The sequence below is a fragment of the Parasteatoda tepidariorum genome, chromosome 8 (assembly GCF_043381705.1).
Source record: "Parasteatoda tepidariorum isolate YZ-2023 chromosome 8, CAS_Ptep_4.0, whole genome shotgun sequence".
In the NCBI taxonomy this organism is placed as follows: Eukaryota; Metazoa; Arthropoda; class Arachnida; order Araneae; family Theridiidae; genus Parasteatoda; species Parasteatoda tepidariorum.
In genome coordinates, this window is record NC_092211.1 from 18788298 (window position 1) to 18860386 (window position 72089).

Below are 72089 nucleotides of genomic sequence, written 5' to 3' on the forward strand. Positions count from 1 at the left end.
AGACGTTTAGGTAGCTCCCAGTAGAAAAATATCAATTCAACAGCGGCCTTTTAAAGCATTCTCACTTCAATTAATTAATTAATTCCTAATTGAGTTTAAATTAAATATTATCATGTTTTTAGGGCATGAATCTGAATTGAACAACCTGATAATGCTCACTCTGGTTATTTTTTCCGTTTTTAAAAGCGCTATATGTTGAGCCACTGCATGTGACGTTTGCCATGTGACATTTTTAGCAGCAATCATTGGTCAATTTTCTTACGTTGCCATTCGGGAAGTTGTAATGAGGCTTTTTTTTGGTGCCGTGTAAGAGAAATATATATATAGATGACGCATAAATTCAAAATTCCTAAGGCATTCATTATTTCTCAATGTATAGCAGTATATCAATGAACTGAATTTACTGTTGGCTTTCAAGGGGGGGAAGGAAAAACCGTTTATTATTGTATGGACGTGGAAAACGCAGAAAAAAATTCCAAACTTTATTGGGGTAAACTTGACCGTTAACCTTTTGCCCCCCTGAAAATGTAAATTTTTTTTAACACGGTGGGGATGTAAAATGCCTTGAAAACAAAAGCTATGGAACTAAATAGGGGTAAGGCATTATTTTTTAATGGATTAACTGAAATTACATTTTACCCATTGAGAGATGTAAAAATACTTACATTGAATAAAAGGTGGAGAAAAAAAAATTCGAACCATTTAGGACTAAGTCACTATCCATTAATATAAAAATTAAATTTAACTTTAGCCCCTGAGAGATGTAAAAATACCAAAATGCTTGCCAAAAATGGGGTGGTGCAATCGTATTGTATGTTTGGATACCGTTAAAAATTTTATCCTCGCCAAAGATAGTGGCAACTTCTTTTCACCAAAGTGGTGTGACGAAATGCTATGCATGACTCTTGGATATTGTGTTTCACTACACCAATATTCTTTTACACTATTTGGTGTTAAATTGTAATTTATAATTACATTAAAATACAGTTAAAAAAATAGTTACATTAAAATTTATAACTACAGTAAGATAAGATACATATAAGAGTCAGTAAAGTTATTTTCGCACTACAATAAAAATCAACAACCCTTAATTCAGAATGCACGATATACACGAATTCTTAAAATAAAATTCGTATGTAAATCGAGCATCCGCGCGTTACGCAGAAAGAATCTTAGGACTAATTCGAACTAAACTAAACAAACACCGGATAGAAATTACGCATCATAAAATTAGTTAATACAGTTCTCAGATATTTAAAAATTAATATATGATTTTCCTTATTACACAATAAAGAACCATACATGCATAAATAGCGGCAATTTTTGTTTCTGTTTTAAAATGACGACCAACTCTCTCCAACTCATTCCAGATTGTAAACAAACTACTGACTTTATTCTGCTTGGCGTTTCTTGAAATTCAAAACACGCCAACATTGGTGTTTTCAGAAGAAAAAATAATTTTTATAAGGTGTAAAAGCGTGAGAGTTTGGTGTAAGATCATTCAGTTATAAGCGTTTAGATTTAAATTACATCCTTCAAATCGCATATGAATACTCGATTTGGTGTTAAACCGGAATAAAGTGCTCTTTCACATAATTTTTTTGGGTTGTTCAACATCAGATTCGGAGAGATATTACACCAGTTATTACAGTGTACGCTGTTCTGTTACTATTATTTTAATTTATCAATACTATATATTTAATTTAATATAGATTTCTTAATGGACATCCTTTTATTGCAAGTAATTTTATATTTATTTTCGATGTATCTTTGTTATTAATTTTTAAGTCATTTTAACAATAAGCATAACTAAATAATAAATCTATTACTTAATCAGCCTAACCAAAAAGTATTATTTATTTAGTGATTAGAAGTTATTAAGCTTATTAAGTATTACTTATAAGCATTAATTATTAAGTGAAGAGTTTATATTAAATAATAAATAAAATATAAACATTAATTAATTAATAAAATATAAACTTTAGTTAATAAAATATAAGCATTAATTAATAAATAAAATATAAACATTAATTTATAAATAAAATATAAACTTTAGCTAATTAATAAAATATAAGCATTAATTAATAAATAAAATATAAACATTAATTTATAAATAAATTTTAAACACTTGCAAATAATTCATTTACGGTTACTTTTCTTCATTTCTCCTATTTGGTGAGAACATTTTGCAAATCATAACTTCAATTTTGTTTAACAATAAATATATATGCTATTTAAAAANTACAAGTAATTGATTACTGTAATCAAGAAATGTAATCGATTACATTTTTGGCCAACTCTGCTTTATTCTACTTGGCGTTTCTTGAAATTCAAAACACGCCAACATTGGTGTTTTCAAAAGTATAAATAATACTTGTAAGGTGTAAAAGCATGAGAGTTTGGTGTAAGATTATTCAATTATAAGTGTTTAGATTTGAATTACATCCTTCAAATCATATATGAATACTCGATTTGGTGTTAAACCGGAATGAAGTGCTCCTTCACATCATTTTTTTGGGTTGTTCAACATCAGATTCAGAGAGATATTACACCAGTCTTTACAGTGTACGCTGTTCTGTTACTATTATTTTTAATTTATTAATACTATATATTTAACTTAATAGATTTCTTAACGGACATCCTTTTATTGTAAGTAATTTTATATTTATTTTCGATGTATCTTTGTTATTAATTTTTAAGTTATGTTAACAATAAGCATAACTAAATAAATGTATTACTTAATTAGCCCAACCAAAAAATATTGCTTTTATTGATAAACATAAATTATTAAAGGAAAAGTTTATATTAAATAATGAATAAAATATGAACATTAATTAATAAATAAAATATAATCATTTGTTAATTAATGGAATATATGCATTAATTAATTAATAAAATATAAACATTGATTAATTAATAAAATATAAACACTAGTTAATAAATAAAATATAAACATTANTATTAGTTAATTAATAAAATATAAGCATTAATTAATAAATAAAATATAAACATTAATTTATAAATAAATTTTAAACACTTGCAAATAATTCATTTACGGTTACTTTTCTTCATTTCTCCTATTTGGTGAGAACATTTTGCAAATCATAACTTCAATTTTGTTTAACAATAAATATATATGCTATTTAAAAAAAAGTTTTTTTTTGCGTACCCCATAGCGTAAGTGCCCTCTATGACTCTATTTGTCGAATTGTAAATCTTTTATTAAAAAAAAAAGTAGAAAATCAAAATCATCACTGAAACATAATTCAAGTTGAAAGCGTAATAATGAAAATAATAAGTTAATCTTCATTTTTACAAATCTGTAATTAACGCGCATAAATCAAGAACTTCCGCACGCGATTATCAATAAATAATGAGGTCCATCATAACAAATTCTCCCACACGCTAAAAGAAAACGAATGCAAAATAAATACTCACAGCAGAAAAAAAGGAGGAAAAAAAAAACCCAACAAGGCATTCATTGGCGGGATTAATTTCTCATTCATGTTTATTTGATGCCGCTATCCATTAATCCGAAATCTTCCTCCACGCAATTCTTAAAAAACGCGCGTCAGCTCATCGGAGGCGCGGACCACTGACGAAATGATTTCGGCCCAGCAGGTGTTTAAAGCCTGCCTACGGAGGAACTGTCACGTATACCATTGGAATACTATAAAGAGCGCCGGCGCGCCTTTGGCAATCGTTTGGCTGATACCTGACGATCCGGAAGTGACGAGTCGGAATGCGAGGATTGTATCTTCATCTTCTGCTGTTCTTTTTCTCACACAGCATGGCATCTAGAACGCCGGTATCTCCTCTTGGTTGGTTGTAAGTACTTCAATTTTACTATTGTAGTATTATGCAATTATTATTTATGTATCTATATATATATTTTTTTTATCTAGTGTTGAATTTCGTTTGCACTATTATTTCTATTTTATCATATTTAATCATAATTTTTCTTAATCAGTTTCATTTTTACTTTCGCTATTTATTTATTATCGCTTGCTTTTTTGATATTATCGTATATTTTCGATAAGTCATATTTTTACTATTAGGTATGCATTTAAATGTTATCAATGAATAAATAATTTAAAAACTAGTTGTACTTTAAAAAATTGCAAAATATTACTTCTCAAATTAATGTGCTTGCTTGGGAATTTAAATAGGAATTTGTATAAATTAAATTTTCATTAAAAAAACTTTACAATTTAATTAAATTTTAGTAATTCAAAAAGTGAAAGTTATTCTTTCACACTTGAACTTAATGTTTGTTTTTATTTATATTTTTATAAATTCCACCTTATTTGTTGTTATATTTAATTTAATTAACTTTGATTAATTCAAAAAGTGGAAGTTAGTCAAATTTCAGGGGGCAAATTAATATACATAAATATAACTTTTAGAAATTGAATTCTGGGAAAATTGAATTTATATGCGATGAAGATGTATTCCTATAAATCAAATTTTAATTAATTAAGCACAATTATACATACTTTTAGTTAAATAAAATTCGAGCAATTCAAATAATTGAAACTAGTTGAATTGAAATTATTATTCTGAATCATAATGCGGTTGTTATGAAAGTATGCCAATTCCATTTTGGAAATTGTGATTAAAATTAAAAATTTTTTTAAAAAAATTTATGTAAGATTCATAACTTAATCAGTTAATAAATTTTGGATTAAAATTAATCGTTGCACCGCAAGTTAAGTAATTTATATCAGTAGTTGTTTAATTGATTTTAGGTTTAAGTTTAAACACACTTTATTAAAAAAAAGAATAGTTAGGTCATTAGAAAATAAGGAGATTCAATTTTAATTTAATATTAGCTTGCTAATGTGTTAAAAAATTGTGTTAAATAATAACTGCCATTAATTTTAAGTTCAAATATTTGTTTAAAACTTTTTTTGCTACGATATTTACTAAATCAATAAATTGCCTGTTAAAATATTTCGAACTCCAACTTTTTACCCGTTTAGGAGTTATAATTAATATTATCTAAAAACTATTTTATCAAGTCAAATTTATTTAAATGCAAACACTATTTGCATTGGAAGTCTAATTGTATTATTTGCACATATCAGAAAAATATAATACAATTAATATAATACAATTAGAGACTTGTATTAATTGTATTACTAGTGTATTATATTATAAACTAGTTTTAAATTATTTTTCAGTGAATTTTTTTTAAAATTATTTTTACGTGAAAACTAGTTTTAATACCTTCCTTGACCTTATTGACTTAATAAGTGATTGGTTAGATTTCAAAACGTTTTTTTTTTTTTTTGAATGTTAAAAAGCGTTAACGCAGCGCAGCTGATTAGCAATTTGTCACTTTTTACTTATTGTTAATTTTTTTTAATTAAATTTTCATGAGGACTCAGAAAGCACTGATTCAAAATATTATAATTAATTGAAAAATTATTCAAATTAAAAAATATCATACTTAATTTTTTTTGTTTTTTACTGACTTAAATTAACTTATAAATTTAACTAGTCATATTTATATATCTCACAGTATTTCTAAACTTTAAAAAAATAAAGAACAAATTAATTCTGAAAAATTTATTTCTGACGCAATTTATAAACGCAATTTGTTTCTGGAAAAAAAATCAAAAATATTAGAATAAAATTTTATGTGATCCAAAATATTATAATATTTAATTATGAACACTAAAAATAAATTATAAATAGAGAAAAAAAAGTTACTTAACATTTTGTAGCATCGCCTTTATCTTTGATCATGGCAAATAAGCGCTCTTGGCGGTATTTTTTGTCCACATAAGCTCAAGAAGACTTAATTCTCTCCACTTATCTCAGTTTTGTTTGCAAGAGCAACTTCTTTCAGTTCTTTCCTTACTATTCTCCATAAATTTTGAATGGGATTAAATTCTGTTGAATTAGCTTGCCACATCTAGTATTGTAATTTCACGCCACTCCAGTCAGATTTTAGTTAATTTTGATGCAAGAAGTGAATCTAAATTGTGTTGGAAGATAAAGTCATCCTTAAACAAGTCTTCTAGCCATGGAATCATATAGTGCTTGAGAATATCTTCATAAATATCTGAATTAACTTTTTCTTTTAGAATGCATACCTTTCCAGGTCCGTGTGTGTTCCTGCAATTCCCACTAACAGCAAATTTTACTAAACATTTCAGGCTCTCTTTATTAAATGCTTTTTGTTTTATTCTCTAAACTTGAACTCCTCGATTGCCAAACGAGACATAGAAAATACTTTCGTCTCTAAATATATAGTTTTCAAATCGCCCAAGTTCCATAGCAATCTTGATTTGTACCATATCATTCTTACAAGCTTTTGTTTTAGAGTCATAAGTGGCTTTATTGTTTGAACATAAGATTAAAACTTACATTTATGAAAATGATTCAAAAATATTAATTCCTTCTTTCCATTTCCCATGCAAATATCATACACTCCTGAATCGATTATTTTTTTATTATAGTCTTCAGCTTTTTTGTCGCCTCTGACCGAATTCACCATTGCCACAATTATTTCTAAACTTTTCATTCTTCCAATACTGTTGTAAGATTCTGCATACGCTTGGAGTTTAGTTAAGTTAAAATGTATTGTTGATTTTTACCTTGTAAATCTAAGTTACTAACTTGTTTTATTTATTCTGTAATATCGCGTAAACATCCTATTTAAAAACAATTTTCAAGCATTAAACAAAGAAAAGAAGTCTTTTGCAAATTGTCGTCTGCACTAAATTTAAAATTCTCCTAATATACTCGTAAAATTATTAAAAACAAAGATTATTGTAACTTATTTTAATAATTTAGACCAATTAAATAAAAAAATTTAATAATTTGAAGTTTATTTATTTATTTTATTTATTTTTGCTTGAAAATAGATTCCTCACAAAAATATCGTTTGCAAATATGCATAATGTGATATTTAAAAATAAAGTATTTTATTTTTATTGGATGAGAAAAGTGAATATTCTAATGCTTTGAATCAAAGTCGTATATATATTATTAGTATCGGAGTTCTCTGTATTTTGGTGGAAAATGGAGTCAAGCTATTTATATTCAAATGAAATTTTAATCAAAATTATTTGAATTCATGAACAAATCATTGCTTAATGTCCAAACTTTCAGAAATCAGGTAAGAAAAAGAAGAGTTTTTTTCTTCTTCGAAAACTAAAGACTGATATTATCTTAATATTCAGCATTTAAAGTAAAGTTTCTTTTATTACCAAAACCACTTTAGAATGTTGAAAGCTAATGCAATCGTGGTACTTTACTTCAGAAATAATAACATTCCTTACGCAATATGAGGTAAAGTAAGTTTGTAGATGTTTTGACGTAACAAAAAAAAAAAAAAAAAAAAAAAAAAAAAAAAAAAAAAAAAAAAAANAAAAAAAAAAAAAAAAAAAATACTAGCTCCAATAAAGTTAAATTTAGATGAGAAGTAACATGAATTTACCTCTTTTGTCTATAAAGTATTATCTTTTTTATACTTAAACTATTATTAGTTATAGTTTTATACTTAAACTATTTACACTGAACTTGCGCAATAAAAATAGAACTTTAACCACTTCCTACAATAGTAAAATCTTAAATATATTCTCAATAAACAATGATAATAAAAAAGGAAATAAATCTTGTGTTCAAACTTCTTTGCTCGTTAGATTTGGTTAGTTTTAAGACGAGGACTGGTATTTGAATGTATGGGGCTTGCTCTACAATTCGCTGCCCCCTGAACGAAGAGTAAAGTGTCGAAAATATTTATTCTGCAGATTATCTAGCGAATGAGCAGATTCACTAAGATAATCCGTTAAAGTGCCAGAAATTGTTTTTTTTTTCTCAAATTACCTAAGTAGTCTGAAAACTTCAGATATAATTTGCTCATTAAAGTGAAAATAAGATATTTATTGAAAAAACAGAAATGTTTCGATATGTGAAGAATAATTATTTATTTTTTACTATCTAAAAAAGCAGGTTACTTCAATAAAATAATCAACACATTAGTTAATAGAATCAATCATTTTAAAACCTATAATTACAAGTATCATAAGGTTTGAAATATTATTATAATTAAGGAATTTTACATAATTCAAAATAATCAACAAATTAGTAGATAGAATTATAGAAACAAAATATAACTATACGAAAGTCGTTAATGTGCCAAAAATATTATTTCATTTCAAAAAATTACGTAAGCAGTCTGCAAACTACCTAGATAATCCGCACATAACCTACTCGTGAAAGTGAAAGTAAGGTCTTTGCTGAAACAACAGAAACATTTCAAAACGTTATTTATTTATTGAATGTTAGAAAAGTCGTGCAATTAAAATTTGATTTTGTTCAAATTTTGTATTTTGCCTTGTAAAATTAGATACTTTAAAATGATGTAAAAAATTGTACACCTTACAATTCGAATTTTTTTTTAATATTGTTAAAAATAAAACATAACAAATATTTATTGAAATTTATCTTTTGCGTTGCGTGGTATTATCTTTAGACAAACGAATTTTATAGTTGTTCGCAGAATTTTTTCAATTCACTTCAAAAGTTCTGGAATTACGGCAAAATACGCAAAATGTAAAATTTATATTAAGGGGACCAAAGTTTGGATCACTTTCCTAACCAAACTATGGGGACCATATTTTTGAGATTGGGACTACCCTCTATTGACTGTGACTACCTATTGGGGATTAGAAATCCGAATCCTTTGGAAAGAAGTATGTTTATCCAGAGAAATTGCATTTTTGTGTCCGATTTCTTACTTTAAAATATCGTCCACACTCATTAATTAGCATATTTGAGGTCACCCCCTCGAACCATTACGATTGAGCCCTAGAACGTGAAGATCCGATATCAGATCAAAAGTTATTCAGGGTGGTCCTTTTTTTTGCTCACTGTACATTTATGAAAATTTAAATCGGTATTTTACTCATGTAAATATATGTGAGAACTTTTTTATAGTAAAAAATGCATTATTTCCGTTGAAGTCTTTAACTCCTTTTTAAAAGTAAAGATCTTTACGCGATTAATTTTATTTTTATTTAAATTCTACGTAACCATAAATTATCAAAAAAATTTTTTTCATTACATTTTAATTAAATTAAATTTTAAAAATGGGACGAATTATGGTTTGCTTCAAAATAAAAACTTAACAGAATCTCTATAAAGGTTGAAAATGAATGTTAAGGAAACATTTCTTCATTAGAAAATTTAGCTATTTCTCTTTGATTTGAAAAGCACAATAAGAAATACTAATGCAATATTTTATAAATGCTTTTTCTTTTCATAATTTGTTCTAATATATTGTTGTTAGAAATATTGTATTTTCTTTTTAAAAAAAATAACATTTCTACTTCATTTGCATTTTACTTGAAATAATTTCTCAACGGCAACTGAAATATTAAATGAATCATGAATTATAGGTTGGATCTAAATAGAATTGGAGGTTTCAAAACTCGTTACTGGTTATAAAAAATATTAACTCGCGGAAGGCCTTTAACTCTTCATCAATACACCATTCTGGAACAGCTGACTTATTCTACCAGGCTCAAAACAAATTTAGTTCTAATCAAAATTAATCAGTTAACGAAGGTTATAGCCTGAAATTTGCTATAATATTCACATATTATACTCATTTCACATTTTATAAACGTCGTTGAACAACCGATCCGACCTATTGGGTTTACAACTATTAATATTCAACTCTGTAGCCTTGTAATTTCGAACCCAATCCAGAAGACAAGAAAACTCCTGGGTCAAGTATTGGGAGAAATTTGCCTTCGTGGAGGCCTATTTGATGAATCTAACCCGCATTTGCGTTACATGGAGTGGAAAACCTCCGACGGTTATCCTGGTGGCAAAGGGACTCTAACCCATGATCCGTCTACCATTGCGGATAGTTTTTGTCAGCACTGTGGTCGGTGAAAGCCAGATGCGGAATTCGTGTTGACCAGTCATCGCTGGGACTAGAACTCGGCCACCTCATTGGAAAGCGGACGCTCTATCCCCTGAACCATCATAGCTCATATTAGACTTATTACCTTATTTGTTTCTAATAAATTTATATTTTATGCATGTTTTTAATAAAAAAAGAGGTGGCGCGATTACCATATTTGGATAGAAATACCTTTATTGTCATTCCTGGCTATCTTATCTAATGCGTGTATTTTTTATATATAAGTAAAAAAATAACAACAATCAGGCAACGAAGACAAATATAGCCTTAGAAAAAAAACGAATACAATAACGCAGAAATTGTATAAGATGAGATAGGACAACGCCTTCTAATGTAAAAAAACCCTTTATATTGGTCGTTTACTCGTTGGGAGGTAAGGCTCCCGTTTCGGAAACAAACGTGTCCTTTTTTTACAAAAAGATAAAGACTGGTAACACGATTGTTTAATTCGTAAAATTTATTTTGAAGAAACTAGAAATTTGTATCCACTATGATATATCATGATAGATTATTCTTCGCAAAATTCTTTTAAATGTAATTTTTAAAAAAAAATTAGCTGTGTGTGTAAAAGTCAGGGGAGCAAATCTCAATAGCATGAAGAGCTTTAGATCGATGGGTACGAGCTTACTTGTCTATGAAGTAAAGGCGGCTTTTACGCAATGATGATCACATTACAACAATCAATATCAATACCATTGGTCTCGAAATTGTAGAGTCTTCACCTCAAACCCCCCTACTTTTGATCTACAGCGGGCCCATGCTAAAGGTTTTTTAAGTGGTAGCTAACACTAAATATATCTAATTATACTAAGCGTATCTTACCACTTTTTTTATTGAGCTATTTTTCCGACCAGTACAAAATAGTGCCTCGATAGGTAACTGAACCTTCTTTAGAAAATCTTTTGTTTTTATTCATTAATTTCTTAAATTTAGGTGGAAACATTTTTTCTGATGGTACATTTTTTCCCGCTAGGTAAAGTTTTTTCTTGCTAAAATTATCCTAGCAGCAAAATTACTTGGGCTCTCATTGGATCAATATTCACTAATCTTAATTCAATAAGGGTTCGTTATTTTCCGATATTGGCTCTATATAGATCCGATATTGGCCCGATTCACCCGATATTTCACAGCCACTTTACAACCTATATTAGCCTCATATAGAGTCGTCTGATTTACCCGATATTTTACAATTTTACAACCTATATTTTCCCTATATAGAATTGTCAGATTCACCCGATATTTTATATTTATTATTCAGCCAATATAAGCCTTATACTGGCCCTATATAAGCTATTCTGTTGTTGTTGTCTCTAATGTCACTTGCCAATGTCAACAAGCCTGCTTGGTGAAAGCAAGCGAATTTAAGGTAGAAGGTGCGTTTCTTGTTTTTCAGTGGCGCCATCTATGGCCAAGAATGCGACTTCAACCACACACACGTCACAGTCCGTTTATAGGGCGGAACCATTCATACATTTATTCACTCATTCATATACAGATCGTAGTTTCGAACCGAACCAGAGAGCGGTCGATATCCAATTCAGTGAGGTATGATTTTTTTGAGAACATGGAGGACTTTGTGACCCGACAAATTTAATGTGCACCAGTCACCATTTACTACACGGGGAGTGCTTAACCGGTGGAGATCGAACATAGGCTACTCTGGGACCTATATTGAAAAATCCAGACATCCCAATATTGGTCCCTTGGTGCATGTTCCGGGAAAAAAGCCTGATAGAAAAAGGCCTAAAATACTTCGTAAAAAAGCACCTCACTAAGAATTTTATATACATATATAACGTCCGGTTCGATGCGGAATGTTGTTTAATTTTTCCAGTGTTTTTATCCTCTTGTTTTAGCGCACTTTTCTCTGTCCACCTATAATCATTAAAAGAAGGAGCCATGTTGGCTCAAAGGATAGAGCACTTGCCTCCCATTGAAGTGACCCGGATTCGAATATTAAGGACGAATTCCGCACCCAGCCCGTACCTACCACAGCGCTGGTGTGAAGTATCTGCAGTGGTAGTCGGAACATGTATTACAGTCTCCTTGCCGTTAGGTTAAGTGTGGGAGGTTTTCGGGATTTTTTTTCTCTCCGTGCAACGCAAATGCGTCTTAGTTCCATCAAAAAGTTCTCCAAGAAGGCAAATTTCTCCTAATACTTGATCCAGGAGTTCCTTTGTCTTCTGGATAGTGTTCAAAATTACAAGGCTACGGAACACCAGTAGTCGCAAGCTCTAAATTGGGTCGGCTGTTCAACGAAGGTTATAAAATAAAATAAAACCTCTAAAAGGTATTACAGTCGAACCTCTATTTAACGAAGTCGCTAAATCCCGATAAGTTCGTTATATGGAAAATTCGTTAAATAGAAAATCACCTTTTGAAATATTTAAACAATACAAAACAGGTTTTAAGTTCATAAACATAATTAAAATAGCAATTGATACACCTTTATCTTGTAAACTAATATCTACTATTTATTTTATAAATCTTAACCATCAAAGACATCTGCTTGGAAAGCATGAATAGAGCAAAGCATTATCCAGTGTTACACTATCATGCTACATACATTTTCAACTAAAAAAGAGCTAAATTTATGCATAAAATTGTAGCTGCATTTATTATAAAAATAATTTTAAGCATACATTACCACATGCGTTCTTAAGTTTAATTTCTACTGATAAAATCCGTTAATTTTGTCAAAGTTTTTCGTTTGAAAGACAAACAAAAAGGGAAAGGGATTTTAATGCTTTCCCTAAAAGTTAAGTAGCTTCGAAAATCAATTTAAAGTCATTTCCCCCATAAAATGCATTAACAAGTTTACACCCTTGTGCAAATTAATTGAAACAAACTCAATAAATTCAGAAAACTAAGAGAATATGCTATTTTATTTAAATTTATACAAACTCAAAAATTTTTAGAACATAAAATGATCTCCACGACACTTTATTAACATTTGGACACGATTCGGCATGGATTCCACTAATTTTTTACAGTCATTTATAATATACACATGAATTAACGCCGTGATTAGCTTCTCCATAGTTGTACAGTTCATATTTAATAGGCGATTCTTGCATATGGCCCAGAGATTCTCAATTGGGTTGATATCCGGAGAGTTCCATGGCCATTCCAATGTCTCAATTTGATTCACGGACATGAATTTCTTGATAATTTTGGACGTATGGCAAGGAGCTAAATCCTGTTGAAAAATCCCTGTTCCATCAGGGTATCGTTTCTTCAACTCTGGAACAACTTTTTTTACCCAGAATAGTGATGTACTGCTCAGAACGCATCATACCGTCAATGGGCTGCAATGGTCCAACCCCATTGTAACCGAAACAACCCCAAAACATCTTCTTTAAAAAATACGGAAAAAAAAAGTTTGTTTCAATTAATTTGCACAAGGGTGTAAAATATTCAGAAATAATTTGGGAAATAAGGAAAGTGGATCTCAAAGAAAAGTTCGTTAAATCGAAAATTCACTCACTATTTGAAGGTTGTTTTACGAAGAAATTTCCAAGATGTTCTTGGTTCCTCGAAAAAATTCGCAAAATAGAGAAATTCGCAAAATGGAAGTTCGTTAAATAGAAGTCCGACTGTATTTAATGAGACAAATGAAACAGTCCTAAGCATACATTAGAACTTGAGTGAATGTCCCATTACCGGGAAAAAATCTATTAAGTTAGGGCTTTACTTCAATTCAAAAGAAATATATTTAAAAAGAAAAATTTCAGATTACAATTTACAATTATTTTAGTTACAACGTCAATTTTTGTTTACACATAAATCAAAATTCAAAATGATTCCATGTAATAATTTTTTGTTTTTAAATCGTGCATTACTACAACCAGTCAATGAATGATGAAATATTTTATATAAATTTCAATGCTGTTTACTTTTTGATTACGTTCCTATTCCACAGTTGAGTAAACAGTTAGTAGTAAATGTACGTAAATATGTAGTAAATTTATTTACGTAACTACAGTTTACTTTTAGTTTTTGTCATTTTGTCTATTGATTTAAGATGTCGCTCGCTCAATGCAATACTTAACTAATATTCAATTTCTGAGGAACTATAGAACCAATGTCACTCAAATTTTGTATTTTGCCTCACAAAATTATATTCTGTAGAATGACGTACAAATTTGTATACCTTGAAATTCAAGATTTTTTTCGATTATTATTAAATAAAATAATAAAAAATAATAAATAATTATTAAAAAGTATTCTTTTTTTAATTATCCTTGGATAAACGAATTTTATAATTGTGTGCAACAATTTTTCGATTCACTTAAAAAATTCTTGAGAAATAGCGAAATTAACAAAAATTTAAATAAACATTAAAGGATGTAAACTTTGGACGGCTCTCCTGACCTACTATAGGGACCATATTTTCCAGATTGTTGATACCTCCATATTTTAAGGGTCATAAATCCAAATCAGTCAGGAAAAAAAGGTATGTTTATTCAGAGAAAGTAAATTTTTGTGTCTGATTTCGTAACTTAAAATATCATTTCCACAAATTAATTAGAATGTTTAAGGTCCCACCCTTGATCCATTACGATTGAGTACGTGGAAATCCAATCATTAAATCATAAATTATTCAGGATGTTTATTTTTTGTTTGTGTTTATTTTTATAACTGTTGTTGAACAGACAACCCAATTTTGAGTTTACAGCAACCAATGTGCAACTCCGTAGCCTTGTAATTTCGAACCCGATCCAGAAGACAAGAGAACTTCTGGATCAAGCATTGAGACAAACTTTGACCTTTGTGGAGAACTTTTTGATGCGATTAAACCGCACTTGCTTTACATGGAGAGGAAAACCACATAAACCTCTCACGATTAGCCTGATGGCAAGGGGATTCTAATTCATGATCCGTCTACTGTTCTAGTTATTTTCTGTGTGGAATTCTCTTTGGATAAACCAATCTTAAAATTGTATGTAAAAATTTTTCAACTTGTTTAAAAATTCTCGAGACATGGCGAAATACGCAAAAAGTAAAATAAACATTAATGGGTCCAAACTCTGTTGACCAAACTATTAGGACCATAGTTCCCAGATTACGGTTACCGCTTATACTTTGGAGGTCAGAAATTTGAATTCATCGAAAAAAAGATGTGTTTATTCAGAGAAAGTACGTTTTTGTAATATCTTAAAATATCGTCTGCACTGTCTAATTAGAATATTTGATGTCAGCCCCTCGAACTAAACGTGAGGAACTGATCATTAGAGCAAAAGTGATTCAGGGTAGTCCGTTCTTTATTATTATTTCTTTTTTTTTTTTTTGGAGCACTCTAACATTTATATAAAAACTTATAAAAATGAAGATTCATGTCAAAATACTACCAAACTAAATGGCTCTTACAAACCAGTCTTGACGTGATAGCCTTAAAGAAACAGTTTTGCTTAGTGGTCATCAGACTTGACAGGATGGGAGAATACAGCCGGGTAGCGTTTTTCCAATCCAGCTGCTTTTAACAACCAGCTCTTCAAAACCTTCAAATCAGCTATGAGGAGAGTAAAATCTCGAAAAGAGAACGAGTCGTTAAAAGCAGTTGGATTGTAAATTAGCCTATCACATAAAGTGGGGCCCTCTCAACTTTTTGAAATCTAATGGAATATCGTTTTAACTAGAAAGTAGTTTTGATGCCTCTTACACTCGGGGGTCCCGGGCCACTACCCTGTTTTCTCCAGTTGTGGCTACACCCCTGCTCGTCTAAATTTAAAGCCTATAATCACCTTCTAATTTGCTGAAACTGAGCCCGTTAAAGGTGTTGGATTGTAAATTAGCCTATCACATAAAGTGGAGCCCTCTCAAACTTTTGAAATCTTATACTTTCGAAATGTAATGAAATATCGTTTGAACTAGAAAGTATTTTTGATGCCTCTTACACTCGGGGGTCCCGGAACACTGCCTTGTTTGCTCCAGTTGTAGCTACACCCCTGTTCGTCTATATTTAAAGCTTATAGTCACCTTCGAATTTGCAGAGAAAATGAGCTCAGATTGAAAGGAAAAAAAATAGAAAAGTTGTAACAACTGTTAATATGTCAATACCCAGTGCCGGGAACACAAAAAACAATTTTTCTTCTCCAGATTGAACATGACCTTTTAATTAACTGATGATGTGCTGATGGATCGATGTCAGCACATCTCTCTCACTTTTTTTTCTTCTCACATCACACATCCAATCACACCCAATTGAAGACGTGAGCATCCTTCCATTCCATTTTTCATTAACACTGTGTCAGTTTACTCTCGGATCGAACGTTTCGAGGACGTTGACTTTCCCTATATTTGACACGTATACACAGCCATTGTGCCGCAGCTGTCAACAGGATGATTTGATCTAAGACGAATTTCATACATTTTAATACATTTGCTTAGAACAGTTGGTTACTGAGTGTATTTATCTATGATTTAAGAACTCCCTTATGTATTACATTCGATAATAATAACGCGTTAGCGCTATTTTTTCATTAAATAATATTAAACCTTGAAAATGTTTGATCAAAGTGATTTCATCAACCTAATCGCGCCATTTACTCGTTAGTTAAAATTTTTTCATACTTGTTAGTAATATTTATGCTCGGAACTCTTTATATACGCTAAGTTTTAATGAATTAAATAAAAAATCCAATGCTTTACAAATGTCTTCAGTATTTTCTATGCAGTCTGGTATTTTTTAAGGCTTATTACAATTTGCTCGTAGGTTAATTGACTAATGCACAAAGCGAACTGGGGAAGGAGCCTTTTAACTGTTTTAGTTTGATGTTTTTGTTTGCCTCACATCGACGATCTCTGATGCAAAGAAAGAGGCTCAACCTCAACCGGTTCTATTGTGTAACGAGTTTTGTTTTCTGTATTTATGAGGAAGGCAAAACCTCTTTGCACGTTTCAGAATCGGTTTTTATTTAAATTCGGAGAAAGGAAGTGGATTTTATGAGGCAAATATTTACGTTTTGGTTTTAAGATCGATTAGCAGCTAACTGCGTAACAAAATGAAAATTTGACTAGTTGTCTAAGCAAAAATTGCTCAATCAGCCTGACACGGCCTTAGGTTTATTGCAATGAGTCTTGTAGGTTCATAGCAGCAACAACTTGAAGTGAATCAGGAAAATTGAGTAATTTTTCGCATATTTTATGATTATCCTAAAGTTAATGGACTCATTGTAATAAGCTTGATTTAGGGTAATTAGATAATACTGGAGATTTTTTCACCCATACTTGGCTCACATATCGAAATATCGTTGAAGAAGTTGGATTTATCAATTAGCCTACGAAATATTTATAACTTTAAAATGTAAATATGGGTAAGTAATAATATCAAGCACTTTTACATTGCATCATGCTTGTTCACGCAGGCATCTATGGAAAATCGAGAATGTCCTGAAGTTACTGTGGTTTGCAGAACATGAGTACAGGATGCAACGTTAAAGAATTAAATTTACATTGATAAATTTAAAATGTAACTATGTGAACCTATTCATCAGGGATACGTAGAAATGCTAATATTCTCTAGTAATAACATCAAGCACTTTTATGTTGCATCATGCTACTTCACGCATATGGAGAATGGCGAATGCTTTATGCAGAACATGCATGCAGGATGCAACACGAAAGTTCAACACTGATGAGCCAAAAAAACTGGTACATGCATGAGTATGCAAATAAAGGGGTATGGAGCCAATCAAAGTACAGCGCTGCGATCGGCAATATAAGACAACGAGTGTCTAGCACAGTTCTTAAATCGGTTACTGCTGCTACAATGCCAGGTTACACAGATTTAAGTGAGTTTGAACGTGGTGTTATAGTCGGCGCACGGGACATAGCATCTCCGAGATAGCAATGAAATTTGAATTTTCACGTACGACCATTTCACGAGTATGCCGTGAGTATCGGAAATCTGGTAAAACATCAAATCTACGACATCGCTGCGGCATATTTAGAATGCCTTGCAACGTGATGTTCAGAAGATATCCCCACCCCCTCTTACTCCCACTGGTTTATGGACAGCCCTGCAGAATTCATGGTACCAATTATCTCCAGCACTTCTTCACACATTGATCGAATCCATGCCACGTCGTGTTGCGGCACTTCTGCTTGCTCGCGGGGGCCATACACGATATTAGGCACGTATACCAGATTTTTGGCTCTTCAGTGTAAATTCCTTTAATATGTTGTGCATGCATCAAACTTCTGTATTTTAAAGTACATAAAATTATTTACAGAATTGTGGATTGTAAATTTTAGGGGACTTCATCGGCATAACAAAGTCTATTCTTGGCTAACTCCATCGGTCTGTGTGAAAGCTTACAAACAGCAACTTATAGCCCCAGTACAGAAAGCAGCTTGCAAAAGGAACTTGGCCCTTATGCCTGTTATGGTGACCGCATCTCGACACGTTTCTGAAACCTGTCAAGAAACTTTTCGCCATAACAGATGGAACTGTTCGACTGTTGATCTGGCTCCACGATTTGAACAAGACATTCTCAGAGGTAGGCTTTGGTATGAACTTAAAGTTATAAAACATATTTAAAACCTGAATTTTGGAAAAGTATTTCATTTATTTCCCGAAGACTGTTTTCAATTGAAGGTTTAGTAATAAGCAGCAATCGTCTTAAGAAGCTGCTTTGCTTATCAAAATTTCGTGCATACTTTAGCTGAGATGGCTATGTACTTACTGTGACGACATGCTGATGACTGCTTAATTTTCCAGTGTTATCATTACACATTTCTTTCGATCTCATTTAGTGAATGCGGTGTGGATTATACGAGTTCGCAACTTTCTCACACAGGGGAATTTCCCTCTCAATTTCAGAAATAAAATTCGCTAACTTTATGAAACAATTAAAAGTTACTCAAGTTGCAATACAAAGTTATTATTAAATTGGCAAACTTTATGAAACATTTAAAGATTACGAAACAAGAGATTGTTAAACAAGGGTATTTGTGCAAATACTCTAATTTTAAGAAATCCAAAAGGAATTTAAACTTATTGCAGCAGATTGTTTTGCGAAACACTGTTTACTTTAAACAAAATTAGCTCCTTATCGTTTCAGTAAATTTTTAAATTGTTTCTTTTTTCGGATTTGTAACAAAATTTATTAGGTTTTGACACTAAAACATGCATCATTTCCTGATTTTAATTTTTCCAAAAAATCAAGTTCTTTGATAATCCCGGTGTCCTGGATCTCGAAAAAAATCTGACAGAATAGATAACTTCTACACAGCTCATTACATAATTCATTGCTAATCGAGCAGCAAACGTGCAAAGTCAAGTTGCTTAGGTGGATACTTTAGTCGAGATAGCTAGGTCGTTGCTGCATATTTTATTCATTCTCAAACATTTTAATGTGTTTGAGAAATAAATATTAGATAGTTCAGAAACGATAGGAATATCATCATATATTGCATATTGAATATAAGAGTTAGAGGAAGAACAGGCTATGTGGCAACTTTTTTAAATTCAAAAAATAAACATTCAGAATGTCTATAAACATCAAGAAGTTGTTTACAAAATATATCTATCAATTAAAAATAACTATATTAAAGTATATTAGCAATTGAGAGGTGTTTTTCAAAACTAATAATCGGGTGGTCTTGCAATTGCTCCAAGTTATGAGTTCATCCTGTAACGTTTAATCGGCACACCTTATTCATGCAAGATTTTAAATTATTGGAGATCATCTACAACAGATCCATTTTGCAAAGTTATCCAATGTTTCATCATACGATTTGTCAATTATGACATATTTTTAAAGTTTTCAAAATAATTTAACGTGCTTCTAATGAAGCATTTACAATTAAATTCTTGACCACTGAGTTCATTTTCCACCTTCTGTTTTCAGGAACTCGTGAACAGGCATTTGTAAGTAGTTTGGCAGCAGCAGGAATAGCCATCTATGTAGCAAGATCTTGTGCAGAAGGCAGGATAAAAACTTGCGGTTGCGGAAAGCAATCCAGAGAACCACCGTCATCGGACTTCAATTGGGGAGGATGTGCTGATAATGTGGGATATGGTGTCAAAGCTGCAAAGGCCTTCTCGTCTGAGCCGTTTGATAGGCGGAAGTTCAAAGCTAACGTCGACATTCGTTTGCATCGACATAACAGCAGAGTCGGATGGCGAGTAAGTTAATTTCTTTCTCTTTAAACTTCTTAATCTGCATTAAGGTATCGCAGAAGCTTACTCTGGCTAAATCTATGGAGTCAGAAAAAGTTAAGTCTCTAGGGATTATCTTGGCATTTTTTTTACAATTGTAAATATAAGTATTAAATACTTTACTACGGTAAACAACAACACCAGCACACGACCCGGCACCTATGTTCCCGAAATAAACAAATCAGTCGCTCAGAAGACATATCCGATTAATTTCCTGTTTGACTAACTCGAATTTCTTTCATAACAGCGTGGGTAAAAGTATACCATGATCTCGAAAAAGTCCTGTTAGCATAAGCATTGCATGATCCCCGATCGACTAATTCAGTCTGTGAATGTTTCCGAAGTGAGCTGGACATCTTTTGTGCATGTTGTTTTAAAACAAATTGGTAAGTATATCAAAATAAGAACAAACGAGCAAGTTCTTTTTTTTTCCGGAGCGATTCATTTGATTAGGGTATCATGATTACCCATACTTACAATTGTAGAAAAAGCGCCAAAATGGCTCAAGCAGAATATATAGAGTTCGCATCAGATTCAGTTGATCATGGCTTAAACCCTAATCATGGTTAATTGAGCCATAGCCATATACTGTTCCCAGACACGGGTTTGATTCGATATGGGACTCTCAATAAAAGGTTTTTCACCTATACGATTAGGGTTTAAAGGAAAAATCCCTTGTCAGTGCGACCTTGGCTACATCGGGTAAACTAAACGCTCTTTAAAATTTAGACTTAAGGAACGCGTTAGACATATCCGTTATCAAGAACACAAGAAATCTTCAATTGCCACTCATTGTTGGAATCATGGGCATAAGTTCAATTTCGAAAATGCTAGAGTTATTTCCACCCCAGTCATGTTGGCTCCTCTTGATACCCTGGAATTTTATTTAATTCATTTGAATGCTGATTTCCTTTTTAACGACGCTAGTTCCATCCGACCTCTCTATAACGCGTGGAAACACATTTTACCCTTATTAGTCTCTCGACCACTGTGTTTTTTTTTCTCGGCTTCTGTATTTTTTCTTATTTTTGTTTCTTACCTTTATTTTTACATTTTTCGTTGGCAACTTCGCATTTTTGTTGTTGTTACATTTACGTCTGTCAAGTCTTGAAAATGGGCGCCTACTTTTAAAGTAAATGAAGTTTTCCATCAGGTTTACTATATACTGGTTATTTTCATCTAAAACATCATTTATCGAAGTTAGTTATTTCTATTTTTAACACATAAGATTGTTCCGTTTTTCGAAGACTCTATCCTCACTAGAAATAACACTTTTTTTTTTTTTTTAAGAATAATATGTTGTTTTCATAACTACTGTGTGTTTGCAACAGACAACGTCCTATCTTTAGTCAACGCCCCTTATGCTAATTCTGAAAATGAGGAAAAATATCCACATGGAGAAAAGCTACAGTTTTATGAAAATGAAAAACGCTTGTGATTTAATTTATTAATATTTAAAAAATCACTCTGCCGCTACATTATCCGGGCTTGCAAAATTGAGACTTATTCATTAATTTAATAATTTTAATTGAAGTGGAAGAATATCGCAAAATTGTTGATTTCTTAAAAATTTTTTATTAATTTTAAAATATTTAAGCTCTTTATTTATTCGTTCTAAAGCCCAACTAATTCTTTACAGCAAAATGGTATTTGTTGTTTAAAATTATAGCTTTGCCTTAGGTGTAAGGCACATAAAATGTGGCTTTCTTTTATTTAACCTGGCGAAAAAATTCTGACAGAGCTAAAACTTGCTATTTATCGAAACTGTTATTATTATCTTGGGAATATTAGATATCCTTTTTTAACTTTTGAGTTTTCCATTTTCTATTATAAGAATGTTTATATGCTTGATTTTAATGAAACTATAGTCCTCATAAAATCAATCTTCATTAAAATTTCCTTTAGTTGATATCTAAAAATTCTTCATTAAATGATATTAATCGGAGTAAAAAATCATTCCTCATCAAATTTAATTCTTTTATCTGAATTCGTTCGTCGTAACGCTTTTATTCCAGTATTTTAATCCAGGTATAAAATCATTCTTATTAAAATTGATTTCATTCGATATCGATTTAAAAAATCATTCTTCGTTAAAATAGATTTCAATATCAATTTTTAAAATAATTTTTTATTAAAGTTGATTTTAATCTACTTATAAAATCATTCTTTGTTAAAATTGATTTTAATAGATTCATAAAATAATTCTGCATTAAAATTGGTTTCAATGAAGAATTAATTTTAATGTGTTTATAAAATCATTCTTCATTAAAATTAATTTTAATGAATTTATAAAATCACTTATTAAAAGTGATTTTAATAGATTTATAAAAGTATTCTCTTTAAAATTGATTTAAATCGATTTATAAAGTTATTCTTCGTTAAAATTGGTTTCCATCGATTTATAAAATCATTCTTAATTAAAATTAATTTTAATGGATCTATAAAACCATTCATTAAAATTGATTTCAAGCAATTTATAAGACCATTCTTCACTGAAATTGATTTCAATCAATTTATAAAATCATTGTTCATTAAAATTAATTTTAATGGATTGATAAAACTGTTCATTAAAACTGATTTCAATCGATTTGTAAATCATTCTTCATTCAAATTAATTTCAATCGATTTATAAAATCATTCTTCATTAAAATTGATTTTAATAGATTTATTAAATGATTCTTCATTAAAATTTGATTTTAATCGAGGTATAGAATCATGCATAATTGTTTGTCTTTACTGAAGATTTATTCACTCTGGAAAAAAAATACACTTTTTCTTTCAATACAAAAATATAAACTAATATTTTACATATTTCAAAAGATAATGATATAAAAAGAAAGAAAAAATAGTTGATAGAATTTTTTTCTGATTTAGATCTCTACCAATAAAAAAAAATCAAACAGCGAAAACATTATACCATCTTCAACACCGCGGAAAAAAGACAATGACAAAAAAAATAATAATAATTTCCCAGATGATTGTTTTTCTTGCGCGGTGTTAAGTTTCCTAATCAAAAACCGATAACCGATAGTCCGATGAAATATGTATTGACCACAAGAGCGAGGTTCGGAGAAAAAGTGTGGACAGCACAAGCTGTCGACGGCCCAGATAGTCTTCCAACTTCACAAACGTTGTTCTGTGAGTCAGTGTTCCCTGTTCACACTGATAATATCGCTGATTTAAAGGCCACCGACACTTATGATCTGTTACTCTGGCAAATCATCATTATCTTGTACTGATTGGTGAAAACAAGATCATGATTTGTTTGGGGAAAACTGCGAGAAAGATGAGGGAAAAAGGTCTCCATTAATCTAGATTCGAAAGAGAAAAAATTGCTTGAATTGTTGTTTATAGTCGGTTTTCAATCCATGATCTTTTAAGCTATTCGACTGGTTTCGACGCAATTTTTTTTTTCTAAAAAGGGTTTAATTAAAATTTTAATTTCATGTTTGATCAGCAGGAGCTGTAAATTTATAATTCTAAAGTGAAAGTTAAAAATTTATAGAATATTTTTTTAAAATAAACTAATTAAAAACTGCAAATTTGTGTCACGCTAACATAAAGTGACCACACGTCCCGATTTTGGCGGGACAGTCCCGCTTTTTAGTGGACAGTCCCGCGTCCCGCCGATTTTTAAAAATGTCCCGCTTTTTAGAAAATACCTGCATTTCTTATTTTAAATGTACTGTAAAAATATATTACCTATTATTTATTAAGTATTATGGTGAATATAAAGAAATAAAAAATACATTAAAAAAAAGCACGTAAAATGCATGCAGAGTAAACTAAATTAGGCAATGTACCGAGTTAGATTTACTCGGTGGTGTTCGATCATTGTCGTTACGTCTCGGCTTAATTCAGATAAGTGCAGACAGTGCAGTTTGTTGTTTTCAATTTGACGTTCGGTTTGACTCATTATTTGATTGACGAAGATAGTGGTAGAGCAATAGTCGCCACAACGTAACGGTCAATAAGGTAAAATTTAAAAATCTTTTTTAGCCTTTGTAGTAAATTTTTAATTTATTTCTAGTATTTACCCACAGAATAAAAGATGAGTAAAAAAAGAGAATGCAAATTTAATGAAGAGCTAAGCAGAGAATTTCAATTTATTAAAAAAACCAAAATAGACTATATGGTACGGTGTGATAAATGCAATGCTGAATTTTTGNCGGTAAATTTATAATTCTAAAGTGAAATTTAAAAATTTATAGAATATTTTTTTAAAATAAACTAATTAAAAACTCAAATTTAAGTCACGCTAACAGCTCTACAACAAATTGTGATGTATGCATTTTAAAATAATTGTTTTCCTGGATTAATAATGTGATTACCTTTGCTTTGAATAAAATCCTAAAAACATTTCAAAAATACGATGAAATAGAACTAAATGTATTGTTTAATATTGAATTTTTAAAGAAAAACTCGAAATATTCTTCTTGCTTAAAGCTTGAAAAAATAACAAGTTCGTACATAGACTTCAGCTTTTACTTAAAAACATAGCTAACATTATACAAAATTTACATAAAAAATTTCAAAGTAAAAAAAAATTTTTTTTTGTAATGTGCGCTAGCTTTAAGAAATTTTCTGTTCTTCAGAATATGCATTGAAAATAATGCAAGAAAATTCAGAAACGTAAGAAAATTTTGAGAAAAAAAATTATTAATTCGAAAATTAATAATTTTTAAAAAAGTCTTAAAAAAGAATTCATTTTGGTAATAAATTTTGGTTAAACCACTCAAAGCTATAGCATTTTTGAGTAGGAACTATAACAGAAACTATAACTAGGAACTATAACATTTTTAAATACCGATTCTTTTGAGACTGGATATACTCTGCTCGGTGAACTCTTAGACGCAGAATTTTTCATTCCTTTTTCACTATTTTGCATTAATTTAGGTCGAAAGCCTGGTTGCCACGTAGCTGGACTCACCTCAGTGAGAACGGGAGTTCGAATCCATCCAGCTGTCCGAAAACTTCTCGTGAAGTAAATGGTGACTGGTGCAGGTTAAATCTGTCGGGTCACAAAGCCATCCATGTCCCCATAACAAATCAATACCTCTGGGGTACTAATTTGGAGATTGATCATTCTCTGGTTCAGGTTAAAATTACGATCTGTGGATGAATGAATGTATATATGAATGGGTCCGCCCTATAAACGGGTGTGACGAATGCGTGTGGCACAAGTCGAATTCTTAGCCATAGATGGCGCCACCGTAAAACAAGAGCAATCGCACCCCCTCCGCCTTATTGACCACGACAACAAAAATACCAGAACATATTTTTACTTGTAATTAGAGGGTCAGAAAAGAATCAAAACCTTGCGTCAAAGGGCTAAAAACATTACTCGCAATCATGATACTCGTTTATACAAAGATTATACAAAGTTTATACTACGCAGCCAGTTTCCTTTATGATTATTTATATTCTAGGCTGTACGATCATCTGGGCGCCTTCAGTGTAAGTGTCATGGTGTATCTGGGTCCTGTGAGCTGAAGACCTGCTGGAAGGCGGCTCCCACTCTCATGGAGGTCTCTCAAAAGCTCAAACTGAAACACAGGGATGCTGAAGAGGTTCATTCGGTGCCTGTGGGGAGGAGAAACAAGCTCCTGCCCATCACAGCCAGATTCAACAAAGACGATCTCGTTTACACAGTTCAGTCACCAGATTATTGTGTTTATGACCCGAAAACAGGATCAAGGGGAACAAAAGGAAGGTAAGAATATTCGTGATACCTACTTTCAGCAGTGTATTCATTCAGGGTGTTCCATAATCACCACCCTTAGCACATACGCTTAGAATTCTTGTCGAAACGGATTCCACACTTAGAGGCTGAACATTGTATTCAATTAAGGGAGAAACAAAAATACTGTCGAAATCAGTCGGATCAATTGCGAGGCAGGGGGAATTGAAAACAAAACATTGAAACCAGTTTGAATGATGGATGAAACTCTGCAAATTTCTATTTTTCTTTTCGACAGTCAAACAGGTTTCAATGTTTTCTGTTCCCGTCTTTCTCTACAATGGTTCGGCAGAATTTGATAATGTTATATTGTTCTTGTTTTGTCTTTCCTTTCTTATATATTAAATTGTGACTCTTTGCGCGCTTACTTTTGACTTATTTATGACAAGGATTATAAAAGCATAGAGTGAGGGCGGTCATACCTGAACACCCTGTATGTACTGGTTCTATCCAAATTAAAAAATGGTTCGGTGAAAACTGATTTTCTGAACATTTTCGCCTTCCAATGAGGTGAACCGGGTTAGAATCCCAGCGATTGCTGGTCGATACGAATTCTGCATCCGGCTTGCACCGACCACATTGCCGACGAGAAATATGCTCAGTGGTAGAGTCGCCTGGCTGTCGGGCTTAGTTGCATCAAAAAGTCTTACACGAAGGCAAATTTCTCCAAATACTTGATCCAGGAGTTCCCTTGTCTTCTGGATTTGGCTCGAAAGTACAAGGCTACGGATTTGAACATAAGTAGTCGTAAACCCGAAAATTGTGTAGACTGTTTACGACGGTAATAAAAAGTAAATACTTAATAGAGCAATGGTTTAGGGAATATAACATTTGCCTTCCAAAGTCGACTCAAGTTCGAATCCAGCGATGGCTGACTGATACGAATTTTACTTCCAGCTTTTCCTGATCGCAGTGCTGACATAAAATATACCCAGTAGTAGACGCATTGTGGCCTAATCGGGGGAAGTTTTCCTATCCAGTTCATCAAGCCAGTTTGCCCCAATGCTTGATTCAGGAGTTTTCTTGTTTTCGGTCTAGGCTTAAAACTAAAAGGTTACGGAGTTGAACATAAGCTTGAAAATCTACAAAACATTTTTTTTTAATTGTTACTGTTTTATATTTCCCAACAATCAAACCGTGAGATGTTTTCTTAGAAGTTGTTGTTAACATTGCTCCAAATCCTCAACAAGAATTGTTGTCGACTTGCTGACATGCAATTTTTTTTTTTAACATAACTTTTTTTCTGGTACATACTGTAGAAAAAGTATAGATATTTCCAAAAAAAAAAAAAAAATTTTAATAATTTTTTTGGATCTTTATTTAAAAATTTTTTTTAAAAAATAATTATGTGCATAGCTTCTTTTCAACAGGTTTTGCAATAATGAATCACAGTGCAAATAGGATTTTATGAAGAAAAAAATAGACACTAGGGAAGAGGTCATTCTTTCCTTGTAAATAACGTGCACGCTTCTATCATGTTAAAGTTTTATAAGAAACTAGTGGGCTGCGCCCCCTGTTCGCTAACGCTCGCCAACCCCGAAAATCACTACGCAATCTTATATGGTTTGCTTCGCTCGCTACTAACTTAGGTACATTGCAAATGCACAAAATTCTAAGAATTCAAAACAATCATTCAAATCAATATAGCAACTTTTNGGATTTGAATGATTGTTTTGAATTCTTAGAATTTTGTGCATTTGCAATGTACCTAAGTGAGTAGCGAGTGAAGCGAGCTTGGTTTGCGAAGCAAACCATATAAGATTGCGTAGCAATTTTCGGGGGTAGGCGAGCGTCAGCGAGCAGGGGGCGCAGCCCACTAGTTAGCTTGAAAATCTATGACATAATTTTAATTGTTATTTTTTTTATATTTCCCAACAATCAAACCGTGGGATGTTTTCTTGGAAGTTGTTGTAAACGTTTCTCCAAATCCTCAACAAGAATTGTTGTCGATTTGCTGACACACAATTTTTTTTAACATTAATTTTTTTGTGACATATTGTAGAAAAAGTATAGATATTTCTGAAGAAAAAAAACTTTTAATAATTTTTTGGATCTTTCTTTTAAAAATAATTATGTGCATAGCTCTTTTTCAACTGGTTTTGCAATAATGAATCCCAGTGCAAATATGATTTTATGAAGAAAAAAAAGACACTAGGGAAGAAGTCATTTTTTCCTTGTGAACAACGTGCACGCTTCTATCTTAAAAAAGTTTTATAAGAAATTATAACCTTTAAGGAATATTAAAAACAAATCAACAATTAAAAAAAAAAACTTGGTTAGTAAAATGAGTATAAATAAATAAAATATATTTGAATCATGTCATAAAATTATTTTGACCCCAAGACATTTCTGTATACCTTAATCGGTCACTTATATCATGAATCCTAAAAGGTTCAACTTTATATTTTTTATTACCGGAAGGTTAGGACTTATTTTTAGAAAATGTTTATTTAGAAATTTTATGTGAGACGCGAGGCTATAAATCATTTCTTTATTAGTTTTGATGCCAAGTCAATTTATTTGTATAGAGTATCATTTAAAATCTAGTAAGTTTCTAAACATTAGTCCTTTATCGAAGTCGTATTTTTAAATGGATAAATTGTATACATTAGTTTGCAGCAAAACATGTTATGAATCACAAAACATGTGATTTAAGATAACGCGGAAGTTTTGTGAGTTATAAATAAATTACAAAACTTCTTGCAAAATGTATGCACTGAAATTTGTCCCCTGCTATTTTAGGATTTTATCGTGCCGACAATAAATTTATACCAAAACAGCTATCCATAGTCCATACATGCACAAAGAATCTCTATTTTATTTTATTTTATAACCGTCGTTGAACAGTCGACCTAATTTCATGGGTTTACGACTACTAATATTCAACTCCGTAGCCTTGTAATTTTGAACCAATCTAGAAGACAAGGAAACTCCTGGATCAGTACCCCCAGAGGTATTGATTTGTTATGAGAACATGTAAGTCTTTGAAACTCGACAGATTTAACGTGTATCAGTCATGAGGAGTCTTTTGCCGGCGAGGATCGAACCCACGACCTATTGGACATGGGCCCAGAGCCCTACCGAGCAGGCTATCCCTGCCCTTGAAGAATCTCTATGAATAGAATATTTTTGTCTACGATTTTTTGCTCTCATTTATTATATATATATTTTTTAAATGCATTTAGTCACTCAGATGGTATGCCATGTAGAGTGGTCGCCAACCACGTTGTGTTTCGGCCAATAAGGAAAGGAGTGCGATTGCTCTTGTTTTCCAGTGGCGCCATCTTTGGCCAAGAATTCGACTCCTGTCACACCCGTTTATAGGGCGAGCCAGTCCATACATTCATACACAGATCGTAATTTTGACCTGAACCAGAGAACGATCAATCTTTAATTCAGTACCTCCAGAGGTTTCGATTTATTATGGGAACGTGGAGGACTTGGTGACCCGACAGATTTAATGGGCACCAGTCACCATTAACTATCGGGGAATCTTCGGCTGGCGAGGATCAAACCCTAGACTTGGCCCCAATACCCTACCAATCAGGCTATCCCGGCCATAAGCTACACTAATGGGGGTTTATTTCAAACATAATATTGACGCACACAGTGGCAGATGGTAGTAGCAATTAGCCGACCTCCACACCAGACTCCCCAACCATTTGTGACTTTTCCGGCTATGAAACCGCCGGGAAATTATATTAAAGTGGATTACGAGCCTCTGAAACACGATGAATGAAAGAGCAATTCGATCAGACACCAAGCCTTAAGAATAATACATTGAACCCCGGTCGAAGCCGTGGCAGGTGAAGACTAAATAGACCACCCTGACTGTGTCACCTCATTTGAATAAAAACACTTTTTTTATATGTAAAACATATTATATATTTTTATATATCTTCTATTGCGAAATGTATCCACTAATTATTTAGCTTGTACATCTTCAAAGTTGGTCTCCCCCTTCATCTTTAAGAATTTACATAACTGGTATTAACTTCACAGCCATGATAGATGTGAAAAAGCTATTTTCCTTTAATTAAATAGAAAATATCCACGAAATAAGAAAATATTCAGCAGATACCTGCTATCATCAGAATATTTCTAAATATTACATGAAATGGTTTAGGTTATATTTTAATTATTATTAATATTATAATGACTGATAATTTCGTCTTTTATTTATATAGCTAGAGGGTAGAGAGCACATAACAATAGAGAATCGTAAAGCAACCCATGACCGAAAATGTTTTTGTACGACACCAGGGGTGAGCCCATCCTTGCGCATTTGAACAGGCACTAATATTTGTCGAAATTATTTTAATTTAATGTCTTCTAATGATTATTGGCAGAAATTCCATTCAAATAGACTATTTAATGATGTGGCGACCTATTTTCCGAATCTCCTCAAGTCATTATATTTCCGAGCCTATTTAAATGCAAGTTTCGAATGTAACTATTAGAAAAAATAAAATTGAGATAATTTAAATAAATAAAAGCACCGGTTCAAAAGCGTAAAGACACAGTTCCCAGTAGAGCACCGAAGTCAGGCATTATTGACTGCGGCCAGTAAGCGGGTGGGTGATTTTGATCAGCCTGCGTAGGGACCGAAGGTGCGCGGTATCTGTCCTTGTTAAACTGTTCGACCGTAAAGTGCTTGACTTCGCGCAGGTAGTCGGGCTACCAAAGCAGGGGAGCCATCCTCTCTGCAGAGGATCAAAATTGCGATGGCATGTCTTCGGATCATCCGCAGGGATGTTTCCCAGACCGTCGTCAATAGCCCATTGTGCAGCTCTAGTTAAGACGCAAATTAAATACCTACCTGAAACGCTAACAGACAGCCAGTCAAAGAAAGGAAACCGGCGTACGATAACATTTTCGGTCATGGGTTACTATACACCCTCAAAGTTTATAAGCGTCGTACTAAATTATCTTTCATTGGATTACCATAATTCTTTTTGTTTTGTAGGGAATGCAATGCGACCGGAGAGGATTCATTTGGATGCAAGGAGATGTGCTGTTCAAGGGGTTACCTCACATCGTGGGATGAGGTCGAAGAACGATGCGGTTGCAAGTTCCAACGATGCTGTTACGTCACTTGCAATACATGCAAAAAGAGAACACACGTCAACCTCTGTCTGTGAAGACGTTAATGGAATGCGTTACAATTTAAATTAAACCACGCATCAACCGAATATTGATGCGAGCAAATATTCTCGAGCTTGTTATCCCAGGAGCTGGGATGAAGTAAGCTTGGAAAGCTTATTGAAGTGCATCATGGCTGCAATGTTGAACACTTCTTGTTGAAATATTAAACTTGTTGAAATATCAACCGAGGTTTAATGATGCTCTCGAGCTTTCTGTTTCAAACGAAGAAATGGTGTAAACTTGGAAAGCTTTTGTTGAAGTAAGCATCACCTTATCTGTTGACGCAGATTTTCTCAAGTTTTCAGTTTCAAACGAAGGAATGAAATAAGCTGGAAAAACTTTTGTTGAAGTATGCATCAACTTAGTATTGATGCAAATGTTCACAAGCTTTCCCAAATTTATTAGGAGATGCTTGAACAAGCAAAGGAATGAAGTAAACTTGGAAAGCTTTTCTTGAAGCATTTATCAACTTAGTATTGATGCAAAATGTTCTCAAGTTTTTTGTTCCAGAAGAAATAATAAGAAAACTTCTTTTGTTCCACGTCTATGGTTGAACTGTTGAAAAAAATCTTCTTGTTTAGTGATGTATGCTAGTTGAATTATGAATCCTGAAAAATATGCTTATTATGTACAGATAGGTCTCTGGCATTATTTTTTAAGAAAACAGAGACTGATTCAGTTTCAGCTTGCTATGGAACGACATTCACAAGTAACAAACAACATTCAGACCAGTCACTGTTCACCAATTTTTATAGTTCAGAAAACACTCGGAAGTGTTGTTTTTCGCAACTTGTTTTCATTTAAAAAAATGCTTGTTTTTGGAAATTCTTTTTGACATCTATAGTTGATCTATTAGAAAATATTTCATGTAAGATTTGGCTCATATAAAAAAAAAAAGAGGAAAATTATCTTCAATCGTATTTTAAGAATTGAGCACTGGAGCAAAATTTAATACAAAAAGGACAAGAAATAAATTTTTTACGCTGACCATTATTTGACTACCGTTTTTTCTCTTCTTCACAATATGGTGATAATTTTTCATAATATCATCTAAAATGATAAAATTCTTAACAAATCATCGTATTTGCTAGTTAGAGACCTAGGAGATTTGCATGATACAAGATCTATAAGTACTAAGTGCTTACAATTGTGATAAGTTTGGAAGAGATTGAATACTATTTTCTTCAAAAATGTATTGCTTACAATAAATTATTTTTTGACTTAACTCATTTTTTTAAAAACTTTCACAATGGTTAATGTATTTGTACTTTAAATCATAAAAAAAACTTGAGTTATAAATTTGGCATAAATAATAAATAGCTTTAGCACATGGAAATTTAACTTGAATAGTTTGCACACATAATCTGATAATTTAGGGCAACATGTGTTCTGAGCCTTCCTCAGCATTTCTTTGCTGGGTGCGTATAACATTCTTATACAATGAAAGTCTTGGATCATTATTTTGTAACTGTACCACAAAATAATCATTGGCCACAATGCGACACAGACGCACACACATACATACTGTCCGGCCATCACGAGAACTCTTTCAGACACTCGTGCTAATTCACTTTGAATAGGGGTGTGGGATGAGTCGTATCGTATTTTTGTAGGTTGGGAGAGTCATGTCATTTTTCAAGCCTTCAACACCAGAATTTTTTTTAACTCATGGCAGCAGACAACTTCATACTTTTATTCGAGTGTTCTCGAAATCGCTGAATAGTACATAAATATTCTTTACTACAGAATCGTCCAGAGTTTTATCCAAGTGCTTTCGCAGCAGTTTTTTCCCAGATTTTCTGTGATTTTAAACCAATTTTAATTTTCCTAAAGCGTAAAAACTTAATGAGCTATCCACACCACCTGAGGTTTTAGGCAAAATTTTTTTTTAAATTTTCGTTATTTTTTCTCTCAATAAACTTTTGGTGATTCGGAAGCGCTATATTTTTCAAAAATGATCGAAAACAAAAGTGTCGCTTTATCAGATAAGGAGAAATAACGCTTGACAATTTTTAAATCTTTGATTTTTCACAAAAATGGAAAGCAATTAAATTATGTTGTAAGTCACTTAGAAAAGATAATTTCCCACAGTACAATTGCGTGAATTTTAAGATTTCCTAAACGTACTATTATTATTGTTGAAGCTGATGGAAATTGTTTTGGATAATGTTGAAAAATTGTCTTAATAAAAATTACACTAAAATAAAGATAATGACAAAATCTCTATAAGCAAATATTCTACAATCAATAATTTTTTTAAAAAGGTAGCAAAATACTACGCAACTTTTAAAAAATGTTGATTGTTAGAATAATTTTGTTAGCAAAAAATTAATAGAAAAATACTGCGCGCTATTTTTCACAAAATCAGATAGGGACAAGCCCCCCCTTTTTTTTACATAATTTGATAGGCACTATGGAATAAAGTACAAATTCAGCATCTGTTTATTTATGAAAATGAAATAAAGATTATTAAAAGCATAGTTAAAATTTCTCAAACAGTATTTTTTCCCAAAAAAATATCACACACACGTTGATATCAGCAAAATATCATTTCTGGACTTTATAACATCCTAATCAAAATACTCTAACAATTTCAATAAAAAAGAGCTGCTAAAATTAAATAAATTTTTTATTAACAATGAAAGTTTGAACAGTCGAACGAAAAATTACACATGCAAAACAATACAAACAATATTTGCATAAAAAGAGCTTTGGTTCCATCACGATAAACTAGTAAGAAATTAAAACAAGTTACAAATTTCAGACTACAGATGAAATTTAAATGTTTACAGTTTCAGTCTTTTTTAAAAATTATAACATAGCACACAGTGTTCCACATTAAACACTCTTAATATATATTTTTAGAATACAAATTAAAAAAATGAATACAAAATACAATTTATTCATTAGGATTGTAAATGCTTATGAATAATTAAAAAATTACCATAAATAATTAAGTGGGGGAAAAAAACAGAACGTTTCTCAAACTAACCAATCATCATTTAGTCCAACAAGAGCAAGGGAGGGATTAAACAATCAAAAACCAGTTTATTTGATGATGATACTTATAGGCAGTAGCTAAAAAAAGCCAACATATTACACTTCCTAACCTGTTAAAGCACAAAAACTTTTAAATTCTATTCGTAATTAAATATTAGTTTCTACAATGTATAGTTTTTGATTTAATTTTTACAAAGATTCTAAAAATACATATTACAAGCAGTTATTACAGAACACCCTATATATTCCAGTACAAAAATAATCCTGCATTTATATTACAGTATCAAATTAGTGTAATCCTTGAATAACAAGTGGACTATAACTAACTGAACTAAAAAAAAGTCAACATTTAGTTAAAACTCGAAATAAGCCGTTAATTCTCACACAGTGAGCTAATAATTTTTTTTATAAATAAAAGTAAATAAATATTCACAAGTTATGAATTAAGACAATATATAGTAATTCATGCATATAACTATATGTAAATATATATTCTTTATATGATAAAAAATTGGAAAACATACATAGTATAGGAAATAGGTGAGCTTTATGAACAATTAATTGGAAGATGAGGATATTGAAATATTCCCTGTAAGTATTGAAAATGCAACACCCAAAGGGGTAATCGGAAGTGTCAAAACAGTTTAAAATAAAAGTGAAAACAATCAATCAACGCACCCTAACATTAATACATAGTTCATGAATTCATTAAATTAAAGACCAAAACTATTTAAAATTAAGAAGGTGTTTTAAAATGGCACAGCAGAAAAGAAAGTACACATAAAAATTAAATTATGACAAAGAATTATTTGTTAACATCTTTGATATCTTGTATATCCATGTAATATGTTCTTTAATGCTTTTGCATGTAATACATTTCAGTTCTATATTTATCTGAAGTCAAATATTCTTCATTATATAAATGCTATGTAACAATGATAATCTTTAATGTTTTTGCACATTTTGAGTTTTAGTTTGAAAACAAATAATGATTAAAATTTTTTTCCTCATTAAACACCATGTAACAATTAGTACTCCTTTAATGTTCTTGCATACAAGAAATTTGAGTTCTAAATGAAATATTTTTTCTTATTAAATGCAATGTAACAATCAGCACATCTTTTAATGTTTCTGCATACTAGAAATGTGAGTACTAAATCAAAAAATTTCATTTTATTTTATTAAACACAATGTAACAATCAGCACATCTTTAAATGTTCTTACGTACTAGAAATTTGAGCTCTATTACTAGAAATATTTTTCTCTCTCATTAAATACCATAAAAGAGTGAGCATGTCATGTACATAAGAATTTTGAGTTCTAAACTAGCGTAAAACCAAATATTTTTGTTATGTTATTAAACTGGAAAACAGCATCCCTCATAATAAATATTTTCTTCCAAGAACTGGCATGGTATTTTATAGTTATGCTATTGACACTTGTTTGGCAATTTTAAAAAAATAATAAAACTTGTGATTGAACCTATCTGATTTACTGATAGTGCAGGAATTTTGAATTAAAAAAAAAACAACATATTTTAGTAAATTTCCGAACTATTTTTATTGCACACAAATATTTTAGCAGACTTACTTGCAATTAAAATGTTAACAAAATTCTTTATCAGTGGCATTTCCTTGCTTAGCGTTAACAAGCAAACAGTCATAGATGTGAGTAACTTATGTCTTGATTTTGAAACTGATTGAAGAATTTTTAGTTTGGGAACTAGATGAAATTCAAAATAAAACATTCTGCCAAAAGTAAGCAATGCAGAAATTTTAAAACATATTTTAAATAATCCAAAAGTATGAAGTATTTGTGAAAATAACATAATGTATTCACATAAAACTAATTAACAGAAGAGCTTTCTGCTAAGAAACAGTGTTCTCTCCAGATGGTATACTTAAGAATTGCAACCATGAACAACTTTTGTTCTTGCTTACAGCGATATGTAGTGAAAATTTTTCATCAGGATTCAGTTGTAAACAATTACAACTTTGAAAGCATTGGAACAAAATTATTTAATAAATTAATATATCAATTTTACTTTTATATGACCACTAACAAATTTTAACACATATAAATTTTCTGATGTTTGTTTACAGAAAAATATCTAAAAAGTATTATGTTGAGATGGAATAGCAGAGTTTTCAATTTAAAAGCTTCATTCGCTGTAGAAGTAAAGATGCATTTCCGTACAGCAATTATGAAAAACAAAAAGAAATGTTTTTGCATACTCCAGTCTAAGTTAAATGCTGATAATGTTTAGATTTTTAATCATGAAAAAAAATGGAAAATATTTTTGAGGATGTAAAACAAATAGATGGTACAAAAGTTAAGAAAGCTTACATACAAAGTTGAAGTCTAATGATGTTTAAAATATCCACTATGCAGATTTAAACAAATTATGTATAAAAAAGTAAACAAAGCTCACAAAATAAACTGGTAAACAAACATTGCTGCCCAAGAAAACTGGTAGGGTGGATTAAAAAGTCAGCAAGTATAATAAACAAAGCAATCCACATTAACATTACATATATCTTAACCTGAAAATAAACTGAAAATAAAGCAAAGATATTTTTCATTTCATTTTAGGCTCACCTTTCATAAATGAAGTACTTTTAAAAATATGACAATGAATTAAAAAAATATAAATATAAAAAGGCAGTGTCAAAAGATGACTAGAGCTCTTTTTATTCTTTAACAAAAGAAAAAGAAACACAAATAATGGCAAGAAATTTTTTATTTTATAAATTCTTAAAATGTTTAAATTTAGAAATCATACATTGTTTAAGAAATCTTAGGTCGACTGTCGAATGTTAGAATTACCCTGTCATGAAACAGAAAATGTTGGGAAAAAATTAAATTAAGAAAAAGAGAAAGGCATATTTTTCTCTGTCTGGTTTTACTATTTGCATCATTTAATAACATGAATTATAAACTTTAGTTTCTCAACAAAATCCAAAATAAATTCCTTAATATCATTAAATAAATTAATAAAAGGTGAAAAAATATATAAATGAGACATTTGGTTTTAAATATATATGTATGACCTAGACACTTGCATTTTGGTAAATTAAATTTAAAAAAAAATATATTTGAAACTGGTTTGATTCAAAATATAATACAAATTCATATAAAAAATACATATAACAATACATTTTGTACCAAAATGAATTTCATTGAACTTACTTTGGTTTCTTAAATTTAGTGGGGGGAAAACATTGACACCTATTTTAATTTATTGTTGAGCTACATATCTTTAAATGGTAAATAAGTTAGTCTAATTCTTCTTAGGTAATATTTAATTAGAATCTTAGCTTGTAAATTAAATATTACTTAGTTTAATAATTAATAAAATTAAAAAAAGTACATACATATATTATTTCAAAATATAAAACTTTATTTCAGAAAACAAATCCATATTTTTAGGGTGTCCCTGAATTTATGGACCACACTTTAAGAGGAGTTAGGGCACATCATAAGGATTGAGAATAGCATAGCAACTTATGGGAGGAAATGTCATCATGAGCAACTACACTCTCCTTTTCATTATGGACTGGCTGTTCATGCACATTTGAATTGTTACTTTAATTTATCTAAATAATCCTATGCAAATGTCCTATAATCCTATGCTCCGCAGCAAATTGGTTAAAAATCACTAAATACTAATAAAACCACAATTTATGCATTGATTTAAATGAAAAAAAATTTGAACAATTTTAAAAATTTAATTAACGGAAATTATCAGAAAACATAAAATTTAGATAAATAAAAGTACCAGTACAAATGAAAGGGAAAAACATGCCAAGTCGCATATATTTCTGATCATAGGCTATTATGTAATTCTCAATACTTATTGTGTATCCCCTTAAAGTTTAGCCCATGGATCCAGGGGCATATTGTACGCAGAAAATATTTAACAAAAAAAAGAAAACACCTACATAGTGTAAAAAGATTGTATTGATTGGGGGAGGGGAGAACAAAGCAGCTTTTGTTTCAAATTATTCTAGAAATTTAACTTCAGATAAGAAACTTGAAAGCAAAAATAAACACTTAAAATAATTATAATTAATTAATAAAAAAGTGCAATGAAGCTAGTCAAGTTAGTTTTAGAACCAAATGCCCCAAGTTCATACGAACATTAACACTCATTCTTTTTAACTAAAATGAAACAACACTTTTTCAGATAAATTNGGAGTTAGGGCACATCATAAGGATTGAGAATAGCATAGCAACTTATGGGAGGAAATGTTAGCATAAGCAACTACTCTCTCCTTTTCATTATGGACTAGCTGTTCATGCACATTTGAATTATTACTTTAATTTATCTAAATAATCCTAAATTTCATTTTTTTCAAATCATAATTGTCGAAAATCGCATTTAAATAGAACCACAGTAGCTGTTTTATCGTAATTTAATGACTTAAACTAAGTTGGTGAGCGCAGAAAATTGGTTAAAAATCACTAAATACAAATAAAACCGCAATTTATGCATCTATTTAAATGAAAAATAATTTGAACAATTTTAAAAATGTAATTAACGGAAATTATTAGAAAACATAAAATTTAGATAAATAAAAGTACCTGTTCATATGAAAGCAATCAACATGACAAGTCGCATATATGATATTTCTGATCATAGGCTATGCAATTCTCAATACTTATTATGCATCCTCTGAAAGTTTAGCCCATGGATTCAGGGGCATATTGTATGCACAAAATATTAAAAAAAAAAAAAAAAAACACCTACATAGTGTAAAAAGGTTGTATTGGTGGTGGTGGTACGGGGGGGGGGGAAATAAAGCAGCTTTTGTTTCAAATTATTCCAGAAATTTAATGTCAGATAAGAAACTTGAAAGCAAAAATAAACACTTAAAATAAATAATTATATTTAATTAATTAAAAAGTGCAATGAAGCTGGTCAAGTTAGTTTTAGAACCAAATGTCTCAAGTTCATACGAACATTAACACTCATTCTTTTTAACTAAAATGAAACAACACTTTTTCAGATAAATTTAAAATAATTAATAAATTACTAAGTTCAGCTAAATAATTTAATAAAATTCTCTATTCTGTAAAAAAGTACAACTTCTCAAATATAAAATATCTGCTTACAGCATATAAAATAGCTCTTTGTAATATATTACACTTTATTAATTTTTTTTAAATGGAAAAAGACAACTACATAGCATTTGAAAGACTTAGAATGAAATAAATAGAAACAAAATGAAATAATATCAATACATTTTTTTCTTCTTCTTCAGGTTGATGGCAGATTTTAAACAAACCTGAATGAATGCTTTAACTTTCAGTATAATGAATAAATACAGCATATACATAATGATTAATAATTACAAAAAACAAAAATGTTTCCTTCCTTAATTTACTATTAAATAGTAATTATTCTAAACCTAGTATATAGTTAATGAACTGTACAAGAATGAAGATGAGTGGTTGCCAGGCAACTAGATACCTTATAAAATCTAATAAGCTTCCATAAAAAACATGAGGTTTTTCCCATCTAGAAAAAGTCAGTTAAGAAAAAACTTTTGAAAAATAGAAATTCATTGAAATCTTATTTTATGGTAAAACAGTGATTCAAATACGTTGTACAGCGAACCCAACTTTTGGGTTTATGACTATTAATGTTCAACTCTGTAGCCTTGTAATTTTTAACTCAATTCAGAAGACAAAAAAAAAAAACTCCTGGATCAAGTATTGGAGGAAATTTGCCTTAATGGAGGACTCTGTAATGGAACTAACCCGCATTTGCGTTACATGGAGAGGAAAACCACAAAAACCTCCTGCAGTTAGTCTGATGGCAAGGGGACTCTAACCCATGATTCGTCTACCACCGAGGATATTTTACATCAGCACTGTGATCGGTGTAAACTGGGTGCGGAATTCGTATCGACCAGCCATCGCTGGGATCCCTACCCGGTTTACCTCATTGGAAGGCGACTGCTTTATCCCCTGACCCACCACGGCTTTGGTACTCATTAGAGATGAGATCAACCTTACTTTTGGGGAACTCTGCCAAGTATCATCTAGAAGGGATAAATTAACAAAGGGAAAATTAAGGCTCACTGTTGACCACAGGGTAACTAGATGAAACAAATAGCAATTAAAACATTGTCTGAAAATCACCATTATTTTTTAAATCAAAAATGCACCATGCGTTTGTTTTATCATTATTTTCTTCATTAAATAGGGAATTGATTTGAATATTTTATAATATTCAGAAAATTACTTTATTTTACATTTGTTTTTTATAAGATTTCTTCTTTTTAGAAATTAAACTGGTAATGTTTATCATATTTTGAGAAATTGCTTACGTTATTCATATAAAAATTTTCAACCAATTAAATTTTCGAATTATAGAAAAAGTGGTCACATGTTAAAAAATACTTCAACTGAACTCTAACAAAATTTCCTAATTTTGCCCAGAAGGGTAGTAAGTTTCCTAAAGGGTCCTAAGTTTCCCAGTTCGGAAGAATAGCTTCAGCCAAAAAAGTCATGCAGAGGAATATGGGAACAATGGCCTCAAGCATCCAGCTAAAAGGAGGATCAAATCTAAGACTAAAGACACTATAACTTTGAATGCATAATAATTTTTAGAGAAGAGCAAGGAAGATATTTTTTGGCAGTTGATTGGGATTGAATCAAGGACTTTTGGGCCCATATTCTAACCAACATGGAAAAGTGTACACACGTCTGAACCAAGGTTTTTGTGGTTTTCCCTGTACATTTCCTTTCTAGTGAACAAGAAAACTTGACTTATTGTCAGCTGCAACTGCTTTTTGCAATTATAGGGCATAGCGTACTGTCCCTGTGAGAAGTCATCATTTTCAGGGCTTAATCCAGGGCGATTTTGGTACCGTTTTTCGGTACCTTCACAAAATTAAAAAAAAAAATCGGTACTTTCACAAAAAAAATCAGTACTTCAACAAACTTTGAGAAAAAAAAACGCATCTTCACGAAAATAAAAAAGAAAGTTAGAAGGAATTTTAAAGTGCTGAATAGTTTTCCGAGCGGTTCACGGAAAAGTGGATTCACAGTGAACGCCGTATGGTACGCCATCGGATGGCGTTCCGCGCAACCGCACTAGCTCGAAAACAGGCTTGATATGCTGACGTCACTTCTCCTAAATACGCCATTCAATCGGAGTGAGTGGTGAAGTTTTTATACTAGGCAACCGGCTAAATTGAGCCAGCGCGTAAACAACTCAACTCATTTTCCCAGACAAGTGTTTTTGTTATGATTTAGCGTAAAACGTGTTCTATTCGTATTTTTTAACAAGATTTATGAAAAGTTTTTATAATGAAGCGAGGAAGAAATTTAAGTGGAGCGGGTGGCTCACGGAATAGCGATTATTATATGAAGCGTTTACACACGATCGATAGTATAGGAACGAAATCAATTAAAACATTTTTTCAGTCTGAAAAAACTGAGGAGAAACCGTCACAACAGTCACAGTTGATAACGAGGCACAGTGTATTAAAAATGCTACGGAACCAATGATTGAAGAGCAAAACAATTCAAGTTTTGTTACAGAAAAAAAATAGTTTTTTTTTTTTTAATCAATATTTAATTTTCACAAAAATAAAAAAAAATTTCACAAAAATAATTTTTTTCACAAAAATAGGTACTAGGATTGAAAACCTGGATTAAGCCCTGATTTTAGTGCAGTTGGGACCTTAATTTTGATTGAGACTTAGGCCACAGTTACATATGTTTGTTGGCTGCTGCCTAGAATCGAACCAGGTACCTTTCAGTCTACAGCTAGACATTCTATTTACCATAGAAAAGATTGTAAGTTGGGAATGTATGATTGTCAATGCATATTTTTATACGGAATATATTTTACTTAGAATATAATATGATTTTCAAATAAATTTAATAATGAATATCTAAGAGCAATTTAACAATAAAGAAAAACATCATTAATTAAAATTTTATTATTCTCTTCACTTCAAAAAAAAAAAAATTAAGAATACTGAGCGAGAAGAATTTTAATTATTCATATAAAATTTTATAAATACACACTTTTTTTAAAAAAAATATAGTTTTTTTTTTTTTTATCGCATCCCTGTCATTATACTTCACTTTTCAGGGTAGTATCATTGAGCTTGAAAACAGATAATCTCAATTTGAAATTTACTGTAAACGAAATTTTTTTTTTTTTTTTTTGGAACTCTGATTCAAAATCATTAACATTTCCAACTTTAGCCAGTTTTGAAAAGTCGAGATGCTATCATAACATTTAAATATCATCAATTATGGCAAAGGTTAACTTGCATTACTTATCTATATTTTAATTAAAAGTTAGGTAAAAGCATTTCTCTGTTTGACATGAATAGAGGAAATAAAAAAATAAGCAAGTTTTAATTAAGAGAAATCGAGTGAAACAATAAGCTTACATTATTAAAAATTATTGAATATTTTCAACTTTTTTCTTTTTCAAATTAATAATTGTACAGGGTACGTAGCCAAGTCTTTCAACAAAAATAAGCACATTTTAAGTACTTTTTAAGCACTCAAAAAATATTTTTAAGCACGATATACATTAAAAAACGCAAAATAATTTTCAAAGACTTTACAAGATGTTGATAAAATAATGTAAAACATATAAAATGATTGGCGCTTTCATACGCTATGGACAGATGGTACACCGAACTGGATTGTGGTTGGATGAATTGTAAAACCGTTGAATAGAACAATGTGAGAAGCACGTTTTTGCATAATACATGGGGAAAATGGACATGGTAAAGAATTAAAACATCATTTTCGAAAAGGGAAAATTAAGCACTTTTTAAAAACACCTAGTGAAAAAAGCACCTTTAAGGGCTTTTAAAAAACGAAAATAAGCACATTTAAGCACTTTTTGAAAACGCTACGCACCATGTTGTACAATAGAAATAACTTAATAATGAATACTTAATGTTGCAAATTACATGTAATTAATGCATAATTAATGTTATGAATACGTAAAGTAAATATTAAGAAATTTATAATTAAGTAAACTGAATTTTCAAAAAATTTCTCATTAAAATTTTCTTTACCCACTTTTCCTTTTCAAAACTTTTTTCTTTAAATTTCAATTTTATTCTTTGTTTTGAGGAAAGGTTGGCTACTTTTTTACACATCTAATAGATTTATCTCTATGTTTTTTAAAAAGAGAAACCCTGCTTCATAATTTAAATTATAACAATTATTTAAAATACAAAAATAATTATTTAAAATACATGATTAATTAAAATACACTTCAAGAATAAATAAGAGTATCAAAATCAAGAAAAAAGGATACGGATTACGAAACATTCTTTTCAAATCTACCTTTTCTTTACAGTAAGGACACGTCTGCTTCTTACCCACAATGCACCATCCTCTTATACAAAACTCGTGAAATCTTAACAAAAAATTAAGGAAAAAGAAAAACATATCATGCCTTTTCTTAACACAAAATAGAAAAATATTAAGCCTTATTTTTTTAACAATGCAATACAGTTAAATCCTAAATTATATAGATGTGAACTACACTGGCGAAATTTTTTTTTTTCTCCTGTTGCATGAGATCTTTTACTATATCCTAAATACTTTCATATCACTGATTTCAAATCTGCAATCGTTTCTTTCTCCAAGCTACAATTTTGTTAAATGATATCTTCAGTATTTTCTTTTTTCTTGTTTAAAAACTTTATATATAACAGGGAGTTGCATAAATGTTGCAAAAAACTTCTAAGGAAGTTAGGGCCACATCATTAGGTTTAAAACTGCTTTGAAACTTATACCCGGAAATGTTGTCATATGCGGTTGGGAGCGCTTCTTTATTATGAACTGTTTTTTCATTTGCTTCTGAACAGGTCACAATAGGGAAATGCCCCAGCCACATACGACAACATTTCTGAGCATGGGTTCCTATGCAGTTTTAATTCTAATTATGTACCATAACTTCCTAAAAAGTTTTCCCTACATTTATGTGACCCCCTGTTACATATAACGTTTTTAAACTTGAACATTTAAACAAAAATAGACTAAAATGGTCAATTTTAAAAATACCTGTATCTTTCAGAGCAAAACTAGCTTTAGAATTGAAATCCCCACATCCGAATTAGGTAAGATCAAGTATTTGTATAAATGCAACAAAAAATTTGTTCCTTAGTGTTACAATCGCAATATTTTTGCTAAGAACTAGCAAATTAATAACACATTTCTCAGAAACAAATAATTAAAATACAAAATATCTCATGAACAAAATCATAAAATACAAAATATCATACGCTTATATTGAGAAATAAGTATTTTGTATTCTTTAATGAGTATTTTGTCCATATTAGATTCTGTCTAAAAGAATTTTTATATGTCATCCATATAATTCTAATTTAATAACAAACAAATTTTCTTAATCAATACTTTTTAGCATGAATTTTTGTTTTGCAAAAACAAAAAAAACTAAAAAACTTTAATTACAAATTAGGAAAATGTGTTTTACAGCTATAAAACAAATGGGTGAATTTTTTTTTATTTTTATCATTTTACTTATTAAAGCTGTTTGTTGAAGATTCTGTTGTCATATGAAAAAATGCCTCTTAGCAAATAATATGTTATTTTAATAATTGTTGTGAGTCAGTTAAGCAGAATTGTTAAGTTATGTGCAATTTATAGCTATGCAGTGCTTTTTATGTTGATTGTAAATGTCAAAAAACTTCAGTTTTTTTAAAATAAAAAATGCTTGATCCAAATTTTTATTATGTAAAAATTAAAAAAATTGCTTCAACACTGAATTTTTTAGGTACATAAAAATAATCAAAAATTTAGAGTTATTTATTTATTTTAATCAATGCGTAAAATCTCCCCAGATAGGGATTTTTCTTTTCTTTAAAAAAAATTAATACCATATATCCCGGTGTATAAGTAGCCCCTATTTTTGATTACGCGACAGCAAACTTTTTGTAAGTCGGGTGTATAAGTTGACCGATGAAAGAACCCGATATGAAAATTTCTAAAATTGTAAGAAAAAATTATTAAGTCTGCAAAATTTTCGCAAATGAAAAATAATTCAAATTGTTCTTTTTGGATATATCTGTCCTTAAATAAAGACACATAACATTATTGAATGCAATACCGATGTTCTGGAATCTTTAAATTTGTAGCTTTATGGTATATTTATAGTTTTCATTGTTATATTTTTTGAATTACTCTTGAATAAATTATCTTATCTTCTCTTATTCTTTTTTTTTCTGAATGTAATTTAAAGTATAGTTTAAAAAAAACAAACTTATATAAAGAAAATGTGATGAAAGAAAATGCAAAATAAATAGTATATAACATATTAAAAATAGTTTTTGAAAGGGGTAAATCAATACAGAATCATTCATATCAATCTCATTGAATATAATGCATGCATATTTCACAATCAATGAATATCAGACTTATTAGCGAGCAATGCATAAATCAACCCCTTTATTCTACCAAAATTTTGGGGTTTGGAAAATATATACGGTAATAATTTTGAATATTTGTCATTAAGTGCAATAAATTCTTCTCAGTAAGGCAATACAAAGAAGATAAAATTAAAACTTTAATCTGTGTTTAAGGGCCCCTTATCAGACAGAAAGTATCCACTTCTTTTATGTTACAGTACGTAGAACCAAACAACTCAGTTCCAACATTTATAAAGTAACTAATTAATGTTTTTTAATGTCTTTTGTTAATTTTAATATTATAGGTTTTTTTAAAACTTAAGTTATAGAAATACCCTTGAACCTTAAAATTAAAACTTATCCACAATATTCAATAAAACATATTTTAATTAATAAAATAAATTAAAGAGTTCTTAAATAAAGATAGTTACTTTTGTCCAATTATCTACAGGCTAACATGGAAAAAGTATACCCTTTTCTATTAAGGCATTGAAAACTGTGGTTTCTTTATGCTTTGGTGAAAAATGAAATAATTTATTTGTTTTTGATTTAGTTGATTTACATGCCTTCTAAACTTTCACAATTTAATGGTAACACTACACAAATATCAAACTATATAAGAAAATAATAAGTAAATAAGAAATAAATAAAATGATAAAATGCATTCAAACTAAAATATCAAGTTTTTGGATTTTTTCTAAATAAGTGGTAATATTAAATGCATCAAAAAATGAATTGTGAGTTGCATTTGAAGTTAGTTCTACAACAAAAAATAAATGTAAAATAATTCATGCTTCAGAGACATTATGAAAAAGGATACGTATGACCACATGTGAGGGTGAATGTTTTCTCAACAATGGCATTGGAATTATCTTGGACTAGAATGATATTGGCGCAGACTGCACAAATATTTGACTCCAACTGCCTATCAGGTATTCCAGAAGTGGTATAATACTAAAAAGTAATGGAATGCATTATAACACACAAATAAATGAATTAAACATACATAACTCAAATTTTCATAAATCAATACAGAACCACGCAAGTCCAAAATGATTTGAACTGCTTTTAATTCAGAGTATTGAAAATCAAGATTATGCAAAATTTCAGTTGCAACTGATGTTTCATGCAATTTTTGTGGATATAATTAAATGCAAGGTTGTGTCTCCAAATCATATTATATCACAATCCATTTGGCTATCTATTTTTTCCTGCTTCAAAGAGATTTATGTACACAAACATTTTAGTTTTTGGGGCAAAATCCTTTCAAAGAAGGTAGCAAATCCTATTAGGTTATCATTTATAGATAGTATATTTATATACATTAGTTAGCATTATTACCATGATAAACAAATTACAAACACACATTCAATTGCAGCACAAATATGTTTATTTTATCATTGTATTTTGCTTGGTTCAAATCTTAATCAAATCTTCTAAGTGGTTGTTTTTATATAGCTAGTTAATAAACATTTCTAGATTCTATACATTCATAATTTTTGAGGAGCAATATCAGTTCGTATTAACAAGCATTTTGGATTATCAGAATCCTACTCTAACTTTAAAATCCTGGCCTAAACTTCAAAAGCTTTTTCCTACGTTCTTTAATGGCTTTAGCAACTAAAAATATTTTTAAAACTATATTTGTTAAAATTTTATAAAGTATTCACATTTCTCATTAAATTGTGAAAAATTTTTAGCTTTGCTAATACTAAAATTTCTGTTTACATTTGACTTATTGTTAAGAATTGGTTTTAAATTAACCATTAAACATGAAAAATGTATAATTAATATCAAATACATTAAACATTAATTGAGTAAATTTAAAACAAAGTCAAATGACATAAGAACTTATTATTTATAAAAACATAATACCCCAATGCTAGCAGCCATCTTATCTGTTATTATCTCTGATATATCTCGACCAAGGACTCCATAATATAGGCCATAGAAAATACAGATAAGCCCACAGTCCATCCATACTTGTGGTAATGTATTAAACAAAAGATTAACTCCAAGAAGTGTTAAAAATACAACTATGTAACCGAAGACGCCAAGAGCATAACTAATCATGTAGATAAGATAAAACCATTTGTAAACTAACCTGAAATAAATAAACAAACTCAGAATATGCATTTTTATGAAAATGAAGACATCGCTTAAAAGAAAAAATGAATTAGAATTATCTGATTAAATTTGGCAATCAATATTGCTCTAGAAAGAATAATTGAGCTGAATGCTAAGATTAATGGCACAAGAGTCAGGTGTGGCTATACTGCTTCAAAATCAAGAAAAACTTATTATATTATAATAGAAAAACTATTACTGATTTATTTTTGTTAAATTTTTCTTAGTTTCTCAATTTTTCTTTTTTATGTGCTCTTGATTCATTTCTATAGAAATCAGACTTTACATTTTTCTGGGACAACAATAAATAATTTTCTTCAAGATAGGGGCTCTTATATAAAGTTAGAGAGGCCAATAATAAGATTTAACTTATGTTTTAAAAATATGATAGGCATAAATTGATATCCATTTAAAAGTCAATCCACTACGTCTGTTAATATCATCAGTTCACGTGATAAAAAAGGAGTTAGCAAACAATTGAAACAGGTTTTACTATTGAAATTAACTCATTTGTAAATCAACTAAGCTTTTAATAAATTAAATTGAAATCCTTTGCAAATCGAATTTAACGTTTTATAATTAAATCTGCAAATATAAAAGGTTCAACTTGATTTGAAATGAAAAAGTATATATACAGTGAAAGAGTTTTATAAAATGACAAATTAGAATATAGAAAGATTTTAACTACAATAGGATGGTGAAAGAAAAATTGATAAATTGAAAGAAAAAATTTCATAAAAATGAAAAATCAGCAATTGCAAAATCCAAAAACAAAATGTATTATTATTTTAAATGATACATCCAGTATCATTTAAAATAATAATAAATTTGACTATCAAAATTTAGAAAAAAGATTTTAATAAAATTAGGCACAATGAACACAAAACACATGATATGGAATAAAAAATATTCAAATAAAATAATGCCAGATTTTACCTAGGTGTCATATTATTAATGGGTTTTCTAAGTCCTCTACTGATAATAAAACAAGTTAGAATAGTAAAAATAACCCATATATAGATAAAGCGCATCCAGGCATGATTCACAGATATTGCAAAGGGAATAATCCACATGGCTACCAAAGATATTCTCTGAAAGAACAATTAAAAAAGTCAGAAAAACAACAGTCTAAGAATAACTCCATATATTTTAACAACAGTGTAAATTCTAGGACCAGTAAAATTAGACTAATTTCTTGGGAATAATTAATACCCAAGAGATTTTTGGCAAAAAAAAAAAACTTTGTTGTGTTATTGTAAATGATGCATAAAAACGGTGCTTCTCTCCTTTACACACTTGTCCCTCGTTAGAGATACATGGGAGTGATTTGAGGGAATAAAATAAATTTCTTCTAGACAAGCAAGCGAAACATACATTCATATTAATTTTTTTTACGCTGAATTGAATGAGATCAATCTCAAGATGATCATATTTATACTTTAAAAGTTATAAGTGTTACATGTACAAAAAGTAGAAATTTGTACTTGTACCTACTTACTCATCAGGTATTGCTACCTAAACAAGTAAGACATTGCTTCTATAAATTTTTTTAATGTTGAATCGATTGAGACTATACATAACAGTTGGGCTGAAAAGTTCGTAGGCAAACATTGAATAAATTTTTTTTTTATAAGATTTTATTTTATTAATCAATATAGTTGCCTTCAAGGGCAGTTTTAGCAGTCATATAATTTTTCGATACCATTTTTATAGTATGATTTGTCTTTCGCCTCAAAATAGGCCTTAGTTTCGGCAATTACTTCTTCATTGCTCCAATAACGCTATGTAATAGTCGCTGTTGATGGTTTTTCCCTTTTCAAGATAGTCGATGAATATTATACCACGCGCATCCCAAAATACTGATGCCATAACTTTGCCAGCTGACTGCTGCGTCTTTCCACGCTTTGGAGTTGGTTCATCTTGTGCAGTCCACTTGGCTGACTGTCGATTGGACTCTGTTGTGAAATGATGGAGCCATGTTTCATCCATTGTCACATATCGATACATAAATTTGGGTTTATTACGATTAAACAGTTTCAAACACAGCTCAGAATCATCAATTCGTTGCTTTTTTTTTGGTCGATTGTGAGCTTGCGTGGCACCCACTTTGCATGGAGCTTTCGCATACCCAAATATTCATTCACAATATGTCCAACACGTTCCTTTGATAACTTTAGAGTTTCAGATATCCCTATCAACATCACTTTACGGTTATCTAAAATTATTTTGTGTACTTTTTTTATGTTTTCAACGGTAACAGCCTCTTTGGGGCGTACAGAGCGTGCATCGTTGTCGGTGCTCATTTCGCCTCGTTTAAACTTAGCAAACCACTTCTCAACTGTTGATTTTCCTGGGGCAGAGTCCAAATAATGTTTATCAAGCCAAGTCTTGTCTTCAGCAATATTTTTTTGTTGCTAAAAAAGCAATGCTTTATTAACACACGAAATTCCTTTTTATCCATTGTTTTTAAACTAACAGAAGTTGCTTCACATACTATATCTCACAAACTAATAGTCCGACAGCTGTCAAATTTATACACGTGTCTTTCGAAAGTTAAAACTAACTAAAAAATCTATGGATTTAAAAATAGTAGCGCCATCTACAATCTTTTCAGCCCACCTGTTAACTAAATAGAACAAATAGTCCATAAGTTGCAAGAGTTATTATAAAAAGTATTACTTTTGACACATTTTCATGCATAGGCTTTACATTTCTATTCAAGAACAATCTGAAAACATAAGGTAATTTTTACGATGAATGGGATAATTACTTCTCGCTATTAATGGAATTTTTCAAGTTGAATTGGATGAGACCAAACTTGGGGCAATCGTACTAATAATTTAGAAGTTAAACAGGGTTTTGTTCATAAAAGTGCAATTAAAAAAAAAAACACTTTTTATTACAATATTAGTTATTTTTCACATTTTGTTTTATTCGATTAAATGAACAAATTAAACAGGAAACAATACCTCAATTGTCTATATAACAATGTAAGATGCACAAATAAGTGCAAGTACAAAACTGTACTTTTGTATACAAAACATTCATAACTTCCGAGGTATTAGCTTGATTGTCTCGAGATAGGTCTCACTCAATTCTGTGTGAAAAAATACAATGGAAAATATGCCCTACTAGACTGTCTAGAAAAAATTCAATTCACCTTCTCAAATGATCCTAATTTTCTATTAAAAAAAGGGGGAGGGGAGCCGTGATGGCTCATGGGATAGAGCGCTCGCCCCCAATGAGGCAAACCGGGCTCGAATCCCAGCAATTGCTGGTCGATACAAATTCCGCATCCGGCTTACACCGACCACAGTGCTGATGCAAAATATCCTCAGTAATAGACGGATTATGGGTTACAGTCCCCTTGCCATCATGCTAATCGTGAGAGGTTTAGTTGGCTTTCCTCTCCATGCAATGTAAATGCAAGATTATTCCATCAAGAAGTCCACCACAACGTTTAAAGTTTGTCTCAATGCTTGATCCACAAGTTCCTTTGTCTTCTGGATTGGAGGGCAGTGGAAAAGGAAGCCTGCAGAGGAGAGTAGGTTAGATTTTATATATTATTTATAATAACAAAACAAAACCCTTTCTCAAAAAATATCTCTTATACTTCCATAAAAAGTCCTCTGAAATTTAAGAAGGTTAGCCATCCATAGATAAATTATAGCCTTATAAAATATTATAGAAGAAAAATACATAAAATAGTTGTTTGCGCATATTTATTGAAAATATTCAATGCTCACATTATATGATCGAGGAAATCTCTTTCGCCATTCCACCAGCAGTATCTGTGATAAAATCATGGCAAGAAGTAAGATGAGAACCATCCAGGCATGCATAGATTCATGGCCTCTGTGTTTTAAATGCAGCTGCTCGTGCAAATACCTTAAAATACATTTCAACTTAACATCCTTTTCACAAATCAGTTTATAAATAAAAAGTATTATTAAGTGATCATTAGACAATAATTCAGCTACAGATGAAGAAAATAAAAGGTTAGTTAAAACAAATAATTCAATCACAAATAAGGAAAATATTAAAGATCAATAGTCCTGAAAATGATTTAGTTACAAATTAAAAGTATAATTCAACTAAATAAAATTTATTTATATGTTAATTATAAAATAGAAATGAGTCATTATAGTACCATTCCCACTCTCTGAAAGAGATGCAAAACAAAAGTTATATTAACATAAGCATCAAGTAGATATATATACATGTTTAACAATAATGTAGTGAGGAAATTTATGCGATTTCTCGAAAAATATATAGATATATTTTGTGAGTTTATGTAAAGTGGTACAAAAAAACTATCATAACTGCAGACATAGTTAAAAAGAAGGATCATATGAAATAGGTTTTTTTTAAATTTTATTTTTTATAACAATATTTAATATTAAACTTAAGTATCATTAAGACAAAGGATTTAAACAACTTCAGAAGCTATTTATACTTATATAAAAAAAACCTCTGCATAAAGATTTAAACATAAAAAATTCTTTGAATAGTAAAATTGACATGCCTATTTTATGTACTGATTTTTAGATAAACATTTTATTTTTAAAACTAATGAAGAATCAGAAACATTGAGATAAAGTAAAATCACACATTATGCACAATTATAAACAATTTATGAGCTATCATTAAAACATATTTTGTTAACTATTATTTTTATAAAGGAGAAACTTTTATCACACACACACATATATATATACAAATAATTTTTTTTTTTTTTTTTTTNTTTTTGTTGAAATTTTTGGTAAAGATAGAGACATGCACAAGGTACATTTTTATGAAAATACATATAAAAAAACAAAAGGAAAAATTGGCATCAGTGATAAACGTTTTAGTTTAACACTGCATTTCAGAAATTTTTAAGGAAATTATAAAATTTTCTGACATTTGGAAAAAAATTAAGAACCCTTGCAATCAATAAATAAACCTTTACTTTCATTATATGATTTAAATTAATCAATAAATACTCAGAAATAACTTACAATAGAGCTCTAGAAACCAATGTAATAAATAGCTTGAAAACAATATTATCAAAATTTAAGATCAAATTAACATTTTAAAGTTCAATATATTATTACCTTGTTTTTTCTTCTGAGGTCATACTGCTGAGGTCAACAGTCTAAAAAAGAAATTTTATTATTATCTAATATACAAAAACTGTTTTCGAAAATAATTGAAAATTAATTTATTATTGAAAATTAAATGAAGAATAAGGTTAAAAGCTAACAATCAATGAATAGAAATTTAAAATTGTTAAACAAAGACAATAAATAAAATTAACAAAATATGAAATCCAAGCCTTTCAGACACAGTAAGTTAGAAAAGGTTGTATTTTTAATCACAGCTGATTTTTATTTAATTAGTAAAGAAGTGTACCGTTAATCAAAATTAGTACTAAATCTGGTTCTCGCAGTTAGTGCCCTACACAATTAATAAAATTTAGTTACTGTCCTTTGGCCTACATATTCAATCAAGAACTCTATAATGTTTACTTTACACTGTAAATATGTGTGTTATAACATAATCACAACTTCACTTTAAGTTTGACCTCTCAAAAATTTATTGAGTGAAATTACACTCTAAAAAAAAATAATTTTGGGGCAACACTGTTTTAAATGTTATATACTTCAGTCTGTTTTGCTTAAAAATTACTCAGTTAAAAGCATTGAAAATATCCCTTTTCTAATTACAAAAAAAAAAAAAAAAAAAAAAAAAGACAGCAAACCTATGAATTATTAGTTTAATTATTTTTCTAATGATATTATTTTAACAACATTAAAATTTAATTTCAGAAATTTTTTTACACAGTGTAAAAACATTTAAAAAGTTTAGGTATCAGAATCAAAGAACTTATTGAAAACAATTATGTCCATAAATGAAATGTTTCAAAGTATTTAATTAAAAGTGGATCATTTTCATAGATACACTTGTGAAATGAGAATGAAGATAAAATTCATTTCACTTGCAAAAAAAAAAAAAGAAAAAAAAAGATAGAGGCTATTTACTAATAAAATTAAAACAAATTAATATCATAGGCAAAAAGCAGTTAATTAAATATTGGTGAGAATAAATAGTTAATTAAATATTGGTGACAATTAAAAATGTGTGGCCATAACTATTTAATTTAATATTGGTAACAACTATTATGTAAAATTAGATAAAAATTTACTAAATGAAAATTGGTATTTTTTTTTCAAAGTTTATCTGATAACCTAAAATTTTAAAATAATTATCCTTGTAAAAGAATAATTCGAACATTTTATTTCCAAAATGGATCAGTTTTACAAACATACTCCACCTATATTTTAAATATTCACTCTTAAACGAGAAAGAACTAAAAATTTTGAAACCATCAGAAATTTCATTAAGTTCACCATTTTTTGTCATTAAATAAAATTTTTCACAAACCGAGTAACAAAATGCGAGATAAAAAAAATAAATAAAAAAAATCTATTTTACAAACTAAAATCAAATTATACAATCTAAGGAAAGTTAGTGCAATTGTTGGGACTTTCTCAACTTTTCCGCCATAATTCACATTATTATACATTTCATCATAGTAATCATGCATAAATAAGGATAGTTAGAAGCAGGTAAAAAGTGTTTTTAATTCGAGAAATCAGAGATAACATCAGATGAAAGAGAAACCAAGGAAGCTTAGATTAAGTTCTGTATGTATTTTAAATTGGAAGAAATTATGCACCAAACATTCACGTTATGATATTTTAAATAGACTTAATAAGTTATAATTGACATTTCATAACTATATATTAGAATTTTTACTTTATTTAGCCGACGAAGACTTTTTTCTATGTGCTCATCCATGTTTTCGAGCGAGCAAAAACAGTGCGAATCTTCACCGCGGATTCTTCTGCTTTAATTGAAGAAACCGGCTTATTTCCCATATGATACGCTCACAGGATAGTTTTCAGTTTATTCATTTATTCTATATAAAAAATTTCAACTGTTGGAACTGAGGCGTATTCAAAGACCTTTACACGTACTGAAACTCATTAAACTGATAAAATGCAATAAACTATATAATTGAAATTATATCTACTGGTGAGAATTAAAATTTCTCTTTCATGTAAATTAGTTTGATCTTATGAATGATTATTTTTGAATTATAATAAGGTGAGAATCTAAAAATTGAAAACAAACTTTTTTTTTCTAAAATAAAAAATAATCAAAATGGAAACAAACATGTGGCAATGCACGTTGCTGTGATGTGGTTTTCGTTCTTTAGCGGTCTGCTCCGAGTTTCTGAAAGATGGATGTAAACAAAGTATATCTGTCACAAAATATCAAAAAGGTAACAGAGCCATCATTGTGTAAATGAAAGCTTAATATTTCTCCTTTTCTACAAGACCAATTATTGGTTTAATAGAAACTAGTTTGCTGTATTGTAATCGGATATAAGAAAAACAAAGCTAAATCGTTAAATACATACATATTTATTATTTTATTAATTATTTTATTACATTTTATTAATTATTTTGCTATATATTGACAAACATTTGATTACGTTTATTTCTTACAATATTTTATAATGATATATTCACTGTCATTTTTACTTCCTTGTAATTAATAAAATATATTCGTTTTAAAATTAATTTTGGTTATTCATGTAGTGAATTACAAGATTACGTTTAAAGAATAATTAATTTTCATTCTCGTTATTGTTTACTTACATACTAACTTTGTCTTACTCCTAAAATAAATTTTAAAAATTGGAATATTGCCATTGAAATACTATTGATGTCAAATTTTTGTTATCGCTTGGGCAAAAACTAGGTACATTTAATTATAATAATCCCTCAGCAGTAACTTACTTTCCAATTGGGTGCCTCTCTACTTTTTAGTGATTTTTTTTATACTCTTAAATTGGCTCCAAAAAAGTAATATTTTTAGTTATAGTTTTTTTTATATCTTTTCAAACGAACTAAAACACATTAAAACATTTAACATTGATGTTAATTTATCAAACTAAATTGTAATTTTGCTTTCAAATTTCATAAACACAGTACGATTTTAGGATAGTTTAAAGAAATATGTTAACAATCCAAGGTGCTACACTTTAATTGATTGCAGTTTAAAATGCCATGTAAACTGATAGAAACCTATTTGAAAATCATATATATACATCAAAAATTCATGTAAATAATTTCTTGTTAAATTACTTTCTTTTGTAAGATGAAGGTGGCTGGAACCACAATTTAAAGCAAATACACTAAAAAAATAATAATAAAAGACTAGATATTAATCCTTATAAACAACCGAAAATGTAATCTTTAACTAAATTATTTCATTTTTATTTAGTAATCTGTTAGCAGTTAAGCATTTTACTGTAAAAATATGTTCACAATTAAATATTCAATGGAAATATTAGTATAACATGTTTTTTTACTATCATAATTTATTTATCATAGATAATAGATGTTTATTTTTTTTCTTTCTATTATTCATCTATAGTAGTTTTGCAGTTCATTTTTTACTTGACTTTACTTAAAAAAGTTCATTAGGTTTATGAGCTAAATTTAGTTTTAAAAAGATTTATTGATGAAAAAGGCTTTTATAGAAACATGTTACTTTTGGTAGACTTATTCTAATGTTTGTGTACCATAAGCCTAGTATTTTTAATGCTATTTACATATTTTTAAAGTTCTTTCTCCATATGTTATTGCTCATGTGAGAGTCATATAGTTAGCAAAAACAGGTAGATGTTATAATATGCTAAAAACTCAATGTAACAGGTAGGTACAACATGTTATAAGAATTTAGTGTTTATGACAAATTTTCAAGTCACCATTAATATTTTAAGGTAAAAGATACAAAAATTGTAACCTAATAATAAATTAAAAATTCCTTTCATTGTTGCCAATTATTTGGTAGGAAAAGCATTTTTCTGTTGTTAAAATCAGAAAGATTATACTTAAAAAAAAGTGAAATGGAAAACATTATAATTTTTACTAGTTATCAATACTGTAAAATTAATATTATTTTCCTCTTACATTCTTAAGTTTTTATATTTATAAAGCAAATATGTGGGGGTGACCACTGGCCAACATACCTTTCTCCGTACAAAAGGAAAAATCTTTCACTGTTTTTAAAAATCCTTCTTCAAAAAATTGTGCCATTATTTTTATCCCATCTTCCATTGAAAATTGTATTTAATATGGATATTTACTGCATTTAAATGTTTTCATAATATAATTCATAAAATTTTATACTTTGTCTATTGTATCAAATCTTAATTTTAAGAAATAACTGTAAGTTATAATTGTTGAATTTATAGGTTTTATCCAAAACTGAAGAAAAAGCTGGTTATGTAGCTGGTTGGAGTTTGGACTCGGCAAAGATTTGTGCTGCTGTAGCTGGGTGTAGAGAGTATTTTTTAACAGGTCTGGAAGTAAATGGCATTTTTTGCATCCTGCATAGTATCCTGCCATCAGAAAATGAATTAATTGATATATGTGAGAAGCAGTGTGAAAAACTTGAAGTAATTTACTACTATCATTGAAATATTAAAAAATTTATCTCACATTATTTTTATTAATGTTTATACTTTTATACTGTTTAATTTTGATTTCATTCATAAATGTTTTCATTTGTATCTTCATACTGTTTAATATTTAAATTATGAACAGCAATTATGAATAATGATTATAAATTCTAAATGAACAGACAATGAGACATACTTAAATTTAGTATGTCTGCAATATCCATAATTTGGAATTAGTGGCTTTGTAAATTTTATTGTTTTGCGTATTTCAGGTCCTTTATTTATGTACATTTTTATGGTGCATTTATAAATTTATATTGAAATGCATTTTGGTGATTTTCCCAAAATATTTGCTTTTGCTTAAGCAATTTGGAAAAATTCATCTCTTTTTTAACTGAATGTTTATAATTTTTACTTTAAGACTTAAGTATACAAATCAATGATTAGCAATGAAAAAATTAAAACTAAAAATTTAGTGTCAGTGTTATATCATGGAAAAATTTAATTATTGGCCGTCACTAGACAGTTTAAAAATAACACAAATTTTTTTTTCTATTAATCAATATTTATTCAGTAAATATAGGAAAGTAATTAAAATACTATTTAGTTGAAAATTTAATTAATTTTTTTAAAATACTCAAAGTTTTTTTAAATAAAAACTTACAAAAAAATTCAAAATTACAAAATTCAAATACTTATAATGTTAAAATTATAACTTGACACAAATGTGCCAACATTCTAAATTATTCTATTCTTGATAAGAGTAAAAAAAAAAAAAAAAGAAAGACAAAAAGCCATTAAAATTTTGAAAAATAAATTAAATAAAAATACAGTTAAAATGTGATTTTTTTTCCTCCAGCAATTCAGTTTTGGACAAAGTTAACATTTTAGTTGTAAATAACTTTACAAAGTTACAAAGTTACATACTTTACAAAGTTAACATTTTGAGTTGTAAATAAAAACTATAGTTGGAACATAAATATATTTATAACTATCTGAACATTTGTCACTAGATTATTTTAACTTTTTTTTCAGCAATATTAATAATAGTTATAAATTTGTTCTTAAGTTTTGAAATTTAATATTCTTATGTTTACAAATAATATTTTTACTGTCATGTAATTAATTTCTTGTAAATTCTGACAACAAAAAAAAGAAACCAACTGCATAATAACATAGTTAAGTGAATCAAATAAGTTTTTCAAAACATAAAAAATTTGTAGGCCCTTTGGCAATAACTGTCCCCTTTAATTACATTTTGGATAGGTAATTATACAAAATAATAGCTTTGTCCAAATAGATTTAAAACTACTATTTCATTTCTTTAATTAACTATCTATATTTTACAAAAGTAAGTTATTAGATTTTATACAAATCAAAAATGTTTTGCTTGTTTGCAATTTCTTAGATGAAAATTAAGGGGATAGTGATTACAATCAATAAAGTCACCCAAGGATTTATTAAGCTTATTGACCCAAAAAGAAAAGGTGCTGCAATTAAACTTTACTGCTCTGTGTCTGTAGTGAAGAGTGTTCATTGTAATCTGGAAGTTCTATTTTATTCAACTGGAGTCATCTCTAGTGCTTTATTGTGACTTTTTGTACTTGCGACAGTAATTGCATGAATGTAGAGGATGCGTGTAAAGTGATGTGCAGAACAAAATTTACAAAATGTTCTGAGAATATTGATAATAAATATTTAAGTAGACAGCAATACTATACATAAATTTGGAAATTTCGTGATATTGGACTTTTCCAAATATTCCAGTATTGAATATTTTTTAAATTTATCATATTGTAATAAATTTATAAATTACTGTAATATTTAGTAACTTATAATGTTCATTAAACAAACAATGAGTTCTGTTTAAATTATAATAAGTTTGAAAAGAATTTTTGATAGTTTAGGGAAATTATGTTTTAGAAGAAAATATACTGAATGAAAAAAATACATGCAGTTAGGATATTATCTAATTAAAAATTTATGGATTTTTTGCATATTTTTATGTAGTTTTATTATTTTTTGGAAATTAATATAGAGGGAAACTAATTTATTATGCTAAGAAATCACTTTGTTTAAATTGAGAAAAGTCATTCATACGAAATGCTCAGGGGAGTGTAAAACCCATAACAGATAATTCTAAATATACAAGTTGCTGCAGTATTAGTTGAGTCATGCTATCATTTAAAGCTATTAAGTTTCTGTTTCAATAAAAAAAATTTTAACTCTACATCTTGAATAATATTTTTATTAATATAATTTTAGTATTATTGATAGATGTTGAGAAAGACATGTTATTTTCAATTTAATATACATTCACGAAATTTTTATTTTATGAACGATCAAGTTTATTTTTATTTAAATAATTTTTTAAGCAGCTAATTTTTATTTATTTTTTTAGATTGGAATAGAAAATCTTATAGTTATTTTTGGTGTCAAAGATGAACAGAAAGAATTAGAAATTACTGTGAAATATTATTCTACTTACTGTAGTACTTTAAAGGATATAGATGTCGAAAGCTGTGATCCTACTAGTGCTTTGTTATTAAGAGCTCGTGGAATTATTCCTTGTTACTTTGAAGTTTCATCTGATGAAGGTAATTTCAGCAAAATAAGTTTGGTTGTTATTAAGAACATTTTATATCATTTAAATGGCATTTTCATATCTAATTATTTTATGGAATTCTATTTTATTTTAAAGTTTAATTTAATGAAGCTATAATTCAACAAAATTATCAAGTGTCTTGATTCATGGAGTAATGTTTAAATTTTTAAATCAATTTAAAGTCATGTTTTTTTTATAAATGTTATTATTTAATTTATTTACACGTGAAAATATTTCATAACATTTTTATATCCTGTTATATTTTTTCCTAACATTTAATTGATGTAATAATTTTTGCAGATATTAAGTATTTATGAGGAAATTTTGGTGATTGAAGTAGTTTAATGTAGGTAGTATTAATACAATATTTATCATAAAGATGATGATTATTTGTTGAAGAAAAATTGGTTGTTCTAGGGAAATAGTGCTTGAGGAAATTTTTTAATAAAGTTTAGCAATCGTTGAAGAAAATAAATATCATTCAATTGTCCAATTATTTTATTGCCCACAGTGATGGAGTTTACTAATATAGACAAGCATCAAGTTTGATAAATACTAAAAAAGTTTTATTTTTGAAAATATGGAGTTCAGAAGTAAAGGGGAATCAACATTTATTATGTATTTTTTTTTGTACATATTGAATATAGTAAATTTTGAAAATGGCCCAGAGGTTGTGGCTGCAGTGGCAAACTCCATGTGGTATCTCTGTTCATGCAGAAATCAAGAATGCGAGTGTCATGTTTGCGTTAGAATAGTTTTTGCCTTGGAAAGTTAAGGATTTCGTGTATTGGCTCTTAATTGATTTATTTTATTGCCAAGGCTCCTTTTATTAGCCTCACATATTCAAATGTGTTGGCAGAAAAGAAAGTGTAAGTAATAATCACAAGTTTTAATGAATTTAAAACATTACCAACCATATAACGGTTTTTGAATTTTATGCTACTGTATTAGGCAGGTGTGGAGGGAATCTCTAAAAATAAATTTTAGCTTGCACTCAATTCAAGGTGTGATATTAAAAGATTACCAATTATATTAATGATTTTTATTATTTTGAGAATAGGATTAAATAAGATAATGATTTTGAATTTAAACATTTGGAAATATGTGATGCATATTTCAGCATGACAATTTATGTGTCTTATTATTTTTGGGAATAACTTTTGTTGGAATTTATGCCTGATTTCAGTTATTTCTTGAGTGATTACAAAGAGTTTTGAATTTAAAAAAATGGTAATAATTGAATGTAAAAAAAGAAGAAAAAAAATTAATTCTTTTTGCCTTTGATGTTGCTCAAGAGCAGATAATTTTCAAAAATTTCAGTGAAACTATGTTCTTTTTTTTGTTATTTCTCTTCGTTTAATTTCTGAATCTGCTCTGCAACAAATTGCTGCTACTACCAATTTGAATGAATTAATTTCTTTTTAAAAGTTGTCAGTATCTATGTTATTGCAGCAATTTTTTTTCCATTTGAATTTCAATTCTGCTAAAATGAAATTATTGTTCTCAATAAAATATGTCAATATTGATACGTCCGAATTTATTATTTAAACTATTCTAGTCTAAGCAAAAATTCCTGTTCCAATTCCTTGACCGCTCAACTTGGTGGTGTAAACTGGGTATATGTTCAAAAACCATCACTTTTCTCCTTTTTCATTGTGATTAAAAAAATTTCATATTTTTACAGACATTTATTTGGTTTGCAGCAAGCATTTTTGTTTCTGTTTTTGAAACTGGTAAAAAATTCATTTTGTTTCAAACAACGTTATGAACAAGTTAATTTAAGCTCTTGATCAATTTTATTCTAACATCATTAAAAACTGACAAAAACTATTAATTTTAATTCAAACTGGTAGAGGGACATCTGGAGAACTGATCTGCATAAAAATTGAAGAATAAATTTCATTATTCTATTTATTATGAATAGTTTTCTGAGGTGGGGAAAGTGGGTATATGGTTAGGCTTAACTAAGTGTTGTATGATAGGGATATTTTTTTTAAAATTTATTTCTGTGTTAGTTTTAGTAAGTATCTAATGCTCTATATTTTATAATGAAATGGATAAAAAATAATTTATTTGTTTGATTACAGCCTAACATAGTAATTTTAACTCTGAAAACAAAATTAATTTTAATTTTTAAAGAAAATAATGATATGCTTTATATTTAATCTATAGGACCCAATATATATAAAATGAATCAAAATTTTCCGTAAAATAAATTTAATGGTTTGATTTTAGGGATATTTTTTTTAAATTTATTTTTTTGTTAATAGTAAGTATCTAATGCTGTTATATTTTAAAATGAAATGGCTAAAGAATAATTTATTTGTTTGATTACAGCATAACATAGTAATTTCAACTCTGAAAACAAAATTTCTTTTAAATTTTATTTTTTAAAGAAAAGAATGATATGCTTTGTATTTAATCTATATGAGTCCAATGCATAAAAATTTCCAGGAAAATAAATTTAATGGTTTGATTTTAGAGCCTTCTTTTAAAAAAACTTGATTTTATACCCACTTATCCCACCTGACCATATGCTTTTAAGATTTGATTCTGCAATTTAGGAAATTTGTTGTATTAGAAATTTTGTGTAATTTTTTGTGTGTACACTAAATGTAATTTTGGCATCAAAACATTTCAATAACTGTATTAAATTAAATATTCTACGTCAAACTGAGTTAATTGTTCTAGACTTAATCAACTTCACTATTCTAGATCTGCTGAGAGAGAGTATTGATCAAGCCCTAGAAAGAGTGAAATCAGTTTTCCAAAAGGAGGTTGCAGCTTTTTTCTTACAGAATGGAGAAATTATTCGATCTAGTTCAACAGATCAAACTTCAGATGATGGCCTAACCATAAAAAAACTATTGAAATCAGTTCAGGAGGATGATACTTCCGGAAAATCAAAAATCAAGAAAGCCTCGAAAAAAAAGGTTGAGTTTTGTTTTGTGAAATTTCTGTTATTTTTTTTTATATGACTAATTTGTATTAGAAATGAAAATCGAACTTCAGATAATGGTCTAACCGTAAAAAAGAATATTGAAATCAGTTCAGGTGGATGATACTTTTAGAAAATCACAAATTTAGATAGCTGCGAAAAAGAAAAGTTGAGTTTTATTGTGTAAAATTTCTATATTTTTTAAAATATATATGAATATATATGACTGACTTATTTTTTTTATTATTTATTTCCACTTCAGTAAGCAAAGAAATTTCTAAAAATGAAATTTACTCAAATTTTTTAAAAGTTTGCATTTTTTGATCTTTATTGTATTGAATATCTTTCCTACGCGACTCAGGTTTTTTTAATTCTTCATAAAAATTTTTTTTAAAATAATGTCTAAGAAAATACTGTTTAAGTCAATGCTTGCATCAGTCAATGCAACATTAAGTCAATACTTGCAATTTCTATAATATACTGCTAAATCAGAATATCCACATGGCGTGTCGCAAAATATATAAAAGCCTTGTCGGTCAATATAATTAATGAATCCTTTCATGCCTTGGTTATAAAGATAAATTTTTTTACTTGATATATATAATTAACAATATTAAAATGTGGAACATACAAAAATGCAAAAGATAAATGCTATGGCATAAAAAAAGAAAAGTTAAAACTAGAAAGGTAGACCTGCTAGAATATAGTAATTTGTTCTAAGAAAAATATGTCAATAAAATGTAGACAAAACACATTTATTATTTTTTGTTAAACAATTTAATTAAATGCTTTCAAATATTTACAGTAGTTGTTGTATTGAAAAAAAAAAAAAACAAAGAAAAAACTTATATCCATCCATTTTGAGTTACTCAAGAAATTTTTTATTTATTTTTACATCCCATTTTGACTTAGAATTTTAAAAAGAAGCTGACTGTATCACTTTAAACAGTTGTAGTTATTTGTATTCATATGTAAGTTGTACAAAAAGTAAATTTTAAACTTGTTTTAATTGAGAAAAATTAAAAAACATTACTTTTGTTCAGAAAATAGTAACTTATTAAAACGGTTTTTCAGTATTTATAAAAAAATTTTTTAATAAAATATAAGTAATAAAAAATGGATTTAATTGATTCTTCATTAAAATTATGTATCACACGAAAAAATAAGAAACGAGTCTAAATTTCTCTAAAGTTGGATGTGGAACTTGCATTTAGTATTGTGAATGAAGTAAATTTTGTATTTTTTAATAAAAATATGATTATATTTGCTTTTATTATTTTTTTTAATAAATTTGTTGATGATTTTTTCTTTAGCTTCCAACTGAGTTTAATATCTTAATTCAAGCTGGTGGAGATGGTATAGCGAATACTTTTAATCACTCTGTTGTCATTCATTGTCAACAGCGTAAGTTGAAAAGTTTTATTATTTTGTATCTACATAGTAATTTTAAAGTCATTTAGCAGTGTTTATATTTAATTAATTATTTATCAAATGGTAAATTTAATAAAAGTATTATATCTACATCCAAAAAAAAGGGAAATTGACTTCATTATATACAATTATTTATCTTAATATTATTGTTTTGATTTAAAAATTGAAAAATGTCATGAAATATGTAATGAACAGAATAATTAATTAATATTGCACCTTGAATTCTTCGAAATGAGTAATTTGTAAGTTTTGAATCACTTAGTATCAAAGGTTACTTTAAATAAATAGTAAGCATTATTAAAACTTTTTAGTGCTTTTTTTTAAATTTTTTTTATTTTACAGTGAAAGTGAAATGTGTAATTATTTTCCTTTTCCAGTATTTAGTAAAGTTTAGAGATATTTTAAGCTATATTTCTCTATATGAGATAAAATTTGTAATACAATATTAGAAACAACTATGGATCCAAAATGTTCTGCAATTGTTTTTAAAGTAACACTGGTCTGTCTGAATATTGCTTGAAATTGAATTGTCTGAAAGTTTGATACTGCACAGATCATGACTTATTACCTTTTTTAATGTTATAGATATTTATATTTAAATTAATTTGTTTGGAAATAAGAAAATTGAAAATAAATTAAAGAAATATATTGTTGATTTCTGCAAAGAATCATTTATTTAAGCAGTTAATAGACTAAGTGCAAGAAATATATTTTTACTTGTTGAAAAAAATTATGACATCAGCTTTTGAAAAATAATAAAAATGTCTGATTTTCACAACAGATTTCTTGTGCATGTTCAGTCCCTGTAGTTTTGCTTTAGTGCAAATTTTGACTGTTGTTGATCAAAATATTTAATTTCTCAAGTCAGTTAATATTTTTATTTTTGTCTCAGACTTAATCACATTATAGACTAGGGTTTGAATAGTTACACACATTCTCTGATTGTTATTATAGGAGTGAAGGTTTGAAAAAATCTGTAAAAGTTCTCCTATGATTGAACAAAAAATTCAATTATACAAATTATATCTTTCCTAAATCCATGTATCACATATGATTGCATTAAAATATGTATGTACTATTAAAATATGCATGTATTAAAATATGTTTCCGATTAATAAAAATTAAGAGTCTATTTTCATTAAAGATTGAAATAAATGATGAATGTCAAAATAATAAAAACTAAAGAAGAGAGGGAAAATGTATGTTAATTTTAATGTATTTCAAAATTTCAATTTTGAAAAATTACCAGGAAACTGATAAAAAATTCTTTTTTGGTGTTTTAAAATGGAAAATAGTGTCTTTTGCCCAATTGTAAAGAATAAAAAAATGAAAAGAGAAAAAAAAACCCTCCTAAATTTCAAAAGAAAAAGTTAGAGACTCTAAATAAAAGAAAAAAATTGCTAGGAAAGGAAAATTTAAATTTTTGCAAACATTGTGAATTGCCATCAGCTTTTCCTCCGACACTAAGTGACAAGCTATGCTTGTAACTCCTTTTCAAACTAAATTCTTTACTTATTGTTATTTTTAGGTGAATTTCAGTGTGCTTCTGTACAGCTTCCCATTGATGTGCTTATAGTATGTCAAGAATCTAGTTCCACACAAGATGCTTATAAGCTTTTTCTGGAAGCCATTGGAAATCAACTGTCTGATATGAACAATTGTTTGGTCAAGTATACTAAAGTGAATATAATTTTGTTTTAAAACAATATCTTTCATCCTACATATGCATCTATTAGTCTCTAAGTGTCAGATAAATATTCAGGATTTTCTGATTGTCTAAGTATATTTCGAAATGTATTAGAAGTATGCATATAAGTTATTAAATGTCTTTTATATTTAACAAATATGTATTTAAAGGTGTTGTTTTTACGTTCCTCTACATTGAATGAAATACAGTTAAATTCATTTACAAAAATAGCATGAGAATAGAGCCAATCCCTTTGTTAAATCAGGGCACTCATAAAACTCTAGTTGGCCATAATTTTCAAAAATGAAATCTATAATACATGAAACTGAGTCTGAAAACTTTAAAAAATTGTTTATTCTTCAATTGATAAAAAAAAGAGAGAAAGTAAAAACTGAGTTTAGTTTGTTTTTTAACTTTATGCTTTTCTTCAGCAATTGTCCTAGGTACAATTTTCTCACTAATAAAGATGTGTGTTGATAAGAAGAATATAACACTGATTTAAAAAGGAAGAAAAGATTGTATTTCATATTTACCCAATTGAAAACATACATGCTGGCTGACTCATAAGCAATAGGAGGTAGAATTTATTCAATGGTTTGCATAGCAACTTATCCGACCATTGCAATGACTAGAGTTTATTATTGATGCATTGCATTGTCTAGCTATAGCCATGTGGCTTCATTTATTAAATAATTCATTGCGAAACAGATGATAGACTCACATTCTTACTCTTTATTATTTATCTACATGGAATTTTCGAACAAATTGAACTAAAATTGTTTGTAAATTATTTTATAGGTAACAGGATGTTTTTTAACTGGCAGAAAGTAATTTTCGAGGTAAATGAGAAACTCATTGTTAAATCCAAGTTATGCTCCAATAACAATAGAGTTTTAGATAAGTTTTTAATACTAAGCCAAACAATTATTAACCTTACTTATTTCTTCATTACATCTAGGATTTAGTTAAATCAAGACTCAAAATAAACGAATTTGAGTGTGATATTTTTTTGTGTATTTGTTAATGCATTATTATGTGCATGCAGTTGTTCAGAGAATACCATGAAGATCTTACTATGCATAGTTGTACAGAAAAGAAAAAGATGGCATTTACTTTGAGGATTGTAGGGGAATACCCACCAAAGGAGCTATCAATCATGACAATTATTTATTATATTTTAATTGAAATATTAATTTTGAATGTTTTATCTTCACTGCTGAAAATAAGTTGTGTTTATTTCATTTCTACTTTAGATTAGTGATATTGAGGCCCCCAAACCATACCACTTTTATCTAGATATGTGGGATTTTCCTATTACAGTAGTTTATCCTGCTAAGAAAAGTGATGAGGAACTAGGTACTTTTTTTTTAAAGTTTGCTTAAGAATCAACTCTATTAGCTGGTTTTTTAACAGTGTTAATTGTATTTTACTTTCTAGAGACATATCGTAAAGAACTTCACAGGAAATTGTTGCTTCCCATGGACCGTCCTTTTCTGAAAAAGTTGAATGCTTGCGACTTTTCTCTAGCCAGTAGTTCTGGACATTTGTATAATCCCCACGAAGGAATTGTATCTTCTGGAGGTATTATTAAACATTTGCTTTGTGCCATACCTATGCATGCTCAATCTTCCCACAATTCTCAATCAATGTTTTATTTATTTATTTTTTAAATAAATTTGATAATGTTCGAAGGATAATTTGATAATGTTAAAGGTTCATGTAATCAACACCATTTGTGGGATATCTTTATTATTTATTTAAATATTTTATTAAACATTATTAAACATTATTACTAATTATTAAACATTTGCTTTGTGCCATACCTATGCATGCTCAATCTTCCCACATTTCTATTTCAATGTTTTTTTTTTAAAGTAAATTTTATACTGTTCAAAGAGCGTGTAATCAACATCATTTGTAGGATGTCTTTATTATTTATTTAAATATTTTATAGCTACTAATTATAGAATATACCTAAATATACCCCATTTGCTATACTGTATCCTGTAATTTTACTCATTTGCTTTATGAGCATAACTTCTATTTAAGTATTACATTCTTAGTAAATTGGTGTCTTTACTTTTTCTGTCATTCAATGAGTGTGTAATTATTATTCGGAATATATACGCGTTCTTCCCTTCATATTTTTTAAATAGCATTTTGATTGTAAAAATAAAAGGACAAAAGTTTCATAAATAAATGTAGGTGTAAAAAAATTTAAAAATTAGATAAAATGCAGGTGTATAAAAGAAAAATATTTTTAAGATAAAGAATTGTGTAAAAAACGACATAGTTTGAGTATATTGCACTTATGCATGCAACAACTTAAGAAGAGTGGTGCAGTATAGATATAAAATAATTACATGCAAGTATGATATAATGAGATTATCAAAGTGCTATTTAAAATAAATAAATTATTTCCTAATCAGAGCATAGCAAACAGCATATTTTTATTTTCTTGCAATTATCTTTAGTAGATTCTTCATATTATTGGTCTTTTTTTTTTTGAGCATTTAATATATAATACCTGTTTATAGTTATTTTATCATGTCATACCTTTTTTCTTTTAATATGTTTGCTGGCATATGTCTCCCATAAGATTAGTGGTTATTTTACTATTGTTCAAGAAACATGTACTTATAAAACAAATTAAATAATCAAAATCAACTTTATTCTTCTCTTCTGACGTATGTACATGACATATATATGCTATAAATGTTTCATATAGAATAATCCTTGACGTAAATGTTTTTATGAATTACAATCGAACCTCTATTTAACAAAGTCACTAAATCCTGATAATAATTTCGTTATATGGGAAATTCGTTAAATAGAAAATCACCTTTTGAAATTCTTAAACAACACAAACTGGATTTTAAATTCATATACACTAAACATAATTAAAATAGCAATTGATACACCTTTATCTTGTAAACTAGTTTCTACTATTTATTTTATAAATCTTAATCATAAAAGAAATCTGCATGGAAAGCAAGAATATAGCAAAACATTATACNTGGATTTGAATGATTGTTTTGAATTCTTCGAATTTTGTGCATTTGCAATGCAACTAAGTTAGTAGTGAGCGAAACGAGCTTGGTTTGCGAAGTAAACCATATAAGATTGCGTAGCAATTTTGGGAGGTTGGCGAGCAGGGGGCGCAGCCCACTAGTTTATTTAAATATTTTATAGCTACTAATTATAGAATATACCTAGCTATACCCCATTTGCTATACTGTATGCATATAATTTTACTCATTTGCTTTATAGGCATAACTTCTATCTAAGTATTACATTCTTAGTAAATTGGTGTCTTTACTTTTTCTGTTATTCAATGAGTGTGTAATTATTATTCGGAATATATACACGCTCTTCCTTTCATATTCTTTAAATAGCATTTTGATTGTAAAAATAAAAGGACAAAAGTTTCATAAATAAATGTAGGTGTAAAAAAATTTAAAAATTAGACAAAATCTATTAACTCTTTAATTTAAAAGCCAAAATAACAAAATCAAAATGCATGCAGCTGTATAAATGAAAAATATTTTTAAGAGAAAGAATCGTGTAAAAAAGGACATTGTTTGAGTAAATTGCACTTATGCATGCAACAACGAGAGTGGTGCAGGATAAAAATAAAATAATTACATGTAAGTATGATATAATGAGATTATCAAAGTGCTATTTAAAATAAGTAAATTATTTCCTAATCAGAGCATAGCAAACTGCATATTTTTATTTTCTTGCATTTATCTTTAGTAGATTCTTCATATTGTTGGTCTTTTTTTTAACATAAATATTTTTATGAATTACAATCGGACCTCTATTTAACAAAGTCGCTAAATCCTGATAATAAGTTCGTTACATGGAAAATTCGTTACATAGAAAATCACCTTTTGAAATTCTTAAACAACACATAACGAATTTCAAATTCATATGCACTAGACATAATTAAAATAGCAATTGATACACCTTTATCTTGTAAACTAGTATCTATTATTTATTTTATAAACCTTAGCCATAAAAGAAATCTGCATGGAAAGCATGGAATAGCAAGAATAATCCTGTATTACACTATCATGATACATACATTTTCAACGAAAAAAAGTTAAATTTATGTATAAAATTATAGTTGCATTTATTGTAAAAGTAATTTTAAACCTACATTACCACATGTGTTCTTAAGTTTAATTGTTACTGATAAAATCCGTTTTGTCTGAGTTTTGCGTTTGAAATACAAACAAAAAAGAAAAGGGATTTTACTGCTTTCATTCAAGGTACATTCTAAAAGTTAAGTGGCTGCAAAAATCAATTCAAAGTCATTTCCCCTTTTAAACACGTTAACAAGTTTGAAATCTCCTGAAATATTTTAAGAAACAGGGTAAGTGGATATCAAAGAAAAGTTCGTTAAATAGAAAATTCACTTTGCTATTTGGAAGTTATTTTACGAAGAAATTTCTAAAATGTTCTTGGTTCCTCAAGAAAAATTGCGAAGTTGAGAAACTCACAAAATGGAAGTTCGTTAAATAGAAGTCCGATTATATAAATTTTTCCAAGTTGATCATAATTAATGTTCTCTTTTATAATTTTAAAAAAAAATTATTTTAGTGTCGGGTGGTAAATCTTCGATTGTCCAAGGTACATATAGTTACCATCATTATATGCAAGACCACATGGATGATAATGGATGGGGATGTGCCTATAGGTCTCTCCAAACTATAATATCATGGTTTAGGCATCAAGGTTATACAGACAGAAATGTACCTACCCATACAGAAATACAAAAGGTAAAATTTACTTATAAAATATTTACTCTACATAATATCTTTATCCATGTTCATTACATTTATTTAGTTTTAATCTATGATTTTAAAGGTATTTACTATATTTTTTTGTGTACAAATTTATTTTAATTTATTAACAACAGAAATAGAATATGAAGCCATTGTTTGACACTGTTTAGTAAAACTCATGAGGGCTTAAAAAAATCATGTATTTTATTTTAAATAAGATTTGTTTTTTTCTAAACTTACATACTGTTTAAAAAACATCAAGCATTGTAAGTTTTAAAATTTATGAAATCCTTAAAAATTTTTTTTAGGGAGCTATGTTTTTTATTTGTATATTTATGTAATTAATAATTGTTATAATAAATAAAAATGCCTCAATTTGTTAAAGATAATGTAATTTATACACAAAAAATATTATTTAATATAAGGAAAAATTTATTTTTTCATACAAATGAAGTCTGGTATTAAATATGTACTAATATACAAATTCTATGAAAGGTTTCTTATTTCTCCCATCTGCAAATTTTTATCGCTTCATGTTTAATAAGCTTCATTAATTTGAATTATTTTAATACTTTTTATTCTATTGTAAAATATTTTTAACTTATCCATTTTGAATTTTAAGGTTTTATTAGTAAGAGTAATGTCTTTTATTAATATTTACATTTCTAAATAGTTTCATATTTGATAATAATGCAGTTTTTTTTCAAGTTGATATATTTTTTAAAGAATAAAATTTTACCTGTTCATTTAAATGTTGAAAAAAAAGAAAAGAAAGACTAATAACAATGTTTGACATTTAATACTATTCAATGTTTGACAGTTATTAACTTATTATAGCTATTTACGATAACATTTAATAAAATAAACCTCCAACTAATGCAATTATAATGATGTTCATTAAAGAAATGTGTTACAAGTTTTTATGTAATAGTATAAAATAAATTTTAAACCACGAAAAGAAAAAGTGCTGTGCATTCAACTCTTAGCAACTCTGATCACTTTTATATTACTATAATTTAAATGGATTTTCTTCTTTTCTTTTTAAAAAAAAAAGTCTTATTATAAATGTAATTATCAGTCAGTCGTTGCATGTAAAGCACATGTAAGATATCACTTTTAGTTCAATATTGTTTCAGAATAAGTTCAGTGACTTCCTAAAAATAAATTTACATTTATATTTGGATTATCAGTTGCATTATCATTAAATATTATCAAAACTGATAACACCATATCAAGATTTTTCTGGTTTAAGTTGTGAAAAAAGATTGGAATCCTTTTTTTCTTCTCTAATATCTGAATTTTGCTGTTATCATATATTGAGTTTCATACAAAAATCTTACAATAAACCTGTTATTGCCAAGTGATAATAAAAGTTAAAACCCTTTTTTTTTTTTAAATAAAAAATTTAATTTCTGGATATAGTTTCTTTATTAGAATTTGTAATTTTTTTTTTTAGAATTTTAATTGGAAATTTTGTAGTTTATCTTGGCTAGTTTTGCTATTAAGTTTTGTTGATTTGTTTTAAAGCTTAATAATGTTTTATATAATTGTATTTTATTTAAAAAATTCCAT

The 72089-nt window shown here is 28.9% G+C and overlaps 3 protein-coding genes across 4 annotated transcripts in view; 2 read left to right on the forward strand and 1 right to left on the reverse strand.

Annotated features, from left to right (window-relative positions):
• Positions 1-3615: 3615 nt before the first annotated feature.
• On the forward strand, positions 3616-32221 carry LOC107449252 (protein Wnt-11). Its single transcript, XM_043046640.2, has 5 exons — positions 3616-3828; positions 18203-18447; positions 19801-20078; positions 25541-25824; positions 30818-32221. The coding sequence occupies exons 1-5, from the start codon at positions 3743-3745 to the stop codon at positions 30990-30992; spliced, it is 1068 nt and encodes a 355-aa protein (XP_042902574.1). The 5' UTR covers positions 3616-3742; the 3' UTR covers positions 30993-32221.
• Positions 32222-38344: 6123 nt separating this feature from the next.
• Positions 38345-54474, reverse strand: LOC107449260 (E3 ubiquitin ligase Rnf121). The gene is made up of 8 exons (XM_043046633.2): positions 54348-54474; positions 52643-52683; positions 51293-51434; positions 48483-48637; positions 47295-47523; positions 46240-46373; positions 43304-43405; positions 38345-39517 (listed from the first exon to the last, which is right to left on the reverse strand). Exons 1-8 carry the CDS (start codon positions 54387-54389, stop codon positions 39397-39399), a joined length of 966 nt encoding a protein of 321 aa, XP_042902567.1. The 5' UTR covers positions 54390-54474; the 3' UTR covers positions 38345-39396.
• Positions 54475-54723: 249 nt separating this feature from the next.
• The window catches only part of LOC107449257 (UFM1 specific peptidase 2), a 27169-nt gene continuing 9803 nt past the window's right edge, over positions 54724-72089 (forward strand). For both annotated transcript variants that reach the window (XM_021148653.3, XM_071184403.1), the window contains exons 1-9: positions 54724-54876; positions 56860-57063; positions 59468-59663; positions 62387-62604; positions 63923-64013; positions 65569-65720; positions 66981-67083; positions 67165-67308; positions 70333-70511. In XM_021148653.3, coding sequence (XP_021004312.2) covers positions 54835-54876; positions 56860-57063; positions 59468-59663; positions 62387-62604; positions 63923-64013; positions 65569-65720; positions 66981-67083; positions 67165-67308; positions 70333-70511 — 1329 coding nt within the window. In that variant the 5' untranslated portion in view covers positions 54724-54834. The remainder of the gene's footprint in view (positions 54877-56859; positions 57064-59467; positions 59664-62386; positions 62605-63922; positions 64014-65568; positions 65721-66980; positions 67084-67164; positions 67309-70332; positions 70512-72089) is intronic.

Coding starts and splice junctions, on each gene's coding strand:
- LOC107449252 (XM_043046640.2), top strand. CDS start 3,743: ATGCGAGGATTGTATCTTCATCTTCTGCTGTTCTTTTTCTCACACAGC. Junction 3,829..18,202: donor GTATCTCCTCTTGGTTGGTT/GTAAGTACTTCA, acceptor TGTAAATTTTAG/GGGACTTCATCGGCATAACA. Junction 18,448..19,800: donor TGAACAAGACATTCTCAGAG/GTAGGCTTTGGT, acceptor TTCTGTTTTCAG/GAACTCGTGAACAGGCATTT.
- LOC107449260 (XM_043046633.2), bottom strand. CDS start 54,389: ATGGATGAGCACATAGAAAAAAGTCTTCGTCGGCTAAATAAA. Junction 51,435..52,642: donor ACCTCAGAAGAAAAAACAAG/GTAATAATATAT, acceptor ATGTATTTTAAG/GTATTTGCACGAGCAGCTGC. Junction 46,374..47,294: donor AGATGGCTGCTAGCATTGGG/GTATTATGTTTT, acceptor ATTACTTTTTAG/TATTATACCACTTCTGGAAT.